The sequence below is a fragment of the Oncorhynchus mykiss genome, chromosome 2 (genome assembly GCF_057628025.1).
Source record: "Oncorhynchus mykiss isolate SJ-2025 chromosome 2, ASM5762802v1, whole genome shotgun sequence".
NCBI lineage: Eukaryota > Metazoa > Chordata > Actinopteri > Salmoniformes > Salmonidae > Oncorhynchus > Oncorhynchus mykiss.
In genome coordinates this window covers 26051392-26123480 of record NC_143023.1, presented here as the reverse complement: position 1 = coordinate 26123480, position 72089 = coordinate 26051392, and the positions used below count along the sequence as shown (strand labels likewise).

Here is a 72089-nt window from a genome sequence, read left to right as displayed (position 1 = left end):
TTGTCTTCTCTCCTCTAGTCGTGTCTTCAGAGCCCCTGTATCTCCCCCACACTGCGCTCCAACAGTCAATAAATAGCTGTGCTAATGCTACCATTGTAATTACACAGACGTGGCTGTGGCTACCATGTCACTGCGTCACGTGGTTCAGTGATGAGAATAAAACTGGAGATTCCTGGGGCTGATCCCCAGCCTGTGTCCCCAGCGGAGGAAGGTGATCCTGGGGATTAGGGTGGTGTTGGTTCAGGCCAGCCCGACGGAGACAGACTGGGGCTGTCACCGTGCCAGGGCTCAGAGTCACCCAGAGGTGAGGGCTGTGGCCAGGGTTGGGAGCTGCCAGAGTTCCAGTATAGAGACAGACAGGATGGTAAGATGGTAGGGAAAGAGGGTCACAATGCTGAGAGAGAGATGGGGAAGAGAGAAAGAGAGAGAGAGGAGACAGAGAGAGAGACAGAGACAGAGAGAAGTGGCTTTGCACAAGTTACCAGGGGTCACAGAGGTCAGTAGGCATGCATTGTGTTGAACCATCATTTAAAAAATATATATTTGACCTTTATTTAACTAGGCAAGTCAGTTAAGAACAAATTCTTATTTACAATGACGGCCTAGGAACAGTTGATTAACTGCCATGTTCAGGGGCAGAACGACAGATTTTTACCTTGTCAGCTCGGGAATTCGATTTAGCAACCTTTCAGTTACTGGCCCAACGCTCTAACCAGTAGGCTACCTGCCGCCCCAATGAGGGCAAACAGTGCTGTACAACATAGATCACTAACAATGCAGGACTACATGGATCAGTAACAATGCAGGACTACATGGGTCACTAACAGTGCAGTACTACATGGATCAGTAACAGTGCAGTACTACATGGATCAGTAACAGTGCAGTACTACATGGATCAGAAACAGTGCTGTACAACATGGATCAGTAACAGTGTAGTACTACATGGATCAGTAACAGTGTAGTACTACATGGATCAGTAACAGTGCAGTACTACATGGATCAGTAACAGTGTAGTACTACATGGATCAGTAACAGTGCAGTACTACATGGATCAGTAACAGTGCAGTACTACATGGATCAGTAACAGTGCAGTACTACATGGATCAGTAACAGTGCAGTACTACATGGATCAGAAACAGTGCAGTACTACATGGATCAGTAACAGTGTAGTACTACATGGATCAGTAACAGTGTAGTACTACATGGATCAGAAACAGTGCTGTACAACATGGATCAGTAATAGTACAGTACTACATGGATCAGTAACAGTGCAGTACTACATGGATCAGTAACAGTGCAGTACTACATGGATCAGTAACAGTGTAGTACTACATGGATCAGTAACAGTGCAGTACTACATGGATCAGTAACAGTGCAGTACTACATGGATCAGTAACAGTGCAGTACTACATGGATCAGTAACAGTGCAGTACTACATGGATCAGTAACAGTGTAGTACTACAGGATCAGTAACAGTGCTGTACAACATGGATCAGTAACAGTGCAGTACTACATGGATCAGTAACAGTGTAGTACTACATGGATCAGTAACAGTGCAGTACTACATGGATCAGTAACAGTGTAGTACTACATGGATCAGTAACAGTGCAGTACTACATGGATCAGTAACAGTGCAGTACTACATGGATCAGTAACAGTGCTGTACAACATGGATCAGTAACAGTGCTGTACTACATGGATCAGTAACAGTGCAGTACTACATGGATCAGTAACATGCAGTACTATGTGGATCAGTAACAGTGCAGTGCTACATGGCTCAGTAATAGTACAGTACTACATGGACCAGTAACACTATGTGGATCAGTAACAGTGAGCTAATGGGGATCCTAATAGAATACTAAATACTAAAATAATGCAGTAATCCAGTATCATAAATCAATACTTTTATTCCTTCTCTCTGAAGAAACGTAACTGATCACTGTATTGTCTCTGGTTGAAAGTCAGAGCTTTATACAATAGAGATTGATAAAGCACTGACCAAAAATATCTTTAAAGTAGCCTACACACAACAGACATGAAACGACTACAAACTCTCACCATACCTCTAAGACAGACAGAGACGAAGAAGAATAGACATAGATGAGGGAAATAGGACAACTATGAACCGTTCTCATATGACAGTCATCCTGTGATATCATATGATATTATTCATGAGGTTAAGTATGAACAGAGATTAATATCAGATAATATGGGATCTCTCCCAGGTGGAGGTAGGGCCTATTCTGTTCCAGACAGGAACCATTGTCAACCCTGTGGGGGGATGGACAGGCCTCGTCAGCACCTCACTGACCTGACAATGAGCTGCTTCTGTCCACCTAAATGGTGTGTGTGTGTGTGTGTGTGTCTGTGTGTGTGTGTGTGTGTGTGTGTGTGTGTGTGTGTGTGTGTGTGTGTGTGTGTGTGTGTGTGTGTGTGTGTGTGTGTGTGTGTGTGTGTGTGTGTGTGTGTGTGTGTGTGTGTGTGTGGACAGAGAGGGGGATGTTACCTCATGCAGAGTAATTTATCTTTCTTTACTCTGTGCTGTGACCTTGCCCTGACCCCTAGCTGTATCTAGTTCACCTGTCCACAGTCAGAGGGGAGGAGGGAGGGAGGATGGAGGGGTGGATGGTGAGAAAGGATGGTCGGATGAAGGGGTGGGGAGCCAACAACCCAGGCTCGTCATCTCTATTTCTATTCCAACTCAAGCCTGGACTATAGGATTGGTCGTATACAGAGCAGTAGGTGAGAGAGGGAGTTGTTGACCCTCTGACTCCCTCATGTGGCCAGATCAGTCAGGTATGACTGCCCTAGTAATAGCACATTACTGCTGAATTGTCCAATTAAGTCAGTTTGCTTATAGTATATGTTGAAGAGGCCACCAAACCCCATTGTTTACTTGCACTTGGCCTTGGATTGTTGAGAGTGAGTGAGACTAAGAATACAAGTCTGTCAATGTTGACATGAGGGCCACATTTCTTCAGAGCTTGGGAGGGTGACTTGGTCTTGAGACAGAGTGTGGGAAGAGAGTTGTGCAGAGTAGGGTTCAGTGTTACTCCACACAGAGTAGGGTTCAGTGTCACTCAACACAGAGTAGGGTTCAGTGTTACTCCACACAGAGTAGGGTTCAGTGATACTAAACACAGAGTAGGGTTCAGTGTTACTCCACACAGAGTAGGGTTCAGTGTTACCAAAAACACAGAGTAAGGTTCAGTGTTACTCCACACAGAGTAGGGTTCAGTGATACTAAACACAGAGTAGGGTTCAGTGTTACTCCACACAGAGTAGGGTTCAGTGATACTAAACACAGAGTGGGGTTCAGTGCTACTCCACACAGAGTAGGGTTCAGTGTTACTCCACACAGAGTAGGGTTCAGTGTTACTCCACACAGAGTAGGGTTCAGTGTCACTCAACACAGAGTAGGGTTCAGTGTTACTCAACACAGAGTAGGGTTCAGTGTTACTCCACACAGAGTAGGGTTCAGTGTCACTCAACACAGAGTAGGGTTCAGTATCACTCAACACAGAGTAGGGTTCAGTGTTACTCAACACAGAGTAGGGTTCAGTGTTACTCCACACAGAGTAGGGTTCAGTGTCACTCAACACAGAGTAGGGTTCAGTGTTACTCAACACAGAGTAGGGTTCAGTGTTACTCCACACAGAGTAGGGTTCAGTGTTACTCCACACAGAGTAGGGTTCAGTGTTACTCCAAATAGAGTAGGGTTCAGTGTTACTCCACACAGAGTAGGGTTCAGTGTTACTCCACACAGAGTAGGGTTCAGTAGTACTTCACACAGAGATTGACTGACCAGACAAAAGTATGACATCCATCCAATGATAAACAGCAGAGTGAAACAGGAGCAGCATGGAGCACACGCTTACAAAAGACCACTGGAGTGGTTTGACGACACACTCACCAAAACAAAGCCAGTGAGATATGTGTGTATGTGCTCTGTCCTTGTGTGTGTGTCTGAAATGATGGAGATGTCCTGGGCCTACTTGGCCCTGTCCCATCTTCAAAGAGCCCAGGTGAGAGCGGCATTGTGGGTCCTGGGTTCTCACGTTACCCTTTCAACTCCCACCGGGGGCTGGATGGTGGACATCAAAGGGTGGAGGATTATAGAGCCTGTCACTACTACTGCTAACCTCCACATACCTGCAGACCTCAGACCTCAGACCGCAGGGCTCAGTATCTATCCACTGCTGCCGTTTCCATTCAACCAGGCTGGAGGCTTTAACTGTATTCTGTCAGATGGAACAATAGCAGCTCTTCCAAAGGACAAGGCTGCTCGCTGACTGGCGGATGGATGTGTTCAGACATCTCTGCTGAGCGATCGGGATGGATCGGGATGCAACACAACGGTGATGACTGACCGGTGACTATGGACGTTCATATTAATGAGTATTAGACATTTATATATGTTTGACTGACCGGGAATCAAACCCAGGTATCCTGCATGCCACGTGATTGTGCAAGCCAGCTTGTGGTAGCTAACGCAAGTCATCAGGTTTCAAGTGTCGAGATTAGTCACCACGCAAGCTAAGTTCTTCTGTTGCTCTTGTGTAGCGGGCTTAGATAAAAATGCTATTTTCAAAATCCTCCCTTAAAGCGCATTCAACAGTTGAAACAAAAACAAACTGTTTTCCTTGCCCCTGTTTCAGTAAAAATCTGAGGGATGGGGCTGGAGAAATCGAGGCACTCTCAAATTCATAGCAGAGCTCTGGATGCAAGGACTGACCACACATGAAATCAAAATTCTAGTTTAAACCATGTCTATAAAGTGTTTGTTTACATTTATTTTGTTTCCCTAAATTGGAGTAAAACAAGCTTAAATGTGGGTTCGGATGGGGTACGACAGTTGAACAAAGCTTATGAGGCATTTATAAGTTAAATTCTTCAAGAATCAATGGGTACATATCATACTGTACATTTTTAAGTCCAACAATGGATGTAGCAACTGCAGATTGCCCCTTTAAAGGGGCATTGCCATTGACTATAAAAATAAGTTACTATATGGTAATTCAGAGTTCAAAGAAGCAATGATGTTCGTATAGTTTACATGTCTCTCAGAATGGGGCCTCCTAGACATGAGGGGAAAATGTTCATTCATAATGTGTAGTGTTTGATATAGATTAGAATATTCACGGATATAATATAGAAATTAATGTACGGAAATGAAGGTTTTATCCTCCTCAATTCCAATAGTGTGAACCTTCACTTTTTCTTCTACTGACGATTTCAGGGCTACACAGCAACAAATCCTACCTAAAATACTGCGGGCATACAGATTTCATTGTCTTGATTCATTGAGGTGAAAGGTTAAACCTGGCAGGACTTAAATGGAATGGAGCGATGGGTTGGAGGAGTGAATAACACATATTAGGTGCCATTTGAAGACACTGAAAAAATGGCAGGCACACGTGGTGCATAACCGTACCACAGACCTAGGACTCCAGAGTTCTCATTGATGGTCACAGTAAGTGTACTGATCACAGGAGGTTGCTGCCGCCTTAATTTGGGAGGACGGGTTCGTGGCAATGGCTGGAGAGGAATTAATGGAATGGTATCAAATACATCCAACATGGTTTCCATGTGTTTGATGCCATTCCATTGACTGCGTTCCAGCCATTGTTGTGAGCCGTCCTCCTCTCAGCAGCCTCCTGTGGTACTGAAGTATGACAGGCTATTATTTTGGATTTCAGACATCTCTGTAAATCCAACATCAATCTTGGGTTGACGTGGGTGTCACACCCTGATCTGTTTCACCTGTCCTTGTGATTGTCTCCACCCCCTCCAGGTGTCACCCATCTTCCCCATTATTCCCTGTGTATATATACCTGTTTTCTCTGTTTGTCCGTTGCCAGTTCGTCTTGTTTGTCAAGTCAATCAGCATTTTTGTTCTCAGCTCCTGCTTTTCCCAGTCTCTCTTTTTCTCGCCCTCCTGGTTTTGACCCTCTGAGCCCGCCTACCTGACCACTCAGTCTGACCCTGAGCCTGCCTACCATCCGGTACCATTGACCCACCTCTGGTTAACTGACCCTGCCTGTCTTTACCTGTCTATTGCCTGCCCCTGTTGGAATATTAAAACAATTGTCAATTTGACATGTCTGCATCTGGGTCTTACCTTGATACCTGATAGTGGGAGTGGATGGTACTTGTCACATTTTCACATGCATCGCATCCTCTACCATATTGGTCAAACTCTAGGTAGGTAGGTAACCACTTCATGCTTGAGCTGAAGCACAGTAAGCCAGACACTTGACATTCAACCACAACACCATTCAAAGATCATAGCTCATATGTCAGGGCAAGAATAGAAAAAGCACTAATAACCTGCCAACTCATCATCATTTTAAGGCACATCTAAGAGCCTGTTCCCCAGCTGGAGGAGGATGAAGCAGTGCTGTCAGGCCCTGTTAGCAGACCAGGGAGGTGGGCTGGCCAGGTGCTACTAGGGGCCAGCAGGCTGGAGCCCTCCTCACAACGACCACCAGACAACCACTAGAGCTGCTTCCCAAATAGCACCTATTCCCTTAATAATGAACTAGTTTTGATCAGGTCCCATAGGGCTCTGGTCAAAAGCAGTGCACTATATAAGGAATAGGGGGCCATTTGGGTTGCATGCTTGCTAACTAGGTACAGCATTACAGAATCTGAAACATAAATTAGAAGAAGCTATATAAATATTTTATAGATGGGAAAATAAACAAAAGAATGAAAGATTGAGTCCCTTGAATGTTCTAGTCAACTTCCGCTTGGCTTTGTCCATGTACTGTAGGTCTTTAGTAAAAAGACGGTTAATCGTAGTAATGCATCCTGTGTTTGTGAGGGTACATGGTGGGTTTTGTGCCTTGCTTTGCATGGGCTAGCTAGTTCGTACCGAGGTCAAACAGAACAAACAACACTGTAAATCTGCAGCACGTAGGGAAGGAATGGATGAGCTATATAAAAAATAATGAACACTACGTTACAGGAAGGGAACAGAGAGACCTAACCTCTGACCTATGATTCATTCCAGTCTGAACAACAATGCCACAGACCAGCTATGGTGGGACAAAACAGAGCATATTAAAAAGATGTGGTTTTTAAATGGTTCCAGCTCTGGTGGGGGAAAACAGGGCACATTAAAAAGCTATGGTTCCAGCTCTGGTGGGGGAAAACAGGGCACATTAAAAAGCTATGGTTCCAGCTCTGGTGGGGGAAAACAGGGCACATTAAAAAGCTATGGTTCCAGCTCTGGTGGGGGAAAACAGGGCACATTAAAAAGCTATGGTTCCAGCTCTGGTGGGGGAAAACAGGGCACATTAAAAAGCTATGGTTCCAGCTCTGGTGGGGGAAAACAGGGCACATTAAAAAGCTATGGTTCCAGCTCTGGTGGGGGAAAACAGGGCACATTAAAAAGCTATGGTTCCAGCTCTGGTGGGGGAAAACAGGGCACATTAAAAAGCTATGGTTCCAGCTCTGGTGGGGGAAAACAGAGCATGTTGCAAGGCTATGGTCCCTATTGTCTATCGGTTACTTCTACATGGTCATAGATGATTAATACATCCTTTATTACACAATAGAGATGCATGTTGATGTTGTTGTTAATGTTAGCAGCTTTCATGGCTCAGACTAGTAGTGAGCGTACAGATAAATTATGAAGCCTTCCAGTCCAGATTCTTCCCTGAAATATCGTCAATCTGTAATATCGTCAATGCAAAAAAATGCATGAAGGCATTGATATGAATGGGTTCCAAAACGTTAGATTTATCACTGGGATGGACATTTCTATTAAACTATAAAACTGGGAGCTATTTAATGTCAAGCATTGTTGATGTACCTCCCTGTTGGGACGGGATGAGTTAACAATCTACAAACAACAGCCTACTTACGGTGCTTATAAAATATCCAGGCTGCATCCCAAATGGTAACCTATTCCCTATTTAGTGCACTACTTTTTACCAGGGCCCATAGGACCCATATAGATTAGGGTGCCGTTTTGGACAAAGCCCCAACCTGATTGGAGCAAAAAATGTGGTGTAGATGATGTTAATGTGACACGTGAGGAGGGGCGGGAGGAGTAAACTGCATAGTTGAGCGAGCAGATAAACTGAGCCATATCTTTAATGAGAAAGTGATTGTGTGATTCATCATGTGGGTTTACTGAGCCCCGTTATGGTATTCTCGTAAATCACTGACCACCGGGCCAGTGTTTAAAGATGCAATACGTTAAAATAACCTCTCCCCTCTGATATTAAATATAATTTTAGATGTGAACCAAAGCCATATTCGATTTAGGGCTGGTTTCCCTGACACAGATTAACTCTAGTCCTGGACAACATTTTTGATTTTTAGTCCAAGACTAGGCTTAATCTGTGCCCAGGAAACCGGCCCTTAGTGATCATGAGTGTGTGGTCATCGTAAAGTCGTTGTGGTTGGTTGTTCTGTTGGTTGGTCTGCTAGTTGGTTGGTGATGTGACCAGTAAACACTAATAGTCAGCTCTCTTCTCTGTCTCGCCTGTCAGTAGCTTCTCGTTGGCAATTAAGATTGGGGCTTTGTGCTCATTCCCTGACTTCTCTTGCTGGGTAAAGGTTGGCATGCCCTCTGGGAATGGAAGTGGATACAATGTTTTTCCAAAAAGAATGGTCTGAATTAGGGTTGCAAAACTTCCGGAAATGTACCAAAGTTACTGGAACCTTCAGTATTATTGGTAATTAGCAGTAACTCTATGGCAATCTATCGTAACTTTGGTAATTTATGCTTGAAAAACATTTAAACATTGTATCATCTCGTTTAATTATTTCATACATTTTACGTGATAATCTGAAGTACCCAAAAGGGCCACTAGATGTGATAGAATACATACAATTCTTGAAAGATACCAACATTCTGGTAGTTTACTGGTAAATGCACAAAGTTTCCAGTAATATATTATAACCTCCCTTTGCAACCCTAGTCTCAATACCTGTCAGTGTATGCGTTCTGAGCACCTTAGTGCATTGAAGATCCATTCTCCTTCTCCCTTGGGACGCCAACCTCACCTCTTTAAACCAGGTAGTGTAGATCGGCTGCAAACTTTCATAGAGCTACAGTCGGTTGGTTGATGCCAAGGAACACCTGCTGAACCAAGCCATGGTAAACTTCTTTAAGTCAAACCTTAGACGGATTCCACCTGAAGAAGGGTCATGGTGATTAATCTACTGTAACTGATTATCTGTCTCAAAAAGACACATCCAACATTCTTCAACTTGTAAAATATGTGAGATGTAAGTTGCAGTGAACCCTCACTCTGTGAATGTTACAATGTTAAAGATATGAACCTCAGAGTTATGGGCTGGCTGGTCAATCAAACTGACAATATCAAACCGGGATATGAATGAAATGGAGAAATGCAAACTTCTGTAAGCTACAGACAAACTGGTATTACCGCTCCTTCTGAATACATCGTTGAAATACATCTGCCTTTCTGAGACCTAGACGTACAGTACTGTCGCCCCAGATCCAAAACCGCCTTGGCTTTTCCAGGGGAGTGGTATTGATGGTGTTTCTTCAGTGTGTTGTGTTACTGTTCGGAGGGATGTGAGTTTATGTAGTTTTCTTGATTTTCCATCCTTACTTTAACATCCACAGAACAGAAGCCTTTTCTTCTCCTAAACCAAAGGAGTGATATCATCTCAATGTGTGTGTGTGTGTGTGTGTGTGTGTGTGTGTGTGTGTGTGTGTGTGTGTGTGTGTGTGTGTGTGTGTGTGTGTGTGTGTGTGTGTGTGTGTGTGTGTGTGTGTGTGTGTGTGTGTGTGTGTGTGTGTGTGCACTGTATGAGATATTCCAGCTCTCGCTCTCTCTTTCTCTCTCTCACACTCACTCTATCCCTCTCTTTCTCTACTCTCAATTCAGTTTAAGGGCTTTATTGGCATGGAAAACACATGTTAAGCAAAATAGATAAGAAACCAAAATAAACAATTTACAGTAAACATTAAACTCACAAACGTTCCAAAAGAATAAAGACATTTCAAATGTCATATAATGTGCAAATAGTTAAAGTAAACAAGGGAAAATAAATAAACATAAATATGGGTTGTATTTACAATGGTTTTTGCTCTTCACTGGTTTCCCTTTTATTGTGGCAACAGGTCACATATCTTGCTGCTGTGATGGGACACTGTGGTATTTCACCCAGTAGATATGGGAGTTTATCAAAATTGGGTTTGTTTTCAAATTCTTTGTGGATCTGAGTAATCTGAGGGAAATATGTGTCTCCAATATGGTCATAAATTTTGCAGAAGATTAGGAAGTGCAGCTCAGTTTCCACCTTATTTTGTGGGCAGTGTGCACATAGCCTGTCTTCTCTTGAGAGCCATGTCTGCCTACGGCGACCTTTCTCAATAGCAAGGCTATGCTCACTGAGTCTGTACATAGTCAAAGCTTTCCTTTCAATCTCTCGCTCCCTCATGCTCTCTTTCGTGCTATCTCTCTCACTCGCTCTCTCCTGCTCTCTATGTATACACAGAATTAATGCCCACCCCCTCGTTGTTTAATTACTTAACTCCCTTGTATGACTGGGGAAAGAGACTACAGATTCTAACCGCAGTAGTTTCACTTGATAATTGACCTCTTTTACTATGAGTGAGTTCCCACAGCGTGCAGATAGAGACCACCTTGTTGCCCTAGAATGTGTAAAGGGTACTGTCTGAGCCCCCTGCCGGGTACTGACACAGTGCCTGCTCTCCCTCTGGAGAAGGAAAGGGAAAAACTCATCCAGTCTAAAACCTTTAGAATAGCAGGGCCTTGGCCTTGACCGTGTGTGTGTGTGTGTGTGTGTGTGTGTGTGTGTGTGTGTGTGTGTGTGTGTGTGTGTGTGTGTGTGTGTGTGTGTGTGTGTGTGTGTGTGTGTGTGTGTGTGTCTCTCATGTCTATGAGTCAGCTCATAAAGTCCAACAAGGATAATTTAAAGTGGCAATCAGCAGTTACATACATTTTTGGACTTATAAATTAATTATACTGTATGTACCCATTTATTCTTCAAAAATATAACTTAGAAATGGATAATGAGCTTAGTTCAACTGACGTACCCATCAGAACCCAAAGTGGATGAGAGTGGTTACATTTCTCTAGCTCCATCCCCACGCTTTCGTAATGAACACTCCGGGAGAAAAAGGCAAACAGGCAAGTGAATCAAAACTAAGACTGAAGGCTGTAACTAGTTCTCACAAACGAGCTAGGAAATGGCTTAGTAGAGTCAAAACGAACAATACCTCACAAAGGCACAAACAGAATGAACTGAACTAAATAAGGAGCTGATGAGACCAGGTGAGTAACTAACACAGGTGAAAACAATGAACAAACATGAAAGACAGGGCTATGTTCAAGAACACAACGAAAGAGAACACAAGGTTGACTAAGAAATAAATACAAACCCTTACAGCTGTTTACCAAAACAGTGGTGGACAACGCTTTGGTATTGTTTTAAAGTGAAATTGACAGAATTTTAGCAACAGGAAATCTTATAAAACAATCTGTTCATATACAGTGCCTTGCGAAAGTATTCGGCCCCCTTGAACTTTGCGACCTTTTGCCACATTTCAGGCATCAAACATAAAGATATAAAACTGTATTTTTCTGTGAAGAATCAACAACAAGTGGGACACAATCATGAAGTGGAACGACATTTATTGGATATTTCAAACTTTTTTAACAAATCAAAAACTGAACAATTGGGCGTGCAAAATTATTCAGCCCCCTTAAGTTAATACTTTGTAGCGCCACCTTTTGCTGCGATTACAGCTGTAAGTCGCTTGGGGTATGTCTCTATCAGTTTTGCACATCGAGAGACTGAATTTTTTTCCCATTCCTCCTTGCAAAACAGCTCGAGCTCAGTGAGGTTGGATGGAGAGCATTTGTGAACAGCAGTTTTCAGTTCTTTCCACAGATTCTCGATTGGATTCAGGTCTGGACTTTGACTTGGCCATTCTAACACCTGGATATGTTTATTTTTGAACCATTCCATTGTAGATTTTGCTCAGAGGCAGTAGACGACCAGGGATATTCGCTTGACAAGTGCATGAATTGGACCATTTCCTTCCATTTCCTGTCCTGCTAAGCATTACTTTTAAGAGTACTTTTCGGTGTCAGGGAAAATGTATGGAGTAAAAGTACAGCATTTTCTTTAGGAATGTAGAAAAGTAAAATGAAAAGTTTTCAAAAATGAAAATAGTAAAGTACTGATACAAAAAAACTGAAGTTTTACTTGAAAGTATTTCAGAGAGAGATGAGAAAATGAGAAGAGAGTAAATCTGCAACTGTAAAATGCATAATGCTCAATAAATAACAGGACCGATTAATTCCATTCCATTAGTGTCAGTTAGCTGGACGGTAAATCAGACAGACTTCATGGACCCATATGTGTCACATCAGTTGTTCTGCTACAAAGGTGTTGAGAAAAAGACCAGATTATTCAAAACTTTTCCATGAGCCAATATGGTTCAATGGTTGTTTTAATAGCCATAATTTATAGTTAATTCAATTAAGGTGGAGCTGGTATACAGAAGGTCAGTGTTGGGTAGCAGTCAGGGTGAACAATGTGTCATATCTAGATATCTATGTCCCTCCACTCTCAATGTTCTCATGTGACTGACTGGGTTTGAACTCGGGTCATCTACACACCAGAAGACAGTGTCCGCTTTTCCAATGTAAAAGACAGCCCGCTTTCCAATGTAAAAATCGACATACATTCAGAGAATGTGAATATGGGGAGGGGGGTTCAACTGTTACAAACTGATGCGGAGTGGAGTGTTGGGGTGATGGGGGGGGGGGGGGGGGGGTCATTGGTTTTGATAGGGCCCCATAACAATTAGGAGCGTTTAACTGCCTTGCTGCATCCAAGCCTTAATTAATTCCTTACAATGTAAAGTTTCCCCACCAACCAGCTCCCCCACCTCAGGGGAACCCTGGCAGCGAATGAAACAGCCTCTCCGCCTCCTCATGCTGCTTGGAATGTCTGTTTTTTATTACAGGTTGAACTCGTTTAGCTACGTTTAGTTTTTTCAACTTTCATTACACAAACCGTTCTTTTTTGGAAATAAGTTATTTGTGATAAATGACTGTTGGAAGCACACACTGTATTTCACCACTGGACACCATTGGGGAGGAGTGTGTGTGCTACAGTAAAACACACACACACACTAGCAGACCCACACCAGTACACCAGTACAGTACAGTAGACCCACCCCAAGGATGAATCAGGCTTACAAACAACTAGGTGAGGATGACTGCATGGCTGCTGCCTGTGGTCCTGTGTCAGGATGGTAGCTATGCCACCAGCAGAAAAAACACACACCCGCCGTGGCTGGAGCAGCTCCAAACTCCATGTTTTAACTACACCCTTCTGAAGGTCGGCTGATGAGGTGCTAAGTGTCTAATAAAGGCAGATCAACACTCCTTAAATCAGGACATTTCTCCTTTAATACTTCACCAAATTCACCTCCAACTGATGTGAAACGGATCAGGCTTTCTATAACATCATCTGAAGAGTGGATAAAATACACTATTTCAAAGCACCCTGAACATTTTTTAACAAGCTCTGTTTTCTCTTTCCTTCCATGCTTCCAAATGAGACATTTTTGAATAAATATTAGTGTTTCAGATTTGTTTTCCAGAGATCGTTCATCTACCCCTTGCAGTTTTGGCCTCGATACTCATTATGCCTAACATATTGCCACTGCACATGAGATCAGTTGAATATGGGCACTATCATAACAACTGAGCAGCAGTGGTAGAGGTATCCCAACCCTACCAACACTATACATCTATAGCTATCTATTTCCTTATCTCTACTAAACTGTTTCCTTATCTGATCCTGGATAACCTTTGTCTCTCTTGATTTCCCACTGAGTTCCTGGCACTGGTTCTATAGCTCTGGCTCAGGCCTGTGATCCATGACAAATCGTATGGTGTGTGGAGAGCATGGAGCCGCAGGGAAGCGCTTCACACAGCAGAGCTGTAAACACCAGACTGTATGGGGGGAGAGAGAGAGATAAACACACTTGTAGGTTTAGGAAGCCTGGGTGGATAAATATGCTAGGCTTTGGGACTATAAAGTTCTATCTGACATTTTGGTAAAAAATGATATATTCACTAAGGCCCCGATTCTGACCCGAGTTAAGCGTGCGTAAATGGAACGTAATTAAGTTTTTATGCATTTTTCCTTGACCTTAAGCATGAAAATATTGTGCTATTCACCTGCTGTTTGTTTTGGGTGGAGCTCGAGTAAATTAAAGTGTGGCATATTATGACTTTGACTTAGTTCCCTAATAATTCCACCTACTTTATGTGCAGGGAAACCTAGAATAACGTCTAGCGAACCTACAGGTTCCAAGTGGAAAAACATCTAGGCCTACTTTCTTTTTTCTGATAGAAATAACACCATTCTCCATGCACTGTAATTTACAAATAGACAAGAGCTAGATAAATGTGTAATCTGTTTGGATAAGGGAATTGTAGCCTAAATATAAATTCTACTTGTTTTATATCTATTTTACCTACCTGGAGACAAATGTGAAACCAGTCACTTTTTTCCACAGTAAAGTTTATGAAATGCTGTGCATTTATGCAGAATTTAAGTTGTACGGCCTTTTAACTTGCAGGGATGGGCACTCTCGAAAGTCTTAATTATAGGCTACCCCGACTTTCTCTGTCTCCTATGTCTATCATGTTAAATATTAGCCACTATCAGTATCAACCATCAGTAGGCCTAATAACCACACATATTCAACTGCCAATTTACTGTTAGTTCCCTTCAGTTGGTATAGTCTACATTTTCATTCCATTTAATTACATTGTTTTGTAAACCTTCATTTGCTTCCTCTGTAAACGCCATCACGGCCATGTGGTTGTTGCTGCGGATAATCAGTAACAGTTGATAATATTTAAAAAGACATGTAGGCTAATTAAATTGTTATGGAGTGGAGCACAGACCAAGCCTAAGAGTTTGAACCCGATGCATGGTGCAATCCTTGACTGTGTCATCACACAGTTCCATGGTTAGTGCAGGCAATAGACTGTAACAATGTGCACTGAGAGTCAGGAAGCAAGTTCAGGGAGTGAGTGTTTTAATAAATAAATGCAAAATAAACCAAGAACCACAAACACCATACAGACTAAACACTGGAACAGAAACAATAACACCTGGGGAAGGAACCAAAGGGAGTGACATATATACAGGGAAGGTAATCAGGTAGGTGATGGAGTCCAGGTGAGTCTGTTGACGCACAGGTGTGCGTAATGATGGTGACAGGTGTGCGTCATAACGAGCAGCCTGGTGACCCAGAGGCTGAAGAGGGAGCACACGTGACATAGACAAGAGTATAGCCTACTATTATACATATTATAAATATATGTACACTAACCTGCCAATATTATCATGGGTTGAAGAACTGAATATCGCAATTTTCAGAATGAATCAAACCAGTTTTCTTTCTTTTGTGCGTAAAGGCTCTCCAAACCTGTTCTTTTATGATTCATAAATACTTTTCTTACCCTAAATAATCAAAAAATTGTATCTACCAATTGGTGCTGAAAGAGACGAATATGCATATATTTAGAAGGCTTTCTTTCATTGATCCCTAATATTCTGAACCTGTTCTCTCCATATATTCTAGTGAGTCTGTCGACAAAATTATAACTAAAAGGTACACCGTATTTAAAGGGATGGCTTAAGATAAATGTACTCAAAACTCTATTGAATGAAAACTCCACAAGAAAATCTGTTGGTGCGCAAGAGGAAATGTTTTCAAAGATTGAATTACATTTATGCAGCGAACGCAAGGGAACCATGCCGGCAAAGCCTGTTAAGTCTGAATACCAACTACTGAGAAGTGAGTAGGAAAGGTGTGTGTAAGAAAGATGTAACTTACTCATTTGGAATCGGGCCAATAGAGTTGCCCTTTAGTTGGTCCTTTACATGTGAGATATTTCAGAACGATGAAAAAAAATGAAACATCTATCTGCACAACACCTTTGAACTTGGTGCTATAAGGTTCTATCTGCAATCCAATCACACAATGCTGGGTTGTCAATCACAAATAATTGTATGTAAGGTGATATACTTAGAGTCATGAAAGAGGAATACATCACAAAGCAGTTCTGAGATCTGGGACTTATAACATACTCATTATCTCAAAACTTTACATTTTGCAGTTAGAACTTTATATTCCCAAGTCCGTGATTATTCATATCATAGGTTCTGGTCCTCTTTTTCAATTCATTACATTTTTTTCACCACTTTTTCAGAAGAATGGCCATATCGTAAGCTCTATATGGTAAAAACAAATAAATACAGGTTCCTTAGAGCATGTTTTAGTCCCTTAGGAGAGGAATTGCTGTTTTTTGTCTTGTTCTATATCAATACGGAAACCTACATGGAAGAGGGTATTTCAAACATTACAAACTTACCACATTCTATTGATTAATAGCAAGTATTTTACTGACTTTGGGTGTCAGAGACCAGGAAAAGATATCAGTTTACTTATCCAGAGCTAAGCTTTAGCAATGATGCTAGTTCTCCATAGGATATAAGGTGCATTCGGAAAGTACAGTATTTAGACCCCTTGACTTTTTCCAAATTCTGTAACATTACAGCCTTATTCTCAAATGGATTAAAAATAGTTTTTGTCATCATCAATCTACACACAATATCCCATAATGTAAAAAAGCAAAAACTGGTGGAAACATTTTTTTGCACTTTTTATTCAGTACTTTGTTGCAGCACCTTTTGGCATCGATTACAGCCTCAAGTCTTCTTGGGTATGATGCTACAAGCTCGGCACACCTGTATTTGGGGAGTTTCTCCCATTCTTCTCTTCAGGTTCTCTCAAGCTCTCTCAGGTTGAATGGAAAGCTACGCTGCACAGCTATTTTCAGGTCTCTCCAAAGATGTTAGATCAGGTTCAAGACTGGTCTCTGGCTGGGCCATTTAAGGACATTCAGAGACTTGTCCCGAAGCCACTCCTGCGTTGTCTTGGCTGCGTGCTTAGGATCGTTGTCCTGTTGGAAGGTAAACCATCGCCCTGGTCTGAGGTCCTGAGCACTCTGGAGCAGTTTTTCATCAAAGATCTCTCTGTACTTTGCTCCGCTCATCTTTCCCTCTATCCTGACCAGTTTCCCAGTCCTTGCTGCTGAAAAACATGATGGTGCCATGTTTCCTCCAGACGTGACGTTTCAGGCCAAATAGGTGTGTGCCTTTCCAAATCCTGTCCAATCAATTTAATTTACCACAGGTGGACTCCGAAGAAGTTGTAGAAACATCTCAAGGATAATCAATGGACAGGATGCACCTGAGTTCTATTTCGAGTCTCATAGCAAAGGGTCTGCTATGAGACTGTTATTTCATTATTGTATGTCTGTACTTTTCAAATTAAATTACATTCCGTGCCATATGGCCTTATGGCTGAACCCAGATTGACATTTCTATCCGAGATTGCACCCCCCAAAAAAACAAATTTGCAAAAGTCTTAGGATTTTGATACTCAATTTTAGGTACCTTTAAGGTGAGGACCCTGGGTTATGAAAGAAGAATTCATCAATTCACACTGGGATGTGAAAACTTTGATGCTCAATATCTCAGAACTATGCTTTGTGCAGATAGAACTGTATAGTCCCAAGGTCTCGTATTGTTACTTGGGATAGTCGGCCATGTGTCTAAGGGACACGTTTGGGGTTCTAAGTCTCAGACAGGGCTACGTCTTCATGAGAGCGTGTTTCCAAATCACCTCCACTACACAATGTACTGTATTATAGGTTTGGTTTTTTAAAGCTTGGGTTCACATGGTCTCAGGTTTGAATGAAATACCTAATTCAAGGCAGGCCAGTATTACTGAAGTCTGCAGAGTAATTACGTTGTAGTTACTGTAAATGTTTATTCTGATCAAACACCTTTTTATAGGATTTCTCCTGAATGGACGATCCAACCAACAGAAAATCCCAGCGGAACAAAGGTACCACCTGAACTACGATGGTTTTTGATGTATCACTGTCTGTGCTGATTCACTATATTACCTTCAGAGGTGAAACTAGATAGTCATCAAGAGAGAAAAGAGAAGCACATTTCAGTGTGCGCAAGAAAAAAGTATCAAGCACAGGTTTTGGAAAACCCCACTTTGACACATAACCGCAAAGATATGTTAATCTCTCTCAATCTCATAAAACATAAACGCATGCACACACACACACACACACATACACATGCACGCAAGCACAAACACACACGCCAACAAACAATTTGCCTAAAACAACCCACACACATTTACAAATGGAACCCAATCAACCCCCGTACACATAACCAATATTCACACACAGCTGTCTTTAAGCACGGTGAGTTTGTACCAGGAGGGTAGCTACTGTTCACATCCAGTGTACAACCCATTTCCAACCACCCAGACCCAGACCTGACAACCTCCAGCAGCACTGCAGGCTAGGCCTCGCTGCTTCTTTGTGGTTTATCCTTTTATAACAAAAAGGGGTAGCATGGCAACATTGTTAAATAACAGTAAAACTGAAAAGAGGAAAAAAAAAGTGAATTTCTGGCAGTAGCTTGAAATCAGTTGTAAACGTAAACTTGTTAACCTGCCTATAACACTTGATTTTACACAAGCCATTTACAGTGCCTGAAGTAGCTACTTTTCCTTCTGTCTCTAGAGAGGAAAATACAGCACTGTGGTTTTCCCGATCAGCCCCATCCAAATATGTTTATTAGAGATCGAATTCCAGATAAGGTAAGTGAATGGATGGAGAGGGGCTGGAAGAGTTAAAGATTCCCTCCTTTTCCAAACGCTGTCTGATAAACTTGTTACATTGCCACATTGAACCTTTTCTCCATAGAGAAGCTGCACTGAAGGCCTGTGGTTCAGAACCACTCATATTCCACAGATTCAGCAACTTAACTCGCAACAAGTTCAGTTAAAAGCTACAGTACAGTAAACCTCAGAGCACATAGCAGTAAGTTTGTTTTATTTTCTGGCTCGTACTGTCATGTCCTGACCATAGAAAGCCTGTATTTTCTATGGTAGAGTAGGTCAGGGCGTGACTAGGGGTGTTTAGTCTAGTTTGTTATTTCTATGTGGGGTTCTAGGTTTGTTTTTCTATGTTGGTGTTTGTGTATGATTCCCAATTAGAGGCAGCTGGTAATCGTTGTCTCTAATTGGGGATCATACTTAAGTTGCATTTTTTCCACCTGTGGGTTATGGGATACTGTTTATATTTAGTTGCCTGTTCGCACTACATTGTCATCACGGTTAGTTTATTCTTTATTTTGTTTTGTATTAGCTTAAGTTTCACTTTCATTAAAATATATGGAACTCGGAGTACGCTGCGCCTTGTTCCGACCATCTTTATTACGTACTACGTGACACGTACAGCTACATGATGTTTGATACTAAAAGCCCATGGTACTTTTCATCATGTTCACAATCACCATCATGTCCAGGCAATGTGCATATGTACAGTACATAGCCCCTCACCAGTTCAATTGAGGTTTGATCTAACATACACCATGGATTACAACAGTAAATGACACAGCTGTCTTTGTTGGGTTCATTGGGTATGAGCTGAGCTCCATCCAGTCGTTGGCAGCCAGTGTTACAGTTGGACCAGCCTGGGATAAGGCTGTACCTGAGTTGAGGAGCAGGCATAGCGTGCAGGTGAGCGGGCTGAGGGAGTGAGGCATCCAGCAGGCTCACCTGTACACCAGCAGACAGGTGTGCCTGCAGCCTGGGCCTACCTGTACCTGTACCTATAGCTCCTCAACACCCAACACCAATCAGCCGGCACAGATTCCTCTATCCGCCCCAATAGGGGTGACTGTCTCCAAGGTCCCAGGCAGGCAGAGAAAACAACATTTCAGCACCATGCGTATTTCCTGGCCCCTGCTAACGTAGACCCCTATGGATAACACATTCCAGTGATCAAGGCAGCTGTGAGAGCCACCCCCCCAATTCACCTCTCCACACACACACCCCCACACCCCAATAACACCCTCCCCACGAGCACTCAGGCGCATCGCCGAAATTCAAACCCAACGACCCTCACAGGCAACACTCCAGTTCCTGGAGAGACAAGAGGCAGAACATCTCATCCTGAAAGATGTAATATGTCCTCAGAGTGAGATGAGTGTGAGGGCTGCAAACACCGTGTAGGCAGGGATGGAGGTATATATCGTTCAGACAGGAGTTGAAGTTAGGAGCAATTTAAGTACCGTTACCTGAACTCTAATAGATTCATTTGATTCTATCGAATTAATTGATTCCACTTTCTTCTAATAGATTATATTCTAAGAGATTCTATTGTTTCAAAGAGGATCCTTCCACTATAGGTCCTATTTTCACAAAACAAAGAGAAGGTTTAAGACTATAATACTCACAATATCTGTTATGAAATCTATTTCGAAACCATTTTACCGAGTCAGCCTTGCAACTGTTGCATACCAAACTCACACGCCAACTATTTGAACAAACACAGTGCATTGCCATCTTGATATAAAGTATAAGGACTGAAGAGGCTTTCTGATTTGAAGAAAATATCTACTTATTCCACACACAAGAAGCCCTGACTAAAATACGACTCTGCCTATAGTATACATTCCAATTTGCTTTGTTAAAAAGAATTAGCACTTCTCGTCTTGAGTCCCCTGACAGACTGGAAAAGGAAATGTGTTATGGATGGTGTCACCGCCGTCCTGGTTGCCCACTTGGCACCTCAGAGTCATTAAACAAGGGCTGGGTCATTGTGAGCCCGGCGGAGGTTTGCCTTGTTAACGAACCTGGAACTGAGAAGCATGGACCAAACTGAAAATGTACCCACTTTTTCCTCTCTCCCATCTCTTTCTCTCTCAACATCTCTCACCCTCTCATAATCTCTCTCTTTCTACATCGCTCTCTCCCCTCTATCCTCATCTCTCTCCATTTGCTCTTTCTCTCTCCAACCCCCTCCTTAGCTGAGCTCACCCTCCACTTCACTCTGGTTCTTCTCCCAGTTGCTCTGTATATTACACTTTCTCTGTAGAAACCTGTCAAATAAAGTGATGACCCTATTAACACAACACATGCAAATGAACAAACAGTCATGAATGTGGTCTTTACTAGGGTGAGCAACAGGGCCATTGAAGGCTCTTTCCACAGTTTAATTTTCCATATGCAGGGGCCACAGTTGTATAATGGCAGTGACTCACTTTTTAATAGTTGTGTAATTACATATTAATGAGGTTGAACCAGGTGAACAAACTGATTATTTAGTACACTATAAGGGAAATAGAGAGTCGGCCATGTGTCTAAGGGACACGTTTGGGGTTCTAAGTCTCAGACAGGGCTACGTCTTCATGAGAGCGTGTTTCCAAATCACCTCCACTACACAATGTACTGTATTATAGGTTTGGTTTTTTAAAGCTTGGGTTCACATGGTCTCAGGTTTGAATGAAATACCTAATTCAAGGCAGGCCAGTATTACTGAAGTCTGCAGAGTAATTACGATGCACCCTAGGCCTTAATAAGAATAAAAGGCACTGAGGGAAGAGGGGTGTGTGGCAGTGTGGGGTGTGAGTTTGGTGACAGGACGGTCAGTGCCCTCTTGTACTTCCAGGTCACTGACCTGCTCCACGTCCAGGCGTGTATCTTCAACAGCATGGCGTGTGTTCAGTGGTCATCTGCCTTTTTTCAAAAGCAACTCATGTAGACTATCCACCATCCAGGGCGAGGCACGATACAGCAGGACATGTTGGTTGGTGTATCCTTTACTCAAGGCTGCCACCTAGTGGTTTATTTTTAAAAGAATAGACACTCTTTTACTTGTTTACTTTTTTAAAGGTTAGACAGAGAGTTTGAGAGCTGTAGCCTGTCCTTGATGTTGAGGCAGTAGCCTACAGTGGCTTTAGTTTCACACAGCTGTATAAAAACAAGCCACGGTCTCCTGCAGTGATTTGTGGCTCCACAGCTGACTGCCAGAGGAGAGGAAGGTAGAGGAGGGGAGGCAGGTCGAGGTGGTGTGGAGGGGGCATTGGGGTGACCTGGGGGCAGAAGGTAGAGGTGGGTGGGTGGGGAACCTGCAGGTGTGTGTGCCTGGCTAACTCCTCTGGCTAGGGACAGGTGCACTGCACCTGCGCCACATATGCTCAATCAAATCCACATTCATTCGCATTCCAACATCCGCAATGCAAATACATACACACAGACAACAATAGTGTTACTGTGTGTGTGTATGTGAGTGCTTGATGCCTTGTGTTACAACATAAAACACCTCTCTCTCTCCCCCAACACACGTCATCAGTCAACAACAAACAGATGTGGAACAATCTATCTGACTGGGTAAGAGACATCACCATGATGAATGTCTTCTTCTCCCTAGACCTGGACTCCCTAAATCTCTGGGGGGGGGGGGGCGATGACACTCCTCCTTATTTTCTACCTCCTCCTCCTCTTGCTTGCTGGCAAATGATGCTAATCGCGGTCTGGTTAGCTCGACTGACTCAGCAGTTTGGAGAGCACTTTCACACGCTGGAGAAAGTAATCAGGAGTAAGCACTGTTCTGGAACAGCAGGCCTGGAGGGGCGGCTAGTTTCCAACCCCTCCCCCAGGCTAGCAGTCAGACCTCCAGGAGCTCGGGATGCAGAGGAGATGCCTTGACTGATATAATGGCATGGACATGGACTTTCTGGTCTCACAGGGAATGTGACTTGTAATGGTAGTACCTTTGACCTTTAAGTGTTTCCTGCCACTTCAACAATATCTCCCTCAGGTTATATAGACAATCCCTCAGTATCCTGCAAATTATCATATTTTAGAGGACCTTTTAGAGTGGCAGACAGTACAGACAATAAATCACCACAACCAACACAATCACCTATTACCAATAGACAATGTGCACAACAAAGATGACTGTATGCAAGAAGAGTAAATACACAAAATTCCCTTCTGGTCTAAGAGAAAGGAAACAACTAAATCCACTGTAGGGTCGTTCCATGTCATTTCCACAAGCCATGACACTCACAATCTCAGATTGTTCTGAAATATTTTAAGTTGTTAGAAACATAAGATAAGCATTCCAGAAACTTAATTTTGTTTAAATATAATTTGATGTCTGTGAATGTAAACTAATTGATTGCACCCAAATTGTCAATTGTAATTTATAGGATTAATTTAATATGAAATAATTACAAGTACTATGGAGCTGCAGCTCATAGTATTGTTCCCCCCTATTTTTATAGGGATAGTTCACCCTAATTAAAACATTGCATCAGATTTGCACCAAACTTTTTCCTAACAATGAGTAAGAATACAAAGAAGTGGTCAAAAACCCTCCATGTACTCCCCACACCCCACGTCAATCCCACCCCAACAATGAGGATATAGCATCAGTTCTCTGTTTGACAGGTAGGATGGAGCTGCAGCTCAGAGGACTGTTTCTTCATCCTATGTAATGTATTCTCAATGAATTTGGGGATGTTTTTTAACCTCTATTTAACTAGGCAGGTCAGTTAAGAACAAATTCTTATTTACAATGACGGCCTACCCCGGCCAAACCCGGACGATGCTGGGCCAATTGTGTGCCACCCTATGGGACTCCCAATCACGGCCGGATGTGATGCAGCCTGGATTCGAACCAGGGACTGCAGTGACGCCTCTTGCACTGAGATGCAGTGCCTTAGACCGCTGTGCCTATCGGGCAGTATGGCTGGTGGCAATGTCATTCTGGAGGGTCATGTCAGGATGAGCCTGCAGGAAGTGTACCACATGAGGGAAGAGGATGTCTTCCCTGTAACGCACAGCGTTGAGATTGCCTGCAATGACAACAAGCTCAGTCTGATGATGCTATGACACACCGCCCCAGACCATGACGGACTCTCCTCCTCCAAATCGATCCCGCTCCAGAGTACAGGCCTCTGTGTAATGCTCATTTCTTTGTAGAGAAACGCGAATCCGACCATCACCCCTTTGCCAGTCCTGTCTGGTCCAGCGACGGTGGGGTTTGTGCCCCCCACGACGTTGTTGCCAGTGATGTCTGGTGAGGACTTGCCTTACAACAGGCCAACAAGCCCTCAGTCCAGCCTCTCTCAGCCTATAGAGGACAGTCTGAGCACTGATGGAGGGATTGTGCGTTCCTGGTGTAACTCGGGCAGTTGTTGTTGCCATCCTGTACCTGTCCCGCAGGTGTGATGTTTGGATGTACCAATCCTGTGCAGGTGTTGTTACACGTGGTCTGCCACTGCGAGGATAATCAGCTGTCTGTTCTGTCTCCCTGTAGCGCTGTCTTAGGCGTCTCAGTACGGACATTGCAATTTATTGCCATGGCCACATCTGCAGTCCTCATGCCTCCTTGCAGCATGCCTAAGGCACGTTCACTCAGATGAGCAGGGACCCTGGGCATCTTTCTTTTGGTGTTTTTCAGTCAGTTGAAAGGCCTCTTTAGTGTCTTAAGTTTTCATAACTGTGACCTTAATTGCCTACCGTCTGTAAGCTGTTAGTGTCTAAATGACCGTTCCAGAGGTGCATGTTCATTCATTGTTTATGGTTCATTGAACAAGCATGGGAAACAGTGATTAAACCCTTTACAATGAAGATATGTGAAGTTATTTCAATTTTTACGAATTAGCTTTGAAAGGCAGGGTGAAATCCCACCTCCGTTGTTGGGGTCAGATTGGTGTGGGTTCTGGGGGATCCGTGGGTTCTGGGGAGGTCCATGGGGGGCTTTTGACCATTCCCTTTGATTCCTCATGTCTAACTCATTGTTAGAAAAAAGTCTGGTCCAAATCGGGTGTTAGGTACTATATTTATTGAATATTATATGAACCTTATAAATTAAAATGGCAAATTTGGGTGCAATCAATCAGCTTAATTTAAAATTATATTTCAACAAAAGAACGTTTCAGGAATGCTAATCTTTCTAACAGAAACGATTTCAGAACAATCTGAGATGGTGGGTGTCAAAATTCTCTTTCTTGTGCTTTTTGAGGTGGAACAACCCTGTATCTACTTGTGTCTGGACAGCATTAGAGAGAGAGCGAGAGAGAGTGAGAGCGAGAGTATGCGTGTACACCACATGTCCGAAGAAAGAAGGAACCCCCTCCTAATTATAGTCTCCAGCCACACACTGGAAGTTTCTGAGTAAACTTTTTCTCACTATGTGGTGGCAACACTCCATAGAGAGACCAGTAAAAATAACAAGCCTGAAAAGCTCTTCTGTTTCTTCATAGGAATTGTTTGTTTACACGTGATGAGGGGGTGAGGGGGAGTTTGGGGGGATAGAGGGAAGATGGGAGGTCTGTGTGTCGTGTGGTAGGGTAGAGTTTCCCCTGATGAGCCAAGGCATGTTGGGTAATCTAAACGATATGCACCACAAACGATGCAACTGGTGATCGTGTGATCATGTTTTTGCCATTTTTCCTCTGGGGAAATTGGGGGGAATTATGGGCGCAGCTGAACCCCGTTGATAAACAGGCTGAGGAGTAAAGTATATAAATGGTCACTACGCAAGCTTTGGAGATGAAAAATGACCCAGCCACATGTAAACTGTGGTCGGAAAACACAGAAAGCTGCTGACTAACTGCAGTGGGGTAAAAGGTGGGGGCACCCTGTTATTTGGTCTGGGCCTGGGCTGCCTGACTGAGAGTGCCTCACTCATCTAAACATGTCCTCTTTAGTCTGGGTATACCAACCACCCAACCAACCCACCAACCAGGGCTGTATTTTTTGCCACCATCTGTATCACATAAATAAGTGCTCATCACCTTCCTCCTTCCATCCAAAATAGCCCTGCTGTTAAATAGAGACCTGTTACTGTCATTGTTTTTGCCCTTTATCAGTTTAAAGGCCTGTTCGTGGGCACCCTATTTAAACAACACAGCTCATTTTAAAACACAGGAAAGGACTGACTGCAGTTTATTATCACTTACTTTCCTTACAGAGGATAAAGAAACACTTCAATCTGAGGAGTTTTCCTAAGTCTTCAAGTGTCTCATTAAAACTCCAAGTGACTTCAATACAGATGGCATTTAATCGGCTCGGGGATTAGAAATCATATCGCATTGGGTTCATATCTCTAGTAAATGTGTGTGTCTTTTACTGGGTTGACAGGCATCATACTCAGAACCAATGAAATCTCTCATTCCCTGGAGTGAATTTCCTGTTGTACTTCTGCTGTGTAAACACTAGAATGTAATGATGTATCAGGTGAATGTTTTAAAACTGGGCTTTTTATATGGATTCTACCACCATTAGTGCAAATCAACACATCATTAAAAAAAGATAGAATAAACAAGTATAACCCTGTCACCTTGGAAACAGATTAACAACAGGTTTCCTACTGGACTAGAGGTTGGTTAGTAGACTGATGATGCCCTCAAAATACCACTCAGGGCTCCAGAGTAATGTTATTTCAACCCAACACGCTGACAGGCCCTGTCCAGAAACAAAACCTATCCCCTACCCCCCTAACAAGCCCTAGACACTTGGCCTCCACCCTACCACCAGCACTGAGAGAGAGCTCAGCCTCTCAGGTCATGGGTTTATTCATCTGTCTCAGTTCAAAGGTCACAGTTCACCAACAGACAGGGTAGTAGTATTCCATCTTTATTACAGGAAGGTGCCAACCCAGCCCCTGCTCAAAACAAGATCCCTGATTGATTTATGGTATAGTAGTAACAGGGTTCATACCCAGGAGGCACCTTAATTGGGGAGGACAGGCTAGTGTTAATGGCTGGAGCAGAATCCGTGGAATGGCATCAAATACATCAAACACATGGGTTCCATGTTTGATACCTTTCCATTTTGTCCGTTCCGGTCATTATTATAAGCCGTCTTCACCTCAGCAGCCTCCTGTGGTTCATACACATTTTGATAGATGGAATTTCATGACTTTCCATGACCAACCATTAGCAGTGTTTCTATGTACATAATGTATAAAAAAGTAAGTGTAATGTGGTATTAACACCGGGAGGCTGCTCTCTGATCCCATTTACAATCTCCTGTAGTTGTGCAAGGCACTTAACCCCCAAAGTAAAATACCAGGTAGGCAACTGAATAATACTAGATGTGCAGGCATTCGATCAAGCCCTGTTCAAACACATCAGAGGCAGTTTATCAAGGCCCGGCTGAGCAGCTAATTTCCAAAATGTGCTTTGTTAAATGGAGACTGGAATAAAAGCCTGCACACCCACACGTGGTCTGCCACTGCGAGAACGATCAGCTGTCCGTTCTGTCTTAAGCGTCTCACAGTACGGACATTGTCATTTATTGCCCTGGCCACATCTGCAGTCCTAATGCTTCCTTGCAGCATGCCTAAGGCACATTGACGCAGATGATCAGGGACCCTGGGCATCTTTCATTTGGTGTTTTTCCAGTCAGTAGAAAGGCCTCTTTTAGTGTCCTAAGTTTTCATAACTGTGACCTTAATTGCCTACTGTCTGTAAGCTGTTAGTGTCTTAACGACCGTTCCACAGGTGCATGTTCATTAATTGTACTTGGCTCATTGAACAAGCATGGAAAACAGTGTTTAAACCCTTTACAATGAAGATCTGTGAAGTTATTTGGATTTTTACAAATTATCTTTGAAAGACGGAGTCCTGAACAAGGGACCTTTCTTTTTTTTACTGAGTTTATTTATCTTAGCTACCTTAGAAGTGTTTACTTTGCAGGCTGACTAGCAGTGGCAGACTAGCCATGACTAGCCATCGGTCCATTTTTAGCCCAGTGGGCCTGCCTAACTAGTTTTTTAATATTTTTTATTATAAATTATCTGACTAATAATGGGGGCCTCAAGGGAAGAAAACGGGCCGGTTTGGGGGCCTCATGGAAATAAATTGCCGATGTGTTACAAATGCCACGGGCAATTTCTGGTCCCAGTCCGCCCCAGCTGACTATCATCTATTCAGTTGCAATGTCCCATACGATGGATGCCCAAATCAACTGGAAGTATCTACAAAACAAGTTTTGAAGCCAGATAATCCAAAAGAAAAGCTACATCTAATATTTTTTCCTAAAATTACTGTTCGCGATTCACAAATTATTATTTTGATTCACATTCTGTTTGATTGAACAAACACAGGCACTCTCAAGTGTCATTCCAATCCTGGCTGATATGCAAATTGTTTTATTTGATTGATCAAATATGTAAAAACTGTGCCTAAATAAATTAAATTAACAAATTATTAAATACATTTCCATGACGTTTCCAGGCCTGGGAAACACCATTTTGAAATGGACTTTTCATGACCATAAAAACCCTGTAATAAGTGTATTATGTTATGATGGTTGCTTAACCCACTGAAAGAGGTCAATCAGATTTGACAAATTAGCAGGTAACACATTAAGCCAGGTGGAACCAGCCTGATCGCTGCGGCTAGGTAAAATTAACCTAATCTAAAAAGTTATTCCTCCCTGATTCAGCGGTGCAGTCTAAATTTCTGTCAGAAACTACAGACAGTTAGGTTGCTTCTCACTCTAGCCATTTTGTCAAAGGTAGACTGGTATGATACAGGATGCGTCCCAAATGGCATCCTGTATAGACAGCCCCCTCCACAAAAGTATTTCCTTCAGTCACACAGACATCACTTCACCCCCCCCCCCCCCCCCCAGGCTTGGGCCATGCAGGGTGGCCAAGATGATGGCATCACTTCTCAGAGCCAACGTTAGATAAACAACACCTTCACTAAAAGAACACACCGTTGAGCATTTCCCAGATTCTGCCAATGATGGCAAAACAACAAACGAACCATGGCTGGCACTTCAGAAACTTATGTGTCTTCACAATAAGGAACCGTTAGTTTCTTTAAATGTCCGGATATAAAAGCTTGAGGTAAGACTTGTGAGGAACAAGTTTGTCCCTTGTCTCGTCTGGAATCTTGCAGGGATACTGTCAAACTGTTATCCAAATGCCCTCTGGTACATGAATACAGCTGCCTGAAAGTAAAGCCCTTTAACAGTTCTCTGGACACTTAGGGCCCTCTTGAATCAAATCTGATAATGTGCTTGCTGGGATAAAACAAAACATAACACAGAAAGATATAGAAAATTGAGAGCCCTTAAATCTCCTGCCTCCAATAAATAAATACATTTTAAAATTGTGTTTATTCGTTCACAATTCACATTCATTATTACACAAAGGGCAATAAACATCAAATAATAAAAAACATATTTGAATAGAAAATAAGACATTTAAAACAGGGAGCCCTATGTCCCCATGGAGTCCATTGTAAACCATAGTCAGGTATCGGCCCAATCCTAAATGGAGCCCTAGAACCTTCAGCTAATGCACTTGTGCAGATCTGTGAGAATTCGATTTGTATATGCAATATGGTGAAACTTCCATCTAGCCTATCAAACAGCAAGGTGGAGTTATTACCATATTGATTGCACCTTTCAAATCCTCTGCACAATTGCATACTGGCTTAGGGGTCCATTTGGAATTGGGCCATCCTGTGATTCTTACATCACTCCCCACCGTTGGCGGCCATCTTGTTGGTCTCCTCCTTTCCTGTCAATGTCCTCTTGCTGATGCCGCTGAAGTACTTTTCCCTGAAGGCGTTGTGGCCTTGGTACGGGCTAAAGTGAGGGTCTGACAGGTGGGCCAGCGCATCTGTCTCCTACAGAGAGAGAAAAGACAATTCAGCCCCATATACCAACGACAGAAACTTCTTGGTACAATTATACCTCTTAAAATTGTGAGAAAAGTGTGAGGGTTTGCCTTCACAAAGTGGAACCAATTCACCTACAACCTCGGTTCAGTAAACAAATGTAGCGTCATAAAAATGCCTTTGAACACAGGTGAAGGAAGAAAGAAACCAGATGATATCAGACCTCTGCCAGGTATCCCATTAAACTAACCAAACAACCACAGGATAAAATTCTCACCTTGTATTCCTCTCCTTGCCATCACAAGCTCAGTGTAACAATAATAAATGTTAGCAGAGTGTTATGTTCCTCATATTTTCCTGGTTGGAGCTTTAGCCAGGTTGTTAGGCAGTGTTTGGAAGGCCAGCAGGCAAGAAAGTGTCGGGCGGACGGACAGTTGGATGGAGCGGGAGGAATGAGGAGTAACGAGGTGCCGGGGATGCAGAGTGCTAGAAGAGATGACTCCCCAGCTGGCCTGCCATTCGTCAACGCCACCTCTCTCTGTTGGCCCTGGTTACCACTGCCAGGCAACCTGTCCTGGACCTAGAGATGGTTACCCTCAGTCGCCACCACATCCAAGAGCAATCCCAGATATGAAGCTCCTAACACTTCCTAAGGTGCCATATAGCAGGGCTATTCAATAACCAGAGGGTCAAAGTTTTCCAGGTTCTTTTCTACCTGGTAGTCCTTGATAGGCCTAGAGTTCACACACCTGTCCCAAATCTGAACATTTCCCAACACGACCATACACCAAACCATTCAACACAGAATAGGAAAGCACAGCAACTAACTTCAAAGTGCTCCGTGGTAGGAGTTAAAAAGACAACCATCACTTCTCAATGGAAGCAGATCAATTCACACAAACTGACACTGCAAACTCTCACACACACCCAGCGCTGCTGTCCCATGTCATAGAGACATTGAACCACTGGACACTTCCCATTTCCCACTGAGTATTTAAATACTCTATTACCGTCATAGCTCATTCTAATAATTATACTACTGTACTTTGTATTTAGTTACTCTATTTATACACACAACATATTTATTTAAATACTGGATTATTGACAGCTCACTAATATATTTACTGCTGTACATATCATTCTTAGCACATCTTGTGTAAACTGTTCCGGTGTAAACTGTTCCGGTTTAAACTGTTCCGGTGTAAACTGTTCCGGTGTAAACTGTTCCGGTGTAAACTGTTCCGGTGTAAACGTACAGTGCCTTCGGAAATTATTCAGACGCCTTGAATTTTTACACATTGTTACGTTACAGCCTTGTTCTAAAATATATATATATTTTTTTTTATGTCCTCAGCACAACACAATAGCCCATAATGGCAAAGCAAAAACAGGGTTTAAAAACGCTAATTTACAGAAATACCTTATACACATAAGTGTTCAGACCCTTTGCTATGAGACTCGAAATTAAGCTCAGGTGCATCCATTGACCATCCTTGATGTTTCTACAACTTGATAAGAGTCCACCTGTGTTAACTTCAATTTATTGGACATGATTTGGAAAGGCACACATCTATATAAGGTCCCACAGTTGACAGTGCACGTCAGAGCAAAAACCAAGCCATGAGGTTGAAGGAATTGTCCGTAACAGGATTGTGTCGAGGCACAGATCTGGGGAAGGGTACCAAAACATTTCTGCAGCATTGAAAGTCCCCAAAGAACACAGTGGCCTCCATCATTCTTAAATGGAAGAAGTTTGGAACCACCAAGACTCTTCCTCAAGCTGGCCGCACTGCCAAACTGAGGAATCAAGTGAGAAGGGCCATGGTCAGGGAGGTGACAAAGAACCCAATGGTCACTCTGACAAAGAACCCAATGGTCACTCTGACAAAGAACCCAATGGTCACTCTGACAGAGCTCTGAAGTTCCTCTGTGGAGATGGGGGAATATTCCAGAAGGACATCCATCTCTGCAGCACTCCACCAATCAGGCATTTATAGTAGTGGTGGCCAGATGGAAGACACTTCTCAGTAAAAGGCACATGACAGCCTGCTTGGAGTTTGCCAAAAGCCACCTAAAGGACTCTCAGACCATGAGAAACAAGATTCTCTGATCTGATGAAACCAAGATTTAACTCTTTGGCCTGAATGCCAAGCATCACATCTGGAGGAAACCTGGCACCATCTCTACGGTAAAGCATGGTGGTGGTGGCAGCATCATGCTGTGGGGATGTTTTTCAGCCGCAGGGACTGGGAAACAAGTCAGGATCGAGACACAGATGAACAGAGCAAAGTACAGACAGATCCTTGCTGAAAACCTGCTCAGGACCTCAGATTGGAGCGAAGGTTAACCTTCCAACAGGGCAACGACCCTAAGCACAAAGCCAAGACAATGCAGGAGTGGCTTCTGGAGAAGTTTCTGAATGTCCTTGAGTGGCCCAGCCAGACCCCGGACATAAACCTGATCAAAGGATCTGCAGAGAAGAATGGGAGAAACTCCCCAAATACAGGTGTGCCAAGCTTGTAGCATCATACGCAAGAAGACTCGATGCTGTAATCGCTGCCAATGGCGCTTAAACAAACTACTGAGTAAAGGGTCTGAATACTTTTCTAAAATGTAATATTTCAGTTTTATTATTTTTATAAATGACCAAAAATTCAAGGATAGAAAACAAAGGAATAACAATACAAACTGAAAGACTAAAAAGCACACTAAGGAAAAGCAGAGCTGAAAATGTGTGTTTTAAGATCCCTTTTAAATATGTCCAGTTTCAGCCCCCCTCAGGTTTTCTGGCAGGCTATTCCAGAGGCTGGGGGCATAGTCTTCGTCCTAAGCTTTGGGACAGTTAAAAGGCCAGCGCCAGAGGACCTGAGGGACACATAACTAAAAAGCACGTCTGACATGATTTTGGGTGCACAATCATTCATTGATTTAAGAACCAATAGAAGAATCTTAGCATTTATTTTAAAACTCACAGGCAGCCAGCGCAGAGACTTTAAAACCGGTGTAATGTGCGCTCTTCATCTGGTCTTGGGCAGTACCCGTGCTGCAGCATTCTGCATGTTTTGCAGTTGACCAATGGCTTTCTTGAGTAGACCCGACAGAATAGCATTACAGTAGTCAAGCCTGCTTGAAATAAAAGCATGGATGAGTCTCTATCAGCATGTAGCTGCAGTTGAATTATGTGTGTACTTGCTTGACATTGTACTGAATTGTAAGGAGCTGGTAACATAACCATTTCTCTGCTAAACTGTGTACGTGATCTCATTATGAACGGTAGCCTACATTCTCCAGCTTTTGCAAATCCTTACCTCTGATTGGATAAATAGTCATTTCAGTTTGAGACTGAACTTTGGCCTAAGATCACATCACAACATATGGAAAACGGGGAGACGGGCCAAGTTCACGGCCCAGTCAGGAAAGCCCGTCTTGATTTGATTCTTACCATTACAGCCTCTAAAGCAGAAGCCTTTGAAGACTGGGTTGAGCAGCATTGCTGGATACAGCCTGCCAGGAGGAGACTATGGAAATGTGATAAACAGTGGGGTCCCAAATCGACACCCTTGATTAAAAAAAACAATGACTGTATAAAATAAATTGTTCAAATACTCTACAAACTTGGATGCATTTTCAGTTACTTTAGGTTGTTTCAGATTATTTTGTGCACAATATAAAGTAATATTAAAAAATGTAGTGTGTAGTTTTAGAGGCGCAGTATTTGAATTATTTATTTTACAGTCATTATTGCTCATCTTTATCAAGGGTGTCAATAATTTGATGGCACTGTATACAGGGCCTTCAGGAAGTACTCACACCCCTTGACTTATTCCACATTTTGTTGTGTTACAGCCTGATTTTGCTGACCCATCATATGCACAATTCCCCATAATAATGTATTTTTTTGAAAATTTAGCAAATGTAAAGAAAATGAAATACATAAATATCTCATTTGCAAAAGTATTCACACCCCTGAGTCAATACTTTGTAGAAGCACCTTTGGCATGTTCTCCCATCTTAGCCAAGGAACTCTGTAGTTCGGTCAGAGTGGTCATCGGGTTCTTTGTCACCTCCCTGACCAAGGTCCTTCTTGCCCGGTTGCTCAGTTTGGTCAGACGGCCAGCTCTAGGTAGAGTCTGGATAGTTCCATATTTATTCAATTTTCCAATGATGGAGACCACTGTGCTCTTGGAAACTTTCAACGCTCTAGAAATAGTTGTATACTTCCTCAGGTATATAGATCTACGAACAGTTCCTTGGACTTTATAGTATAGTTTTTGCTCTGACATGCACCGTCAACTGTCACCTTATATAAAAGAGGTGTTTCTTTGTAAATCATGTCCAAACAATTGAATTGGCCACAGGTGAACTCCAATCAAGTTATAGTGACATCAAGGATGATCAAAGGAAATTGGATGCACCTGAGCTCAGTTTGGAGTGTCTTAGCAAAGGGGTGGACACACCTACTCATTCAAGGGTTTTTCTTTATTTGTACTATTTTCTACATTGTAGAATAATAATAATAATAATAATAATAATAATAATAATAATAATAGTAAGCAAAACAGTGTTAAACAAATCAAAATATATTTTATATTTGAGATTCTTCAAAGTAGCCACCCTTTGCCTTGACTGCTTTGCACAATTTTGGCACTCTCTCAACCAGCTTTACCTGGAATCCTTTTCCAACAGTCGTGAAGGTGTTACCACATATGCTGAGCACTTGTTGGCTGCTTTTCCTTCACTCTTCGGTCCAACTCATCCCAAACCATCTCGATTGGGTTGAGGTCAGGTGATTGTGGAGGCAAGGTCATCTGATGCAGCTCTCCATCACTCTCTTTATTGGTCAAATAGCCCTTACACAGCCTGGAGGTGTGTTGGGTCATTGTCCTGTTGAAAAACAAATGATAGTGGGACTAAGCCCAAATCAGATGAGATGGCATATCACTGCAGAATACTGTGGTAGCCATGCTGGTTAAGTGTGCCTTGAATTCTAAATAAATCACTGACAGTGTCACTAGCAAAGCACACCCAAACCATCACACCTCCATGCTTCACGGTGGGAACCACACTTGCAGAGATGATCTGTTCACCTACTCAGCATCTCACAAAGACACAGTGGTTGGAACCAAACATTTCTAATTTGGACTCACCAGACCAAGACAGATTTCCACCGGTCTAATGTCCATCGCTCATGTTTCTTGGCCCAAGCAAGTATCTTCTTCTTGTTAGTGTACTTTAGTACGCAGCAATTCAACCATGAATGCCTGATTCACGCAGTCTCTGAACAGTTGATGTTAAGATGTGTCTGTTACTTGAACCCAGTGAAGCATTTATTTGGGCTGCCATTTCTGAGCCTGGTAACTAATGAACTTATCCTCTGCAGCAGAGGTAATTCTGGGTCTTCCTTTCCTGTGGCAGTCCTCACCAGTTTCATCATAGAGCTTGATGGTTTTTGCGACTGCACTTGAAGAAACTTTCAAAGTTCTTCAAATGTTCCGGGTTGACTGACCTTCATGTCTTAAAGTAATGATGGACTCTCATTTCTCTTTGAGCTGTTCTTGCGATAATATGGACTTGGTCTTTTACCAAATTGGGCTATCTTCTGTATACCACCCCTACCTTGTCACAACACAACTGATTGGCTCAAACGCATTAAGGAAATAAATTCCACAAATGAACTTTTAACAAGGCATTCCAGGTGACTACCTCATGAAGCTGGTTGAGAGAATGCCAAGAGTGTGCAAAGCTGTCATCAAGGCAAAAGGTAGCTACTTTGAAGAATCTCAAAAATAAAATACATATATTTATTTAACACTTTTTTGGTTACTACATGAAAAACCCTAGAATGAGTAGCTGTGTTCAAACGTTTGACTGGGACTGTATGTAAATGAGATATTTCTGTAGACGATTGAGAGGGGAAAAAAATCGATTTAATCCATTTTGAAATCAGGCTGTAACACAACAAAATGTGGAATAAGTCGAGGGGTATGAATACTTTATGAAGAACTATTTATCTATATATAGTAGCATGCTTTGAGATATATGTTCCAGGTTTGGGGCACTGGGAGTTAGAGACAGATGCCAGTGTGTGTGTGTGTGTGTGTGTGTGTGCGTTGATTCAGACAGGGCTTGCCTTTATGGGTATAATTGTGTTTTGAAGTGAAGAGGTTGTCAAATCCAAAGATGGATTATTTTCCATAAAATGTGTGATTAAGTCATTTATGTGCTGTATATAAAAAAAGCCAATCATAGCCAGATGCTGAGGTTTATGGCAGACCTCAAGGGAAGCACCATCGACATCCCCTTTAACTGTGTTGTATTGCGCGTGTGTATGTTTAAAGAACACAGACCGACAACACTCATAGTACACATATGTGCATGCTTGTACCTACAAACACGGCACAAACATATTCAGAGGCACGCACGGATACTTTACTTTGTAGATACATGCATGTAATTCATAGTAAGCACACCACAGCAACATGAAAACCTACAATTATATAATGTTGCAATCTTATTCACAAACGGATCCATCGACCTTTTCGAAATGAGTGATGTTCCACTCAAACGCATACACCCGCTCGTAACAGCAGTCACACACAGGGTAGACAAGTACAAAAGCATATATATACACACACACCAGACAGACGGACGGACACATACAGATGGAAGGACCGACAGACACCCACCTCTGGTTCCTTGATCTTCTCCATGGTGATGAGACGTCTGGAGGTGTGGCTGGAAAGGGTCTGTTCACAGTTACTGACCAGTCTGAGACAGGCATTCAGGGGCACCATCTCTTCACAGTACCTACAAACACACACACACTCTACTGGTGAATCATTATGGTTGAGTACATTTTTAAACAGCTGGTCCTGTACTGTAAAGCATGAACTAATACATCTAAAGGGTTGGTGGGTCCAAATCATCCTTCAAACTACAATATCTGCATCTCACCATACACTCACCTGCAGAGTAGGCCAGCCTTAGCCTCCATGTAATCCCCTCAAAATGACACTACACCCAGGCCAGGTCAGCTCTCTCTCCATTGAACTCAACCCAGATCAGCTCTCTCCTCCCTCCCTCTCGCTCACTTTCTCTATCCTCTTTCCCGCTCCCAACTCTAGGCCAGTTCTCTCTCAGCTCCAGGCCTTTACTGACCATGTCATGATCTGACTGAAGTGGACAAAAGCCACTGTGAAAAAGGTGAACTAGATTAGATTTAAGATATCGGGAAAACGTATTCTTGTCAGGAGCGCTGTGTGTGTGTATGTGTGTGTGTGTGTGTGTGTGTGTGTGTGTGTGTTCGCGCGCATGTCGGCAAAGCACCACAACTAAAGCTGTCCAGGGCAAGGTACTGTATTTATTAGGATCCCCATTAGCTAGGGTCAAAGCTGTAGCTACTCTTCATGGGGTCCATGAAACATCATATTAATAGACCATTAAAGCTGAAGGACAGAACTACATAAATTGACATAATACATAACATTAAATCGACAGGTACAGAACTACATCAATTAAAAATAAGGATACACACTTTCATATTCTTTTGCCTTAGCAATCCATGCAACATATTCAAATGGCTCCACTACAGTCATCCATTTTGATAGAGTTGCTTACTGCTACAACTGCAGCTCCTCATCCTAACCTCTCAGAACCAGTTGTTCTGTAAACACTAGCGAGAATCTCACAAAATTAGGAACCACCTGTGTCCTTGGTTCTCCCGCTTGACGTCAATACTATTCATAATAATAATAATGCGATTAATAGATGCTACTGAATGCAAGTGCCTGTAGATTACAGGCCTCTAGTGTGGGTGTGTTTGTCAGCACCGTGACCAAAGCGAGGCGTTCATTCTACCTGCCAATCACATCTTATTACTGGGCAGCTGGTCCTTCCACATGGGCAGTTTCATTTAAAGATGGGTGTGGCCTTTCAATACAGCTTTTTCCATCTTCTCAGACAAATACAGAGTTGAAACCTCTGTGCAGATGTCCCATAGGCAGGCAGATTGTGGGTCAGGTTCGAGGCTATTTAAGCCCTATAGGCTGAGGTGCAGTAGACTAGCCCACCTACCTTTTATTGCATGGTATAATGTAGGCCAGATAGACATTGTCAAGGCATATTCATTCAATTGTTGTCAAGATAGGGAGAAGGCCTGTCTTTGATAAGGAGAAGCTCAGCATTCTTAACCACACAACTGACCAAACAAGTCCTACAGTCTAAGGTTTTACCCTGACTACTGCCTGGTAATGTGTTCAGGTGCTAAAAATAAATACATAATAAACCTACAGCTGCCCAGCAATGTTCCAATGTCAACAAAACGCATGTTGATCTTTCCTGGCTCAAACTAAAATGAGTCCTTAGGACATTCCGGGAAGGTCTGGAGGTTGTGTCAATGTCTCCTGGAGATCCTTACGACGCCCCCTGTTTGCTGAGGAGATTGGAAAAAAATCTATAAAAGTGACGCAGACAAACTGTCTATTCAATCAACTAACATACAGCGCTGACAGACATTCATATTTCACAAGGCATGCAAATAAAAGGTATCTTCATAGTCCCTAAAACCAAAAGGAATTCAAGACAACACAGTAATATACTGTATGTAGCCATGATAGCATGGAACTCCCTGACATCTCAAATCACTCAAGCAAGCAGCAAAAGTAGCTTTAAAAAAAAAACGAATTAAAAGAGCACATCACAGCCCAATGCCTCTGACCTAAATTGCTTGTAGCATCTCCTTCCAGAGCACATCTGGTGTTTGGGTTAATGATAAGATATGCCCTTGACATCAGGATATCAGGGCCTGCTCAGAGAAAGCAACTGGAAGCAAAGCCTCAGTAGAGTAAGGACGTACTGCTCCATATGATATGATAGTCTGGTCAGCTTACTGATGTTAATCAGCAGAGCAACGTTTTATTGAAGTGAATTCTTATTTTGTGTGTGACGAGTGGATGCTGCTGGGTGTGAGTGGTGCGGGAATGAAAATGCAAAACAAGTTTATGAGAACCAGAGGAAACTCCATATCAAGGGGACTTTATTCATTTTATAAATAAGTACTAAGGCAATGCACTATACCTTAGTTAACCCTTTATGGGTGGTAGACTAACACATTGCACTATACCTTAGTCTACCGCCCATAAAGGGTTAACTAACACAATACACTATACCTTAGTTAACCCTTTATTGGTGCTAGAACGTAACACAGCAAATGTTTTGTTTAGTTCATTTCTATGCACTAGACAGGGCGAAGGAAGTAAGTGAAGCCCATCTGATCAGAATTATGACTCTGTTCAATTTATAGGATGGAGTGGAGTGACGAATCTCTAAAACATCCACAATGCCTCGCTTTGGTCAGTGCTGACACACACACACACACACACGAGAGGCCTGTATTTTATAGGCACATCTATTAATCACATTATTATTATTATTATGAATAGTATTGACATCAAACGGCAGAACCAAGGACACAGGTGGTTCCTAATATTGTGAGATTCTCGCTAGTGTTTAGAGAATAGCTGCTTCTGAGAGATTAGGATCAGGAGCTTTAATTCTAACAGTAAGCAACTAACGAAATGAACGACTGCAGTGTAGCCATTATTATGAATACATGTAGATTACGAGAGAGTGTTTGTTTGCATACGTAGCACTTTCTCCAACCAGCACCACACTGGGCCATATTTTCACCTTACTGTTTGTCTCCTGGGTTGCTATGGCCACTGTGGAATACAGGCCTCTAATATGTTATGGTGTGTGCGCGCACATGCTTCAGGGAGCACCGCGACCAAAACGGGTGTTAATTCTACCTGCCAATCAATCACCTCTTATTACTGGGTAGCTGGACCTTCGACATTGGCTGTTTCATTTAAAGATGGATGGGGCCTTTCAATACAGCTTTTTCCATCCTCAGACAAATACAGACTTGAAACCTCTGTGCAGATGCTAAGTAAGCAGCACAGGAGGCTGCTGAGGGGAGAACGGCTCATAATAATGCCTGGAACAGAGCGAATGGAATGGCATCAAATAAAAATGTATTTGTCACATGTGACAAATACAACAGGTATATAGACCTTACAGTGAAATGCTTACTTACAAACCCTTAAATAAGAAATACATGTAGCAAATAATTAAAGAGCAGCAATAAACTAACAATAGCGAGGTTATACACAAGGGGCACCAGCACAGAGTCAATATAAACCGCGTGTTTGATACGATTCAAATAATTCCGCTCCAGCCATTACCACGTGCCACCAACCCCATGTGATATGCAGACTGGGGGTCAAGTTAGAGACCATTTAAGCCCAATAGTCTTTATTTCCTGGTCAAGGCTCTAAGGAGCATGTTTGCGCCTAAGTTGAAAAATTGAGGAGCACAATGAAATATATTTGATGTAACAAGCCGTTTTCTTTGTAGCAATAGTGCAAGGGTGACGGGCATGAATCTGCACTCAGTGTATTCTCCATGCCACTCAGGGGCTGCCGCACAGTGAAGTAATCCTTGCAACAATTATCTTTACATTTTTTGGTGCTATGGTGCTCCAAATAAAAAAATGTCAGGTCACACAGCAAAATATTTAGGCGCATATGCGATTAAAATGGTTGCACTGTAGAGCCCTGATGGTATACTGTAGGTCAGATAGACACCGGCATTAAGCACAAGGATCTGTCTCTCAGTAAGGCAGCAGCAGGAGTGTTGTAGACAAAAGGAAGTCGATAACCCCTTAAACCAACCATGGGAGTTCAAATCCCATGAGCTTCCTGTTAGCTTTGCACTCTGCTTCATTAGCGCCGTCTGGCTTATGACTTTAACCCATAGAGAATGATAGACACATCTAGTGACCAAAAGGCCATCTTAGCATTGGCAGCGCCATTGAGGGCTTCAACCACGCTTCAGCCATTTTAAAGTAGTCAACTCGGTGGGGATTCCTATGGGTTGTAGCCTCAATGGCGCTGCCCATGCTGTCACAGACGCTATAATAGCACAGATATAGAGGACTCATCTTTATCTCTATGCTTTAGCCTCTGAGATAATGGGTCTGGTTCCTGCCAAGGGGCTGCAACAGAGAGGAAATGGCAACAGACCACACCGCGGCTGAAAAAGTCTTGAACTAGTTCAAATTTAAACACAGTATCACAGGGGGGAGAGAGAGAGAGAGAGAGCGCAAGAGAAAGACTAATGAGCTTGAGAAACCACAGAGTTAATTGAAACACTGAAAGGCAGCTGAGGCACAGGGCAAGGCGTTGCTCCTCATGACGACGGCAGAAATGTTTTAATTGGCCGGCTTGGGGGACCTCATTGCCTAGGCCTGTGACCAGTGTTAGGGGACCTCGTATTGGCCTGCGTCTGGTCCGACCCCAGCCCAAAACAACACAACAGTAACACAACACAGCAAATCGTTTTTTCCTACAGCAGCTGCACTGCAACCCCCCTTTGTGACTCCAGTGTTTACAAACAAGCATGTTGCTCCACAGTCCTGTCCCCTTCAACCATTTAGTCACCCTGTTCTATCTCAAAGGTCCACCGCAGTAACAGTCATTGGTGAATGGCGACATCTAGTGGTGTACTATATCGCGCTCTCTCAGGACAGACTTAGGACCACTTAAATCTAACCAGCTAAGACATCTACTATTAATGTTTCAACAGTGTTACTAACCAACTTTGTGCAATAACATTTTCTCTCAACTGAATTCCCACCTCTACCAAAAACCCACATGCCTTGTCTTATTAGCATCCCCTAAGTCTCTTGTTCATAAACTTTCCGTTTTCTCTCCATATATTTTCTTTCTCTAAGACCCGCCTTCTTCTTTGCTCAGTAAATGTGGAGATGAGTGGAAGGGTCAGAGCAGGCCCAACACAGGGGTATTTTTGTTCTGACCCAGTCCTGACATTCTGGAGGTCATGACTCCTGACTGATACTGTGAGGACCTCCAGCCCAACCCAGCCTGGGTGCAACCCGGCCTTTCTCCCTCTTTCCCGTCACCATAGCAGGGTGACAGAAACCCAATAACCCCCCGACAGCCTCCCAATCCCCAGTGTGGAGCCCACAGATCAGGACCTGGAGACAGGCTGTGTTTGGTCAGTGTCAGCATGTCTGGCCTCATGGGTTTATTTTGGCACTCTGCACTGAATGAGACAGGGTCAGGAACTGCTAAGTAGTTACACACCCAGAGTGAGGAGAAGAGCAGAGCACAGGCACAGTCAGTCAGACTGAGGCACACAGTTGCACAGACTCTCTCTCGCTCTCTCAACCACCACTGCTAAGGGCTGTAGCCCTCTCTCCTTTCCCTGTCTCAGCCAGTCAGTGTGGGGAACTCCAGTGTGTGTGTCACAGACAGTCAGGGGGAACTGCTGGAGGTGAGCGGGAGGTGTAAGAGAAACATCACAGGGCTGTGGTGTATGGTCTGGTCTCATCTTCCTGATACTCAGACCCTGCCCTGTAATCAGTGGCCAGAAGTCCCAGGGGCCTGTATCCTGTCTGTGGTCCACACAGTAAACCAGCTGTATGGAACAATACACCCAATATACCTCAGGACACCTGCACACCGACCAGAACACCACTAACCCCAGGCCTGGGACAGAGAATGAGATGTGCTGATGGGAATAAACACCTGGTCCTGACAGAGAATATGATGCTTATGAGGGGAAAAGGTGCAGAGAGAAAAGCCCTCATCTAAACTAGAATGCTTTGTTAAGCAGATCTAGTACAGTAGCACCACTTCATCAGGGTGTAGGCTAAATCACCAGTGTGACTGTGGCCCTCTAGTGGTCTAACAGGGTAAAGGGGAAAAGACAACAGCATGTATCAGCAGGAAACACTGCTGACTGGTGAGGTTGACCCTGTGTGCAATAAGGTCTTATCAAATGCTGTTTGTATCTATTCGACATCACAACAGTTGATGACAGTGCTATTTGGTTTACACATAGAAGAGGGAGACTGTGTAGACAATACATCTGTGAGCTCAAACCCATGTAAACACCATGACGATACAGTAGATTCAACAACACCAGATGTGAATATTTGACCAATTCAGACTATAGAGCTTTAACAGGAAGTGCTGTATCCAGGGACCACAGATGGATATTAACCATGTACCTATATGTAGATAACTCTGGTGCAATACTGGTGTTGTTGTGAAAGGTCCCTGACAAATAAACAAACACAACATTACTCACTCTGGCCTGTAGATTGGTAGCCAGTAGACTAGCCGCCCTCCGATGACCAGGTGTTGAGCTGAGAAGTTTAACAGGTCAGTGAATATGTCACTCAGGTGGTAGGCCATGGAAACGGGGACATGGCTGTCTCCAACGCTGGATGAAAGATAAACGCATCTTCACTGTTTACACACTGATTTAACATAATCTGAGAGGACTTTATATCTCTATAGTGTATCTATTGCTTGCTTGCAAGTTTTACAGGCCGTCTTTTTCAAAACTGAGCAAATATACAAAGCACTATAAACAACACTGAGACTCAAGAGGAAGATGAAGACGTACTAGTCTTCAGATGGCTTCACACTGTTTACACTGTCCTTCTGAGAGCCTGTTCTCCTGGTTGACTCCCGAATCCCATAGGGGGCTGAGAATTAAACAAACACAAAAATGAAAGACGAGATTGAACAGATTTAAATCTGAACAAATCACAAAGACTGTGGACTTCAACAGAATAAGACGTTTTACTCGTGCATGGCTGTACAGGAGACATTACAGGATGGAGGACCCTACATGGGAAGAGAACACACAGAGCTCTAGGATAAGAACGTACGGTCAGTGATGATGGCGTCAAAGAGCACTCCGTCCCTCCAGATAGGCTTGGAGGCGTCAGACACAAGGACGTCCACATACAGCTTCTCTGAGCCGTACTGACGCAGGTTGGCTCTGATGTTCTCATCTGGACCCCTCCACTTCTGGTTCTTACGACTCGCTTTTCCTGAAAAACAATCAAAAATACTATTATACAACAATGCACTTGGTTGTAATTAGGGCCGGGATGATAGCAGTATCGCGATAATCGTTAGTTTTGTGGCAAGGAAACATGTTGAAAATATGTCATCGAGATTCACATTTATTTATTTTCCAAGCTATAGCACACAATATTTTACACACAGCAGGTGTAAAAGGACCAGTAGAGTTTGATCTATTTCTTATTTTGCCATGGAAAAAAATAGAGATACGTGATATGATTACAACTAGGACCGGGGGGATACCAGTATCAAGTGTTAGGCCTATAGGACAATGCAATTGGATTTGAGCGTGAAAATGAGCACAGAAAAAAAAGAACTATTTTAAAAGATGATAGAAAGAGCATAAACAACATAATGTTCATCATATAAATGGATTAACAAACTTGCCAAAGAACAAGATATTTAGCTCTGGGTTCCAAAATAAGAGAACGTAAACAAGGCCATTTCTAGGATATTACCTATCCCATGGATGGTGTTGTAATCAATATCCGTTCCACAGACATATGCACCAAAATGAGAGCATGCAACCAGGAGGCTACCTGAGAGAGAAATAGAAAAAAAAATCCAATAAGCACAGACTAGCCTTGGTTTCAGCTAAATGCAGTGTATTTCTGCAAGTGTCAGTTCAAAGACCAAAAGTAACTTATCTCTTACCAGTCCCAACGAAGGGGTCGTAGACCAGGTCGTGAGCCTTGACACTGGCGTGGTTGGCCATGATAAAAGACAACCCAGCGTCCATACTGGTGTTACCTATGAAGTGCCTGTTCTTCACACTGTGAGAGCGAATCAACTCACGCTGGCCATCTGCAATCTAAGGAACATACAGTTGATAAGACAATATCAAATATAGGCTTACCTTTATCATTAAATGAAACAGTGCTTCTCAACCTGGTACCTGGCTTATACACGGGGGACTTGGGAAGACTCATAAGGACATAGGCCTCATGATAAGTTTCACAAGAGGGAATACTTCAGGCAGACCAAAATGTGATTGGTAACCAAATAAGGTTAACAACCACTGTGGTAAATAACGTTCATGAGTTATAGTAATTACTCATTTGTATACTGACATAGTAATTACTCATTTGGATACTGACACAGAAATGAAGGAGCACACAGCACACTGACTCACCCATCTCCCAAAGTAGATGTAGAGGGGCTCGTCTGGGATGTCGTTAGGGTCAGTTCCATAGTCCTCCAACAGACAGAAGATGTGTTTAGGGTTCCGTAGATTGACCCTTCCCTCGAATGAGAGATATTCCATTGCCTTGGGGAGGAAGACCACAGGGTAACTTGTCCAGGTGCATACTGCTTATCAGTGCCTGCCTTTAACACAATAGGGCAGTAAAAAAGGTAGAGTAAGTTGACTTTTCTGGGATCAATCTTAAATACAAATTACTGGGAGCAAGTCAAGTGTATCATACTCACATCTATCTTCTTAATTCTATCTTCGAACTCTAGAGTCTTGTTGAAAGTGTAGACATTGATTTTGTATGTTGAGTCTTTCTGTAGGAAGGGTGACTGTTGGGAGCAGTAAAGTTACACACATTAGATACTCCACATGATTAGTTTGCCCTCTATTTAGATGTAATGCCATTTCTCACAAACCATGTTCTCTGTTGGATATTTCAAGAGCGAGTTCCTGAGTTCACTGTGCGTTCTGCCATGACCCCACAGCTCAAATGCAGACCTAGGTGATAAACAAATAACCACAAAAAGGTCATTACAATTTACTGTGACATTCAAGTTGAGAATCATCTCAGAAGAGAAGGGCTGATGAGCAATGCTGCAGTGCCCCTCTAGCTCTTTTCATTGCAACTCCATTGTTGATTTGTCTCACTTACTTTGCACAAACAGTTCTGGCCATGATGCTGTTGACATCTTCCTCTGACAAGCCATTCAGGAGCCAAAATGGAGACTGGGGAGAAGAATTACAGAAGATTTGAGGATTTGAGAAGCCTATGCATGGACAGCTGATAATGGTCAACTCCTCCCTTCAGTGGTAAAGCTATCATGCTAATAATACATATAGACACTAACGTATTTTACCTTTTCTTTAAAGTTTTCACCTGGATCAAACGGTTTGCCCCTGAGGGACAGCAGCGACCTAATCTCCTGTAATGTTACGATGGACAATAAATAAAATCAGAACATTTCTGAAGAATTCAAACATGACAGCTTGTAGATAGTAACGTTACTATCGTAGCAAGCTAATGTATGGGAGAAATTCCGTAATGAGACACCAACATCTTTAGAGATAGAAAGAAATAACACAACATTTACAGTTTGACAGAGAGGTACGACATTTATATGCATACCGGTAGCCTGAAGTCAACATTGTCGTGGGCCAGATGTATCAAATATTGCAGGCATATTCTGCTACAGTGGATCGCCATGTTCGAGTTCTTACGCAAAATACACCCGGCTTAAAACTGCGTCCCCGCGAATAGTGGTTCCTGTCTGTTTCAAAATAAATACCACTTTAACAGCAATGATTGTGCATTAAATGCATGTATTTTGTCAAAGCAAAATTAAGATGTGTATGTTTTTGTTTTGTCATTAACGTCTAAATCATTGTGTGCTTATTATTCTGTATAGCTGCAACATAACTGCTTCATAAATGAGGGTGCATCATTTTACTGTAGAGGGAGCTAATGATCCACCAACTAAACATATCCCAGGGGTAACCGCTTTACTTTAGAACACCGCTCACTGACAGGGCACGTGACACCTCCTCAACGATTGGATCAAAATTTAGCCGCCTGCATCATCACCACATTGTCATTGGCTACTTTGGATGCCTATCAGTGTTTTTCACTGTTCCAATGTAAAGTTCCATAGCATGGATACAATGTTGCTAACAGACACACGTTCCACAGGCTACATCAGTGTTCGTGACAAGAAGTGTTAAGGTACCAAAAATCAAATATCAGGACCAATGTCAGCTATTCATAACGGGTCGACACGGACAGAAGAAGAAAATCTCAGAATAAGCAATACATCGACTTTGACATTGTAGCAGTGACACTTGTCACCTTACCGTATGTATGTCACTTTCAGTTTACAGATGTGTGCTCACTTTGCATTCCTATATTTCTTGTAATGTGAAATTAATTTGTGCGAGATTAATTCATTATTTTTCATTTAAAACGCAATCTGGAACAGGGTATCATGTACCCTAAACATTTGAGGGTTCACAAAGTATGTGAGGATGGCAGTGGGTGGTCCCCTTCCAGAAGTTGGCGAATTTAGCAGCTTTTTCCTGCAATCTAGAGCCACAATCATTATGCTTAATTCTATGTAAAAAATATATGTTTATTTTACTGCATATCTAAGCATACCTCCAGAGCTCTCTGTATCCTCCTGACTGTTTTTTTTTTTTTAAAGAAACTAAATATATATATCTGCAGGTCTACTAAAATCTAGGTAAAAGATTCAAAGGAATGTGAGTCTTATTCAGTACATTTAGTAATTGCTAGCTTTTCTATAGACTACCAACCTTGCCAGCAGGCATGCCAGCTAAGATAGATAGACAAGCTAGCTACTCATAACTTGATTGATAGCCTGAAATTGGTAGCTAGTTATGAGGTTGGGTGATTGGGAACCTATCTGGACTAGCTAAACCCAACTTCATAAAATTGCTAGGTGGCTAGTAGTATTACAGAGAAACAACAAAATATTTGACAAAAAAGTTTAGAATATATATATATATATATATATATATATATATCACTCAGCAAAATAGTATATTCAACATGCAACCATTACAAAGATTTTACTGAGTTACTAGTCACAGATACCTTAATAATAAATGTAGGGGCGTGGATCAGAAAACCAGTCAGTATCTGGTGTGACCACCATTTGCCTCATGCAGCGCAACACAACTCCTTCGCACAGAGTTGATCAGGCAGATTGTGGACTGTAGAATGTTGTCCCACTCCTCTTCAATGGCTGTGCGAAGTTGCTGGATATTAGCGGGAACTAGAACACGCTGTCGTACACATCAATCCAGAGCATCCCAAACATGTGCAGTGGGTGATATGTCTGGTGAGTATGCAGGCCATGGAAGAACTGGGACATTTTCAGCTTCCAGAAATTGTGTACAGATCCTTGCGTCATAGAGCTGTGCATTATCATGCTGAAACATGAGGTGATGGCGGTGGATGAATGGCACAATGGGCCTCAGGATCTCGTCACGGTATCTCTGTGCATTCAAATTGCCACCAATAAAATGCAATTGTGTTTGTTGTCCATAGCTTATGCCTGCCCATACCATAACCCTACCGCCACCATGAGGCACTCAAAATGTTGACATCAGCAACCTGCTCGCCCCCCCAACACCATACACGCTGTCTGACATCTGAAATGTACAGTTGAAACCGGGATTCATCCATGAAGAGCACACTTCTCCAGTGTGGCCTTCGAAGATGAGCATTTGCCCACTGAAGTCGGTTACGACGCCAAACTGCGGTCAAGTCATGTCCCTGGTGAGGATGACCAGAACCCAGATGAGCTTCCCTGAGACGGTTTCTGACAGTTTGTGCAGAAATTCATCAGTTGTGAAAACCCACAATTTCATCAGCTGTCTGGGTGGCTGGTCTCAGACGATCCCACAGGTGAAGAAGTCGGATGTGCAGGTCCTTGGCTTGCGTGGTTACATGTCTGCGGTTGTGAGGCCGGTTGGACGTACTGCCAAATTCTTTAAAACAATGTTGGAGGTGGCTTATGGTAGAGAAATTAACATTAAATTATCCGGCAACAGCTCTGGTGGACATTCCTGCAGTCAGCATTTGCATGCTCCCTCAAAACTTGACACATCTGTGGCATTCTGTTCTGTGACAGAACTGAATATTTTAAAGTGGCCTTTTGTTGTCCCCAGCACAAGGTGCCCCTGCGTAACGATTATGCTGTTTTATCAGCTTCTTGATATGCCACACCTGTCAGGTGGATGGATTATCTTGGCAAAAGAGAAATTCTCACTAAGAGGTACAGTACCAGTCAAAAGATTGGACACGCCTACTCAAAGGGGTTTTCAAATTCTTTTACTATTTTCTACATTGTAGAATAATAGTGAACACATCAAAACTATGAAATAACACATATGGAATCATGTAGTAACCAAAAAAGGGTTAAACGAATCAAAATATATTTTATATTTGAGTTTCTTCAAAGTAGCCACCCTTTGCCTTGATGACAGCTCTGCACACTCTTGGCATTCTCTCAACCAACTTCACCTGTAATGCTTTTCCAACAGTCTTGAAGGAGTTCCCACATATGTTGAGCACTTGTTGGCTGCTTTTCCTTCACTCTGCTGTCCAACTCATCCAAAACCATCTCAATTGGGTTGAGGTTGGGTGATTGTGTAGGCCAGGTCATCTGATGCAGCACTCCATCACTCTGCTTCTTGGTCAAATAGCCCTTACACAGGCTGGAGTGTATGTTGGGTCATTGTCCTGTTGAAAAACAAATGATAGTCCCACTAAGCGCAAACCTGATGGAATGGTGTATCCCTGCAGAATGCTGTGGTAGCCATGCTGGTTAAGTGTGACTTGAATTCTAAATAAATCACTGACAAACCACCATCACACCTCCTCCTCCATGCTTGACGGTGGGAACTACACTCTGCGTCTCACAGACACAGCGGTTGGAACCAAAAATCTCTAATTTGGACTCATCAGACCAAAGGACAGATTTCCACCAGTCCTAATGTCCATTGCTCGTGTTTCCTGGCCCAAGCAAGTCTCTTCTTCTTATTGGTATCCTTTAGTAGTGGTTTCTTTGCAGCAATTCGACCATGAAGGCCTTATTCACACAGTCTCCTCTGAACAGTTAATGTTGAGATGTGTCTGTTACTTGAACCCAGTGAAGCATTTATTTAGGCTGTAATTTCTGAGGTAACTCTAATGAATTTATCCTCTGCAGCAGAGGTAACTCTGGGTCTTCCTTTCCTGTGGCGGTCCTCATGAGAGCCAGTTTCATTATAGCTCTAAATGTTTTTTACGACTGCACTTGAAGAATCTTTCTAATGTTCTGGGTTGACTGACCTTCATGTCTTAAAGTAAAGATTGTTGTTTCTCTTTGCTTATTTGAGCTGTTCTTACCATAATATGGACTTGGTATTTTACCAAATATAACTATCTTATGTATACCACCCCTACCTTGTCACAACACATCTGATTGGCTCAAACACATTAAGAAGGAAAGATATTCCACAAATGAACTTTTAACAAGTCACACCTGTTAAATGAAATGCATTCCAGGTGACCTCATGAAGCTGGTTGAGAGAAGTGTGTGTGCAAAGCTGTCATCAAGGCAAAGGGTGGCTACTTTGAAGAATCTCAAATATAACATATTTTGATTTGTTTAACACTTTTTTGGGTTACTACATTCCATGTGTTATTTCATAGCTTTGATGTCTTCACTATTATTCTACAATGTAGAACATTTTAAAGTAAACCCGTGAAATGAGTCGGTGTATCCAAACTTTTGACTGGTACTGTATATATATATATATATTTTTTTTTTACAGGACAAATCTGAGGGGGCACGTGCCAATGTGCCTCCTATGGGTATGATACCTCTGATCTGGAAGAACTCTCACCTTCATCAGAGCATTAGTAGGATGATGACCTGTTATTATAAACTATATTAGTTATAATAAAGTTATCATAACTTTATTCAGGGTGTAATTAAGTGTTTAAATAGGGTATTTGTGATGAGTACTTTGTCTCCGTAAATTAGAAATAGGCCTAGGCTACCATACACAGACATGTAATTGTGCTCTCAACAGTTGTTCATTAAAACTTTTATTACACCCACAGAAAATGAACTATGCCTAAAAGTGGACGGATCACTTAATATGTACAAGACATCTGAGACACCACCATGGAGAACAACGATGACAGGACCGTGTGTGTGACGTCAGTGAAAGGGTTAAAGGACAACTGGCAGAGATGGTCCAACGAGCACCAGGAGTACCAGAAAGACAACCCCTTCAGTAACGACCGGGGGGCTATGGTGAGTGCGACTGCCCAGCAGCAGAGGCTCCAGCGGGACGAGGATGGCTACGGGAGGCCCCAGGAGGGCTCCTTGACAGAGCAGAGGGGCCAGGACGCCCACATCCACATCAGCCGGGAGGTGGAGGAGCTCTGCCAGGTGATCAGGGACATCGGGGAAAGCTGTGGGGACGGAGGCAGCGAGGAGAGACCTGTGGTGACAGTGGAGTTTGGGAAGCTGTTTGAGCACTATGTGAACATCTCCAACAAGGTGGTGGGGATCCTGCTGAGGGCCAGAAAACAAGGCCTGGTCAGCTTTGAAGGGGAGATGCTGTGGCAGGGGCAGGATGACAGGGTCCTCATCACACTGCTACAGTCACCAGGATGAGATGACAGGGTCGTCTCTATGCTGCTTCAGTGACCAGGTTAATGCAGCTGACGGACAAGTCAGTAACCAAGGCCCTGTCCAGAAACATCCCCTAGCCCTTGGCTTAGGCACTCATGTACAGTAGTTGTGAAAGGATTGGCTAGGTCTAAGCAATATGATAAATTACATTAGGTAGCAAGGTGCAGCTACAACACCTATCAATTCTTTCAGATTTACACCTGCACCTAGTAGGGGTAGTTGTTTCTGGACAGGCCCCAAGAGAACCAACCTGTGGCAGCAGTGACATGCAATATGTAGGATGAACCTGAGCCTATTGGCCTGAATGGACCTTGCGTTGCATTCCCAGTTACACCACTACACTGTAATCTACATAGCGTTTACAATGTTCCTTAGCAACCTTTGTAATTAGACACAGAGGAAAGGTGTACTTTTTAGGGCACAAATAAAACACACTGACACTGTAGGCTTATGTTAGAAATGCTGGAAGGAGGCTATGAAACTGCATACATGGTTGACAATGTAGCAAAATGTACCACCATTTTATTTACATTCAGTAGAAATAGCACATCACTTTTTGGGCCACTGGAATTTGTGGAATTCACACTGTACTAAATTCACATTGTTCAATTTAACAAGAGTTGTTTGAGGAATGCTTTTGCAGCTACTTGCACTCATAACACAATATGATGAAATATACTCCAACACTTTACTCATTTGAAAAATAATTATTTTGTCACCAACTAATATACTTTATTCCGCACACACACACACACACACGTGTTCATGTTTACAAAGGAAAGCACTGATGTTTTTCAATAAAGTCTTCCAACAGATCACCAAAAATGACTGTTAATTCATGATAAATTGCATTAGAATGATAGGTAACACTTTATACTTTTTATAAGGCATTGGAAAAGGGTCATAAACATTTATATCAAGTCATAAAGCCTTATAACTGCATACTTTACATTAAGTGTTACTGAATGATGTTTCCCATTAATGAGAGACCAGGAAGGAAATGTAATACCCTAGTGGAGGCAGCAATGCATCATTTATTTAACCTAACCATGAACAACCATTTACATAAATACATGTAGAGATTTTTTTACAGCAACACGTCAACCAATAAATACAAACACATGACGCTCTCAATTTCATGCAGCAGCATACAACTAAACATACATTACATAACCGAAAGGTTGCTAGATCGAATCCCCGAGCTGACAAGGTAAAAATCTGTCGTTCTGCCCCTGAACAATGCAATTAACCCACTGTTCCTAGACCGTCATTGTAAACAAGAATTTGTTCTTAACTGACTTGCCTAGTTAAGTAAAGGTCAAATATATATATACACATTTAATAATTACTTTGTTGAGTGTTCCATCGGGCTGCAGTGCATAACAAAATTAAGAATCACTCTCCAACATTCCTAATAAAATAACACAGTTAATGTAGAGTATTGTGTTAAATGAATGTGTGACTCAAGAAACAATTGTTTATGGATGACTGAGCTCCTATTATGCATCTTGATGAATTAGTAATGTAGGTATTATTCAGTGAATATATTAAACCGCCACACTCCAGCGTACACTTCCATTTTACTCTTTGATCATATATGATTGATTACCATTCATGCAAAACAGTTGCTTTTCTGACCACTTGACTGAGGCCTAAAAGAGCTCATACTTCTCATTATGTTTCTCTGCTTTCAGTTATTTTACCTCATAATACAAGATCCTGTTGACAGTGACTGCATCGCGAATGGCACACTATTCATTGAACTACTTCTGAGCCCAGATGGGGAAAGGGTGCCATTTGGGATGCCGGCCAGTGGCACAATGCACATGCATTACTCATCTTTATCGAAGGTATCCTGCAATGACACTTACAGTATGTTTCCCAGTCCCAATACATCCCATTCACTTACCATTCTCAGGTCTCCTGGTCATGATCACTTAAGAATGTCTTTACGTTACTAATCGTTCTTTACATTAATACTGGAGCCTATGCACACACATGTACACTGCTCAAAAAAATAAAGGGAACACTTAAACAACACAATGTAACTCCAAGTCAATCACACTTCTGTGAAATCAAACTGTCCACTTAGGAAGCAACACTGATTGACAATAAATTGCACATGCTGTTGTGCAAATGGAATAGACAACAGGTGGAAATTATAGGCAATTAGCAAGACACCCCCAATAAAGGAGTGGTTCTGCAGGTGGGGACCACAGACCACTTCTCAGTTCCTATGCTTCCTGGCTGATGTTTTGGTCACTTTTGAATGCTGGCGGTGCTTTCACTCTAGTGGTAGCATGAGGGTCTACAACCCACACAAGTGGCTCAGGTAGTGCAGCTCATCCAGGATGACACATCAATGCGAGCTGTGGCAAGAAGGTTTGCTGTGTCTGTCAGCGTAGTGTCCAGAGCATGGAGGCGCTACCAGGAGACAGGCCAGTACATCAGGAGACGTGGAGGAGGCCGTAGGAGGGCAACAACAAGGCAGCAGGACCGCTACCTCCGCCTTTGTGCAAGGAGGAACACTGCCAGAGCCCTGCAAAATGACCTCCAGCAGGCCACAAATGTGCATGTGTCTGCTCAAACGGTCAGAAACAGACTCCATGAGGGTGGTATGAGGGCCCGATGTCCACAGGTGGGGGTTGTGCTTACAGCCCAACACCGTGCAGGACGTTTGGCATTTGCCAGAGAACACCAAGATTGGCAAATTCGCCACTGGCGCCCTGTGCTCTTCACAGATGAAAGCAGGTTCACACTGAGCACGTGACAGACGTGACAGAGTCTGGAGACGCCGTCGAGAACGTTCTGCTGCCTGCAACATCCTCCAGCATGACCGGTTTGGCGGTGAGTCAGTCATGATGTGGGGTGGCATTTCTTTGGGGGGCCGCACAGCCCTCCATGTGCTCGCCAGAGGTAGCCTGACTGCCATTAGGTACCGAGATGAGATCCTCAGACCCCTTGTGAGACCATATGCTGGTGCGGTTGGCCCTGGGTTCCTCCTAATGCAAGACAATGCTAGACCTCATGTGGCTGGAGTGTGTCAGCAGTTCCTGCAAGAGGAAGGCATTGATGCTATGGACTGGCCCGCCCGTTCCCCAGACCTGAATCCAATTGAGCACATCTGGGACATCATGTCTCGCTCCATCCACCACAACGCCACGTTGCACCACAGACTGTCCAGGAGTTGGCGGATGCTTTAGTCCAGGTTTGGGAGGAGATCCCTCAGGAGACCATCCGCCACCTGATCAGGAGCATGCCCAGGCGTTGTAGGTCATACAGGCACGTGGAGGCCACACACACTACTGAGCCTAATTTTGACTTGTTTTAAGGACATTACATCAAAGTTGGATCAGCCTGTAGTGTGGTTTTCCACTTTAATTTTGAGTGTGACTCCAAATCCAGACCTCCATGGGTTGATAAATTTGATTTCCATTGATAATTTTTGTGTGATTTTGTTGTCAGCACATTGAACTATGTAAAGAAAAAACTATTTAATAAGAATATTTCATTCATTCAGATCTAGGATGTGTTATTTTAGTGTTCCCTTTATTTTTATGAGCAGTGTATATTTGTATCACTTTTGATATCTTTCTTTACTAAGGGTAAAATGACCCCAAAATCATTCCAGTCATTACTATTTCATATACTGTGCTAAAAAATAAAGCGTAACTATTGGTAATTTTCACAAAAGTCTTTAGAATTAGAAGGAAAAAATATTTAGCTTAATTTCTGATTTGGCTGTTCAGCTTGATAGTAGAATTAAAAACCTCAGTTGAGTTGATTTGTACCATCATCACTAGTCTCACTGTAACCTGCTAAGGAGTATAGTACTCTCACACAGAGAACCACGGAGGGAGACCAGACCAGTCCTGACGTGCTCACTTCACTACTAGTAAGGTAACCCCGTTTCTCACTGGACCAGCCCAGACTGCAACCCACCACTCAGTTGGTCTCTCCCTTAAGAGTTCATCTGCTGAATCAACTGGTCCGCCTGAAGTAGACAAACACACATAGTACAATAATAAATAAATTACAATTCATGGCTTCTTCGTGGCTTTTTGATGTCTGAATTTCCAGTCCATTGTCAAGCTCATGTAGTGTATCTAAAGGTAGAAAAACAAAAGCTCTTGCATGAGGTGAGAGCTTGCAAACCAACGTGATGGGAATAGACTGATATGGGTGAGTGTCCCTGACATACTGTATAGATGGCCATCCTTTAACCTGGGAAGACCCATATACACACCAAAGGCAGACACAGGTAAAAACAGGTTTCTTAGTCCGGTGTATTTGGGGCTTTAGTCACCTTACTTCATCCCAACAGATTTCCCCAGTACAGTAGTCTCCACATGGAGTTAATCGACCATGAAAGCTGGCAGTGATAATGCAGTGAGAGATTAGTGTTGGCTGACTGGCTCTTGACAAAAACACAACAGCCAGAGTGAAATAAAAGAGCTGCTAGAACAGGAACAATGGAGCTGTTCATCATCTGCCAATCTAGACTGTCTAACTACATGTATATGTTTTTAAAAAAGCCCTCTTTCCCAAACACAATGCTAACAAGCTACTCCGACAAGTCTAAATGAGTGGAGTTGATGTGTTGGTGTCCAGGTGCTGTCAAGGCAGCAAGGCAAGGGAAATTGTTGTTCTATCCCGACTGTGGTATAGACGAACACTGAACTCAATAGGTGGATAATATTACCACAGAACAGACAATGTGGGGGGAATAGTGAAACCTTTATCACACAAATTCTGACAGCTACTGTACTACAATGGCCAATTGAAAGAGACTTACCATGACAAACCAATAGGAGTTGGGTCTGTAGAAGAGGCGGGACATGAAGCCCATTTGACTGGCAGGTGCCAACACATGGTGATGCAGGTGAGAGACAGAACAGAATGGGGGCCAGTGGAAGCCAAACCTGTAGACAGAAGCAGGCAATGTTTATTTTATTTTTGTCTCTGCATGATCTGCTGTGACAACAGCAGCATGTTCAAAATGCTAAATTCTACAGACTACAGAATGTGATTTGCTGTTGTATGTCATTGCATTAAGCCAAACCAATCAAATATGCATGCATAGCAAACATTTGGCCTATAGAATTGGAGTCACTTGTTAATAAAAGGGCCGGGACGATACCAGTATTGCAACACTCGTCAGTATCGTGGCAAAGAAACAAAAACACAACATGGATTTAACTTATTTTGAAAAACAGCCCTAATGTTGTAAAGTTATCATTATGTTGTCATCTAGTCACATTTGTTCATTTTTCAGGCTAAATCACACAATACTTTGCATACAGCAGGTTTTTAAAGAACCAAAGAGTTTGCTTGTATTGAATTTTTTTTGCCATGGAAAACATATCTCAATACTGGTATTGTCACAGCCCTAATAACATCTGAAGATTGAAAAACGCTCCTTCATTTGAATCATGTGACATTGACTGGAGAGAATGTTGTGGTCATACCTAACATCTCTGAGGTCTAAGACATTGTTCTTCTGAAGGATCTCCATCCCTATCTCCACCATCTTCTCTACTGATCACAGACACAGCAGGATAATCAGTTAAAACACACACACACACTGTCACACCCTGACCTTAGTATTCTTTGTTTTCCTTGTTATTTTGGTTAGGTCAGGGTGTGTGACATGGGTGATGTATGTGTTTTTGTCTTGTCTAGGGGTTTTTGTATGTTTATGGGGCTGTTTCCCTTCTAGGTATATTGTATGTCTATGGTTGCCTAGATTGGTTCTCAATTAGAGGCAGCTGTCTATCGTTGTCTCTGATTGGGAACCATATTTAGGCAGCCATATTCTGTGGGTACTTGTTTCTGTTTCACCACACGGTACTGTTTCGGTTTTTCACGTTTCGTTTATTGTTTTGTACTGTTTCGGTTTTTCATTCAAATCTACTATGGACACTTACCACGCTGCATTTTGGTCCGATCCCTGCTACACCTCCTCTTCAGATGAAGAGGAGGAAATCAGCCGTGACACACACACTCTAGAGGTCGACTGATTATGATTTTAACGCCGATACCGATTATTGGAGGAACCGAGTAATCGGACAATTTATTTTTTCATTTATTTGTAATAATGACAATTACAACAATACTGAATGAACACTTCTTTTTATTTATTATAAGTTAAAACAAACATCAATAAAATAAATTTAGCCTCAAATAAATAATTAAACAAGTTCAATTTGTTTTAAATAATGCAAAAACAAAGTGTTGGAGAATAAAGTAAAAGTGCAATATGTGCCATGTAAAAAAAAAAAAAATAATCTAACTTTGAAGTTCCTTGCTCAGAACATGAGAACACATGAAAGCTGTTGGTTCCTTTTAACGAGTCTTCAATATTCCCAGGTAAGAAGTTTTAGGTTGTAGTTACTATAGAAATTTTAGGACTTTTTCTTATACGATATGTATTTCATTACTTTGACCATTGGATGTTCTTATAGGCACTTTAGTATTGCCAGTATAACAGTATAGCTTCCGTCCCTCTACTCACCCCTACCTGGGCTCGAACCAGGAACACATCGACAACAGCCACCCTCGAAGCAGCGTTACCCATCGCTCCATAAAAGCCACGGCCTTTGCAGAGCAAGGGGAACAACTACTTCCAAGGTCTCAGAGTGAGTGACGTCACCGATTGAAACGCTATTAGCGCGCACCCCGCTAACTAGCTAGCCATTTCACACCAGCCTAATCCCGGGAGTTGATAGGCTTGAAGTCATAATCAGCTCAATGCTTGAAGCAATGCGAAGAGCTGCTGGCAAACGCACGAAAGTGCTGTTTGAATGAATGCTTACGAGCCTGCTGCTGCCTACCACCGCTCAGTCAGACTGCTCTATCAAATCAAAGACTTAATTATAACATAATAACACAGAAATACGAGCCTTAGGTCATTAATATGGTCAAATCCGGAAACTATCATTTTGAAAACAAGACATATTCTTTCAGTGAAGTATGGAACTGTTAAGTATTTTATCTAAACGGGTGGCATCCATAAGTCTAAATATTCCTGTTATTGCACAACCTTCAATGTTATGTCATAATTACGTAAAATTCTGGCAAATTAGGTGGCCCAAACTGTTGCATATACACTGACTCTGGTGCAATGAACGCAAGAGAAGTGAGACAATTTCACCTGGTTAATATTGCCTGCTAACCTGGATTTCTTTTAGCTAAATATGCAGGTTTAAAAATATATACTTCTGTGTATTGATTTTAAGAAAGGCATTGATGTTTATGGTTAGGTACAGTCGTGCAACGATTGTGTTTTTTTCGCAAGTGCACTTTTGTTAAATCATCCCCCGTTTGGCGAAGTTGGCTGTCTTTGTTAGGAAGAAATAGTCTTCACACAGTTCGCAACAAGCCAGGTCACACAGTTCGCAACGAGTCATGTTAGCAGGCAATATTAACTAAATATGCAGGTTTTAAAATATACTTGTGTATTGATTTTAAGAAAGGCATTGATGTTTATGGTTAGGTATACATTGGAGCAACGACTTTCCTTTTTCGCGAATACACACCGCATCGATTATATGCAACGCAGGACACGCTAGATAAACTAGTAATATCAATCATGTGTAGTTAACTAGTGTTTATGATTGATTGATTGTTTTTTTTTTATAAGGTAAGTTTGATGCTAGCTAGCAACATACCTTGGCTTCTTACTGCATTCGTGTAACAGGCAGGCTCCTCGTGGAGTGCAATGTAATCAGGTGGTTAGTGCGTTGGACTAGTTAACCGTAAGGTTGCAAGATTGAATCCCAGAGCTGACAAGGTAAAAATCTGTCGTTCTGCCCCTGAACAAGGCAGTTAACCCACCGTTCCTAGGCCATCATTGAAAATAGAATGTGTTCTTAACTGACTTGCCTCGTTTAATAAAGGTGTTCATTTTTTTTAATGTATTTTTAAATCAGCCAAATCGGTGTCCAAAAATACCGATTTCCAATTGTTTTGAAAACTTGAAATCGGCCCTAATTAATCGGCCATTCCGACTAATCGGTCGACCTCTAACACACACCTTTAAAGTTGCATACCTAATGACACATGCTCTTTACTGAGTGATTTACAGTTTCCAACAGGGCACAACCAGGTAATGGTGGGGCTCGCTGGTTCAACTAGGACGTCCATCACAATCAGCATTGTTTAAAGTTTGGAAGCTAACCTGCCTAAACTATTTTTGGGGGATCAATACTGTATATTGTTTCCACATAGCTATGGAGTATGATCATAGAACAAAGGGGTTAACGGATTAGCTCAAATGACCTGTCATTAACTGTCAGTGGTCATCATTGTCGCCGTTTATCTGACAGCTAACATAGCTAGCCAACGTTAGTTAACGTAACGTTAGCCTAGCTAGCTAGTTTATAGTTGGTGAGTCGACGGGAAAAGCAAACATTTACCCAACTTGGCAATATGCACTAATGACCACCTGAAGGCGGAAGTGAAACACGTCCCTCACTGAATCAGTCTAGATAAAATATTTACATTTTAGTCATTTAACAGATATGCTTTTCTATTTTCTGCCACATCTTCAACATGTATACGTTAATGCATCGATTATATTGCATTGTTGTTTTTGCCTAAATGATTTAAAGATGGGATTTTTTAAGCCATTTTCGTGTTCTGCAGCAGACAGACCTAGGAAAAGAACGATACAGATTAACTTGATTAATTTTACTGGTCATAGCCTATAATTTAGTTGATCTAACTCCTCCTTACTATTTACAGTAATAAAGATGTGCTCAATTTAGGTATTTTGTATTTTATTAGGATACCCATTAGCTCTTGCGAAAGCACATTAGGCTGTATCCTATGTAGACCTCGTTTTTGAGATTGCAGGTGTCGTTTTCATTAAACAAACGTCCTTTCTTTGACAGTACAACAAGATGTAAATCAATGCTGTGACATTTTATAATTTCTTTCAAAACCAATACTTGTACAATGACTGATGTGTGACTACTGAGGTGGCCTTAGGCTACCTATTGCTAGATTAATTTCAACATACAGAAATGACTGGGCATCTAGTATGATATTTCAAACTACTGGGTTAATCTAACACATGTCAAATCCTTTTGTTATTATAAATCTTGCTTTTATATTGTTGTTGATGAGATTAATATTAGTATTACTATTTCAGGCAATGATGCTTATTGATCTTATAACAATCAGTCACATAATCACACAGGTTTAAAGCACATTTTTGTCACCTGGAAATGCAGAATTTTAATGAGCCATTAACAGTGCCAGCACTGTACAGCACACATACAGAAAAACATACTTACAAACTCAACACATACAAATAGAACAGAACAAAGCAAACAAAACAAAATACTTCCCTAGATAACATTTATTTAAATAGTGGTTAGAACGTTGGAATCACCGTGCTGACAAGGTACAAATCTGTCGTTCTGCCCCTGAACAAGGCAGTTAACCCACTGTTCCTTGGCCGTCATTGTAAATAAGAACATCAAAGTAATGTGAAGAAGATGCCAAATTAAAACAATTCGTACATCTTATATCCTGTTTTGTTCTTGACATTTTTTTTCATTCTCTTTTACAAAGTTAAGAAAACATTTAACATGGGATTTAAACCCATACCTTTAGTACAAACCATTAGAGGCCACAAGTGAATGGACTTCCAGGTATTTCTAAAGGTTTTTACAGTCCTCAGTTAACCAGGCAAAACACAGATACAATCTGAGTTAATGCTGGTATAATAGGTTACGCGCTGGTAAAACACAGCTAAAACCAGCCTAAAAGTCACGAGACCAGGTTTTACACAGGACAAACCCAGGGGAGAATGACTGCCCCCTCTCATTCAAGGCCAACCACAGTACTGCATGCATTATTTGCAGAACACAGGATCCCCATTAATAGTGAATGGGAAGATGGCAATCTTTGTGTAAATAAAATAATAACAAACCAAAAAATAATGCTACTGATAATTGCTTCTATTATACCATATGTATGTGCTGGAACCGATTATTTTAAAATCGCACACAGAAGAAGTCATTATCATACTTTTGTAGCTAATGGCAGCGTGCCTTACCCCAATCTGCCTTCAATGTGAAAAACTCAATGAGAGGGGGCAGCACTGAGCTAGCCTGCAGCGTCACATCCTGGAGTAGCTCAAACTAAGCATGTTATGCCTACGTAAATCTCCCACATGAGACACCATCTTAACAGACTTCCTTGGCTTCAAATGCACTATTGAGTTTTCACATAGGAATGACTGGTGTCACATGATCAATGGCTTTGTCCGTTCATATATGAATTCAGCTCACTGTACTCTAACAGCTTGAGCACAGGCTAAACCTCACTGAACACAAGTAAAGTCATGTTGTAAACCATAGATAGACATGGCTCTGGCTTTTTTCTCTCTCTCTTTTCCGCTTCTGAGTCTCTCAGTGTCTCGCTCTGTTTACTGGACAGTCCAGACCTCCAGGTCCTGCACTGTGAAGTCTTGCTGGGTGGACAGGGGCTGGTTGTTGAAGGTGTGACAGGAGTAGCTGGCACCGTGGTACAGATCAGCATCCAGCCACAGGCCAAAAAGCCCCCTAGAGGTCAACAAGAGAAACATATATCAGACCAGCGCCAAGGGATGCGGTTTAGCCTATCTGATCTGTAGACATCAATGGGTTTGTGGAAGCTAAATCGATTTACTTTTAGATTAGGTATTTAGGTATTAGGTATTTTAGGCTTAGGTATTTCTGATAAAGAAAATTCTGAACACTTACCCTCCTCCACCAATCTGTAGAGAGTCCATATGGCCCCTGATGAAGTACGAGTTCTCACCACTCCACCTGTAGGCCTGTGTGAAGAGAGAGGTGTCAGACTAACTCACGACAGTCAGGGGAAAGATACTGTGATGTTGACCACAGCCTATTAACTACAACGACAGGGGCTGTATCTAAAATGATACCCTATTCCCTATAGTACAAAGGTAAGCTCTGGTCAAACGTAGAAGTGAACTATATAGTGAATAGGATGCCATTTTGGACAAAGCCGTGCACACAACAGCATGCAGTGTTACCTTGAATGCAGGGTCGAAACTGTAGACAAAAGTCTCTCCTGTTCCGTAGCAACAGTCACTCACTCTGAAGGGATGGGAGGAGAAGGCACCAAACACCTGAGAGAGAGGAAAACAAACCTATTAGCATTTTACTGGGATCGTATGACCCATTCATAATGTAATAACAATGTACATGGATGTAATATTACGTTAAATGTCAATCATATAGAACAGTACGTTGTTGAGATGTCCACCTTTTTTTCCATGTCTTTGATGACCAGAAGCACAGGACTGTCGATGTGGGCCATTTGCCTGTACAGAGTCTTCAGGCTGGTGCCATGAATGGCTGTGCTGTAGACCAGGTTCCATGGATACCCCTGTGTCCTTGCTGGCATGTGATTGGCTAGCTGGGGTTTCAGAAACAGAGGATGAGATTGATGATGAGAAAATGTCCCATTAAATTCACATGTCAAAGCTGTGTAGTGTTGAGATGAGTATGTGCACTTTATTTGCCCGGAACTCAGTATAAATTGAAGAACCCCCAAAAAAGTCCCATATATTTAGCTTTGTACATATCAAATAAACCAAAGCACTAAGTTCCTCCCATGAGCTGGCTGTGTAGCTTATATAGTGCTGGGAGATGATTGCTTTACTTTTCCTTTACTTCATTAGGTTTATTTGATAAGTACAAAGCACCTTCATCAACATTTCTGTAAACATGCCAGGATTGACTGTATTAGCTACAGTGTTTCGTTTTGGTGTAGGTTAACAGTAACTCACACTCTCGATGTGGTGGTCATTAAGGAGCTGGCTGTGGTTTCGGAGAACAGGAAGTAAGTCCTCAGGCTCCTCGTCCTCAGAGCAGTTACCCTCCTCTGAGCTGCACACACTCCGTCGACGCTTCACTGCATCCTTCCCTGTGATGATCTGCAGGGAAATAACTCTTTAAGGGGAAAGTTCATGCAAATTACAAAATGACACATTGATTATGTCCCCGATATTATAATTTCCTGCATTCATGTTCAAATGATCTTAAAGTAACTTTATTAAGATACACAATCAATTTCAGATACTTGAAGATGATTTGGATATGAAACCACAACTCTGTTCAAACACACTCTCTTTTTCTCTCTGCTGTTAGTTTCTTAACCACACTGATATTGTAAAACATAAGGCTGAGTGATTAACTGACTCAAACGCAAACACACATAAAACATGAAACCACCCACAATCAGTACTAGTGAGGGAGGGTGGGTGATAAAAGACTAAATACAATCATTTATTTCCAAGAAATTACCATTTTTGCAGACCACCCAAAAACGACTCTTCTATCAACAAAAAAGGCATACAAACTAGTACATTATCTCACGCTAAACATTACAATTCATGAATATCTGAGTATAGTTAGCAACCCACCTCTACATATGGCTCCAGACATTTGTTTGCAAAGTAAAGCACCTTGATGTTCTCCTGCATTGGTCTCATGTCTACTAATATTCCTCTTAGTCTAACACTCATTTATACTAATAATGTAACATTAGCCTTAGTATATGATACTGTATGTACCACAGGCACAGGCAAGAGTGTGAACTGATAACCTGTACCCAACCATCAAATGCTCTCTTTTAAATAATTCAAGTTTCATCCCCCTAAATATCATTGGCTGATAGCAACCCTGCTTATGGTAACGTCAATGGCCACCTCCGTTTTGTGGTTCAGATTCTCGAAAAACAGGATGTCATTTTCAGTTAACTGAATTATGGGAAGTATGCCCAAATATGGTATGTCCACCAGGTGCAAAGTATGTAATTATTGCACTAACAGCAGTGGGCAAACAAGTAGCCTGGGTTCTAGTCTGTGTCTGCTAACCTTCCACTCTTTGTACTCCTGGGTTCTAGTCTGTCTGCTAACCTTCCACTCCTTGTACTCCATGCCATATGCCAAACATGTTTAGCATTATGAGAAGTGGCAAGGAGTGGAATGTTAGGAGAAGAAGACTGGTACCCAGGCTAACACATCAGTGCATTGCAGCGACAATAGTTGATAGATATTTCATCACAACAAACCTAGTCTGGAAAAATAAATGTCAAATTAAAAAAAGTTTCAAACTTGCTTAAATCTATTATTTCATACTTGCATCATTTTTCTAATCCATTCTTTATGGTGATAAACTGCTCTCATTGTATTAGAGATAGAGATCCTTGAGAGATAGAGATCCTTGAGTCAGAACTCACCTCCCAGTTTTTGGAGGCAGGGGCAGCTGGGTCGAGGAATAACTTGTCAATCACAGCCAGCTTGTCTTTCTCCACTACCAGATAGTGGGGATTATTGTGGTGTCTCATGTTGTTGTCCTTGGTGTAGAAGTGGTCAACCCTGAGGAGGCAATCACAATACCAGTCAAAAGCTTGGTATTGGTACACCTACTCATTCAAGGGTTTTTCCTATTTTTCCTACATCAATATATTGTTTATGTACTTTATATTATGTAATACATGTTTCACCAAAAGCCCACACACTATTCTACAATATTATTGAAACACAATCTAATCTAACAACCACAAGCCAGAAATCTTTAAACAAGTCTAAAGTTAACCAATTTCTGCATGGAAAAACAAGTCTTTCAGCTACTTTTCAGAAATAACACTTATAGGAAAAAGTTCATTAAGGGTCCAAATACATGACTACACACCATTGGAATGCCACTATCGGATCATGCATAGCCTTCACTTGTGGCTCACCACCCACATGAATTCTTGCACAGACAAGACCTGAAGTCTCATGCAGAAGAGGCTAGAGCTGACATAGGCCTAGCTATTCCCCCGAACAAGAAAACCCCCAAAAGCTGCAATATCAAAATCCCTCCCATTGCTCTAGCAAAGAAAGAGCAAGATTCGTCTTTACAAAACCTACAAAACCATATTTCTCCAAATCAAGCGTCCAGGTTTGGTATCCAAAGTAAGTATTGTGACTTACTCTTCAACGCTGTAATTGGCTCCCATGCTGAATAGTAGCCGGGGTAGAAAGGTGGTTCAGGGGATGGAAAAGGAGGTGAAGAAGAGAGGATGATGTGGTGAAGATGAGAGCGGATTGTCTGCAGGCTCAGAGCTTTAACAGCATGTCCACCCCATCTCAGCCATCTTATACTCCAGCGTTGCCTTAGATAAGCCCCTTTCACCATAAAACCCTTTCTTAAGGTCCTTCAAGGCTGCCTGGCATGGAGGATTTCATAATGGCGTTAGATAGCCTCTGTGACACATCTTGACTTGCTACAGTATGCCTCTCTGGGCTGGACCTGGTTCAGAAAATGACCGTGTTAATTCACTGTCTCAGAGATGCTAATTTACGAACAGATAAAGGTCTGGCTGACGGACACTGTCTATCTCTATCTGTCTCTTTTCTTGATACTTTTGTTTTATTGTAATCTGCACTCTATTGTGTGAAACACAGCCAGTCCCAATTGACTCCCTACCACTTCACTTTGGCCCTTACCCTTCAAGGTGTGCAGATCTGTAAGGTGGAAGCTCCTCCACTACATTGCGTATACCTATCCATACCCTGTACAGTCTTCAAATCTCCAAGAGTTAGTGTCAAGAGGAAGGGGTAAGGAGCGAATTGGAAACTCTGTCTAAAAGAAAGCCAGGGGTCACAGAGGAGGCCAAGAGGTTACACAAGAGTAGCCAACCGTAAGATGGAAGAAATCCATATCAGACTGAGTGGGGGCTGATTATACAGACACACATGGAGGGTCGATGGTGTTGACAGTTACATGAATATGTGAAATGTATTTTATTAAGTTAAATATAAATGGACAACTTTCCATGAGTGAAAAACATTAATCATGCGCAATAGACAGCAGTGAGTTAAAGATCTACTGGTACCTACTGTATATAAAAAAATGAATGCAGATTGAGAAAACAATCTGGTATAGTGGGTGTGATTTCCAGGATAATTGCTTAATAATTACAGTTTGTACTGTACCTGTTAGACAACTTTCACTTGGCAGTTAAGCATCAATTAGTTGCTTCAACTCTCCTCCAATTCATGCAAATCCGCTCTCTGCCTCAGCATGTTCCAGATGAGTCATGGGAAAATCTCACATGGACCTGGACATGCTAAAGGCATCCTTAGTGCATTTAAATATTAATTGCAACTAATTGAATGGCTGCTTTGGGATCGTGTACAAAATGCAAATCAGGCAATAAGTATTTAAACGAAAATGTGTATATTTAGATGGGGGATGGGGAAGAAGGCCATGGCATGTCTTTAGTTTGGTTTGCTGTGGTAGACTGCTGTAGACCCTGTGGCAGGCCCTCTATCAAAAACAATAGAGTAGAAGGATGAGGAATTATCATCCAGAATACAAACAGAGTTTGACACTTCATCAGACCATTCTCACAGAGACTTTGACTGGACCTAGGGATATGACATGTAAGAACCACTGAAACGTTGTATAGCGCAACCCCAATCTATGAAACCCATTGATTTAAAAAAACGTACTGTTTCACACAGAGGTTATCATTCCAACTCTTATTGTGTGTTTTCATGTCAATAGTGGTGCATGTCTGAGTGATAATAGGCAGTAGAAAACATTTGTCTATCACCCCTAACCTGCGTCAGTTAGTCTTACCTGCTGTAAACTGTACGTGACAAATAACAGTTGATTTGGGATGGGAGAGATAGTAGGGTTCACACACAGGTCACAGACTCTAAAGAGGTGTCAGAGAACTAATAGGATTACTAGGCTACCATGTGAAAACAAAACTGTGAGGAGATTATTGACCGTTCAAAAGGTTTTGAAAGAGTAAACAGCATTCACTGGTAAAAGGCAAAAGTGCAGGTGTCAGCCCTCTTTAAAGATGGACTCCTGACGTCCACCTGTTCGCTCACAGATGTTGAGGAAGAGAAACTGCCTTACTGTAAAACAAAACTTTACTACTGTATTTATCATCCTCTGATAGGGAGTTGTCTCTTCCTCCTATATATGCACACAAATACCCATTTTATGAGCATGAAATTAAATAGAGAAGTACTATCCACCTAGAAGCACATAGCCGTTCAACTGTCAAATATAGACAATGACTACATTGTAGCCTTTTTTTAAACTAGGAAAGTCAGTTAAGAACAAATTATTATTTACAATGATGGCCTACCAGGGAAGAGTGGGTTAACTGCCTTGCTCAGGGGCAGAATGACAGATTTTTTACCTTGTCAGCTCAAGGATTCAATCCAGCAACCTTTCGGTTACTGGTACAACACTCTAACCACTAGACTACCTGCCGCACCATTCAGTTACGGTGCCTTGCGAAAGTATTCGGCCCCCTTGAACTTTGCGACCTTTTGCCACATTTCAGGCTTCAAACATAAAGATATAAAACTGGATTTTTTTGTGAAGAATCAACAACAAGTGGGACACAATCATGAAGTGGAACGACATTTATTGGATATTTCAAACTTTAACAAATCAAAAACTGAAAAATTGGGCGTGCAAAATTATTCAGCCCCCTTAAGTTAATACTTTGTAGCACCACCTTTTGCTGCGATTACAGCTGTAAGTCGCTTGGGGTATGTCTCTATCAGTTTTGCACATCGAGAGACTGAAATTTTTTCCCATTCCTCCTTGCAAAACAGCTCGAGCTCAGTGAGGTTGGATGGAGAGCATTTGTGAACAGCAGTTTTCAGTTCTTTCCACAGATTCTCGATTGGATTCAGGTCTGGACTTTGACTTGGCCATTCTAACACCTGGATATGTTTATTTTTGAACCATTCTATTGTAGATTTTGCTTTATGTTTTGGATCATTGTCTTGTTGGAAGACAAATCTCCGTCCCAGTCTCAGGTCTTTTGCAGACTCCATCAGGTTTTCTTCCAGAATGGTCCTGTATTTGGCTCCATCCATCTTCCCATCAATTTTAACCATCTTCCCTGTCCCTGCTGAAGAAAAGCAGGCCAAACCACCATGTTTGACAGTGGGGATGGTGTGTTCAGCTGTGTTGCTTTTACGCCAAACATAACGTTTTGCATTGTTGCCAAAAAGTTCCATTTTGGTTTCATCTGACCAGAGCACCTTCTTCCACGTTTGGTGTGTCTCCCAGGTGGCTTGTGGCAAACTTTAAACGACGCTTTTTATGGATATCTTTAAGAAATGGCTTTCTTCTTGCCACTCTTCTATAAAGGCCAGATTTGTGCAATATACGACTGATTGTTGTCCTATGGACAGAGTCTCCCACCTCAGCTGTAGATCTCTGCAGTTCATCCAGAGTGATCATGGGCCTCTTGGCTGCATCTCTGATCAGTCTTCTCCTTGTATGAGCTGAAAGTTTAGAGGGACGGCCAGGTCTTGGTAGATTTGCAGTGGTCTGATACTCCTTCCATTTCAATATTATCGCTTGCACAGTGCTCCTTGGGATGTTTAAAGCTTGGGAAATCTTTTTGTATCCAAATCCGGCTTTAAACTTCTTCACAACAGTATCTCGGACCTGCCTGGTGTGTTCCTTGTTCTTCATGATGCTCTCTGCGCTTTTAACGGACCTCTGAGACTATCACAGTGCAGGTGATTTATACGGAGACTTGATTACACACAGGTGGATTGTATTTATCATCATTAGTCATTTAGGTCAACATTGGATCATTCAGAGATCCTCACTGAACTTCTAGAGAGAGTTTGCTGCACTGAAAGTAAAGGGGCTGAATAATTTTGCACGCACAATTTTTAAAATCACAGCAATAGCAGCCACATTCTCCTGACCATGTTGTCTTAAACCCACCCAAATGACAATACACTACATATCTCAATGAGAGATCCAACCACTTTCAGCCTTTCTTGAATAAGAGAGTTGGCACAAAAGGACCATGACGTAGAGTAGATTCAGATGGCTGTGCAAATAAACTTGGTAATACTGTATTTCTTTGCCTGGCTGGTTTTTTAAATGTATTTTTTTTATTTCACCTTCATTTAACCAGGTAGGCCAGTTGAGAACAAGTTCTCATTTACAACTGCGACCTGGCCAAGATAAAGCAAAGTAGTGCTACACAAACAACAGAGTTACACATGGGATAAACAAACATACAGTCAATAACACAATACAAAAATATATATTCAGTGTGAAAATGTAGTAAGATTAGGGAGGTAAGGCAATAAATAGGCCATAGTGGCGAAGTAATTACAATTTAGCAGTTAAACACTGGAGTGAAAGATGTGCAGAAGATGAATGTGCAAGTAGAGATACTGGGATGCAAAGGAGCAACAAAAAAAATAACAATATGGGGATGAGGTAGTTGGGTGGGCTATTTACAGATGGGCTGTGTACAGGTGCAATGATCGTAAGCTGCTCTGACAGCTGATGCTTAAAGTTAGTGAGGAAGATACAGTGGGGAGAACAAGTACTTGATACACTGCCGATTTTTCAGGTTTTAGAGTCAAGTGAGTTAATGAATGATGTTGAGATGTCAGAGAAGCTTTTCCCTCTGACCTACATACTGTAAGGTTGCATGCAGCAGAGTCACTCTGTGGTAAAAAGCTACTCTACACTTCTCAGGCTCAGAGTGGTAAGGGGCTTCCTAAGAAATTGAGTAGGCTGACATACGCATTTGAGTAGGCTGACGTAAGCATCATTTTCCCATTTAGAACTAGCCATACAGTTTTTTGAAATGTGAAAGCAACCGCAGTTTACTTTCCCCCAACAACATGTTTACCAATGTTTGATTGTAATTTAATTGAATTGTATATCTATATGAATTGTGGAAACATATACATTATACTGTTGTTATTACCTAATATGACTGTAATCATAGCTGACCAAATTAATGATAAATAATAAGTAATAATAAAGAATCATACTTTGTTGGAGGGTTAAGGGGTTTATAAATCTATTCCTAACCTAGATTACAAAATAACTTTTAGGCGACACATTTCAGTAAGAAAGGAGCTGAGAGCGCAGTTGACGATACCAAACATTGAGTTGAAGAGGAGAAGATAACTGAAATAATAGGTTCAGCTAAGGGCAGTGCACAGACCTTTGATGAGGATACTTATTTTGCTAGAACCCCTCCTGGGGTGGGTAGGAGGCTATATCAGCTAATCATCGCTAATGTAGGCTAGATTAATCAGCTAGTTAGCTAGGCTACGCTGTCAAAACAAGCGAATTCGTCTTTACTCGACTTGAATTTGTTCTGATACTGAAAGAGGCAAACTGTAGTTGACTCCTTCCCTGTCCCTGACAGTGAGAAGAGACAACACATTCATTTCAAACTCACTGCCCGGCGAAGGTGCGAAGCTCCTGCATGCGAAAAGGAAGCTTGCGGTTGCAGAAGGGCTTTTTTTCAAGACGGAAGGGCTTTTTTCAGAGGGGAATTTTTTCAATAATAATTAGTGCATGAGAACTGATCTAGTTTGTTGGGCAATTCATCTCATTTAAGTTACAAGATAGAAAAGAGACAAAAAAAAGTATTTGTTTAAAGCAATGACACCAATCTAAATGTCATGCTTTCATAGAAGGGGAAAGGGGGCAGGTGCTCCAGAACCTCAAAGGGCTCTATCTGTGCATGGCCTTATGTAAAGCTTTTTTTATGCACTGAACAAAAATGTATGGGTTGGTCCACTTGGTTTCATGAGCTGAAGTAAATGATCCCAGAAATGTTCCATACGCACAAAAGCTTATTTCATTCAAATCTTGTGCACAAATTTGTTTAAATCCCTGTTAGTGAGCATTTCCCCATTGCCAAGATTATCAAGAAGCTGAACAGGGTGATCCATGGTGACGGTGGGGTTATGGTATGGCATAAACTATGGACAACGAACACAATTGCATTTTATCGATGGTAATCTGAGTGAACAAAAATACAGTGACCCATTTTTGAGACCCATTTTTAAGGTATCTGTGAGCAACAGATGCATATCTGTAATCCCAGCCATGTGAAATCCATAGATTGGAGTTTAATGAATGTATTGCAATTGACTGATTTCCTCAAATGTACTGTAACTCAGTAAAATCTTTGAAATAGTTTGGTTAACAATTTTGTTCCAGTATTTTTTTTTTTTTTTTTGTATTATTATTATAAAAATGTTTTTTTTTGTGTAATTTCGATCTTGTCTCATCACTGCAACTCCCCAACCCAGGTCTGACGCCTCTAGCACTGCGATGCAATGCCTTAGACCGCTGCGCCACTTGGGAGGCCCAATATAAATAATTTTTATACTCTTTGTTAGCTAACTCCTATTCTAAAAATCCTCACTCTTAGTGGACTATAGTGACTTGCATCAGTGTCCATCAGAATACATCAACCTTAGTGCCCTTTGGACTTGGTGTAAGGGTTTTCCTTACACCAAGGTGTAGCAAGGATCGGACCAAGATGCAGCGTGGTAAATGTCCATAATGTATTTAATGAAGACAAAATGAACACTAGACCAAAAACAATAAATTATGACGTCAATTACAAAACCGAAACAGTACCGTGTGGTGAAAAGCACAGACACGGAAACAATCACCCACAAAACAACAGTGAAACCTAGGCTACCTAAGTATGATTCTCAATCAGAGACAACTAACGACACCTGCCTCTGATTGAGAACCATACTAGGCCGAACACAGAAAACCAACCTAGAAACACAAAACATAGAATGCCCACCCAACTCACGTCCTGACCAACTAAAACAAACAATTAACACAATAACTAGGGTCAGAACGTGACACTTGGTTAGCGTCTTCATTTACAATTTAGCAATTTGGGAGACACGGTAGTCAGTGCATACATTTTCATATTTTTTTGTAATTCCAACTGAGCCACACGGGACCATGTGATGTCTTAGCATCAGCATGAGATCACCATCACCTATCAAAACTATCACATTTTATATCAGTACATCTGCAGACCTTTTTATGTATTTTATGGGTCGTTCTGCCATAAAAACACAATTCTATTTTGTTTCAGCAGCCTGCAGTATAGAGTGCAGCATTGATACATGAAGGGGGCAAGACAGCATCGTGCTGTGGGAATTAATGGAAAAAGAGGGGCCTGTTGGGTTAGTTTCCTTGTTCCTTGTCAATCATTTGCTTATTGGTGAAATCAGCAATCAGACGATATCTTTCAGTAAATCAATCAAAAACATTTACTAAT

At 42.1% G+C, this 72089-nt stretch overlaps 3 protein-coding genes and 1 long non-coding RNA gene across 13 annotated transcripts; 1 reads left to right on the top strand and 3 right to left on the bottom strand.

Annotated features, from left to right (window-relative positions):
• Nucleotides 1-29064: 29064 nt before the first annotated feature.
• On the bottom strand, nt 29065-45987 carry LOC110485187 (tRNA (guanine(10)-N(2))-methyltransferase TRMT11). 6 transcript variants are annotated; one of them, XR_016485408.1, is made up of 15 exons: nt 45866-45987; nt 45597-45662; nt 45392-45465; nt 45156-45237; nt 44976-45068; nt 44680-44814; nt 44202-44358; nt 44006-44086; nt 43349-43513; nt 43081-43162; nt 42760-42894; nt 36273-36393; nt 33029-33090; nt 32559-32709; nt 29065-29595 (listed from the first exon to the last, which is right to left on the bottom strand). XR_016485408.1 is itself a non-coding variant. In XM_036943786.2 (15 exons), exons 1-14 carry the CDS (start codon nt 45941-45943, stop codon nt 32579-32581), a joined length of 1476 nt encoding a protein of 491 aa, XP_036799681.1. In that variant the 5' UTR covers nt 45944-45987; the 3' UTR covers nt 29065-29595; nt 32559-32578. The 6 variants fall into 6 exon arrangements, 5 of the variants coding, with proteins under 5 accessions (XP_036799681.1, XP_090050176.1, XP_021411931.1 ...); XM_036943786.2 differs by having other exon boundaries at nt 33029-33104; XM_090194050.1 differs by having other exon boundaries at nt 33029-33104; nt 44680-44873; nt 45866-45975.
• A 343-nt stretch (nt 45988-46330) lies between these two features.
• Nucleotides 46331-51773, top strand: LOC110485162 (actin-binding Rho-activating protein). 3 transcript variants are annotated; one of them, XM_021556245.3, is made up of 2 exons: nt 46331-46459; nt 50369-51773. In XM_021556245.3, the coding sequence occupies exon 2, from the start codon at nt 50433-50435 to the stop codon at nt 50928-50930; it is 498 nt and encodes a 165-aa protein (XP_021411920.3). In that variant the 5' UTR covers nt 46331-46459; nt 50369-50432; the 3' UTR covers nt 50931-51773. The 3 variants fall into 3 exon arrangements, with proteins under 3 accessions (XP_021411920.3, XP_021411905.3, XP_021411912.3); XM_021556230.3 differs by having other exon boundaries at nt 46331-46588; XM_021556237.3 differs by having other exon boundaries at nt 46347-46592.
• Nucleotides 51659-59018, bottom strand: LOC110533712 (uncharacterized). The gene is made up of 3 exons (XR_016485404.1): nt 58619-59018; nt 55744-55870; nt 51659-54942 (listed from the first exon to the last, which is right to left on the bottom strand). It is a non-coding gene; the product is annotated as an uncharacterized LOC110533712 (long non-coding RNA).
• A 1144-nt stretch (nt 59019-60162) lies between these two features.
• On the bottom strand, nt 60163-65074 carry LOC110485145 (nuclear receptor coactivator 7). 3 transcript variants are annotated; one of them, XM_021556215.3, is made up of 7 exons: nt 64951-65074; nt 64212-64350; nt 62758-62904; nt 62232-62384; nt 61999-62094; nt 61703-61776; nt 60163-61522 (listed from the first exon to the last, which is right to left on the bottom strand). In XM_021556215.3, exons 1-7 carry the CDS (start codon nt 64974-64976, stop codon nt 61387-61389), a joined length of 771 nt encoding a protein of 256 aa, XP_021411890.1. In that variant the 5' UTR covers nt 64977-65074; the 3' UTR covers nt 60163-61386. The 3 variants fall into 3 exon arrangements, with proteins under 3 accessions (XP_021411890.1, XP_021411897.1, XP_090050117.1); XM_021556222.3 differs by lacking the exons at nt 64212-64350; nt 64951-65074 and adding an exon at nt 63394-63687; XM_090193991.1 differs by lacking the exons at nt 64212-64350; nt 64951-65074 and adding an exon at nt 63394-63604 and having other exon boundaries at nt 62758-62920.
• Nucleotides 65075-72089: the final 7015 nt, after the last annotated feature.

Bases quoted from the DNA above. Each gene is read 5' to 3' on its own strand.
- LOC110485187 (XM_036943786.2), bottom strand. From the start codon at position 45,943: ATGGCGATCCACTGTAGCAGAATATGCCTGCAATATTTGATACATCTG. The intron at 44,359-44,679 runs GTGAGTCAGTGT...TATGTTCCTTAG, and splicing joins ACATCTACTTTGGGAGATGG to ATTGCAGATGGCCAGCGTGA. The intron at 43,514-44,005 runs GTAATATCCTAG...ATTGTTTTTCAG, and splicing joins CAACACCATCCATGGGATAG to GAAAAGCGAGTCGTAAGAAC.
- LOC110485162 (XM_021556245.3), top strand. From the start codon at position 50,433: ATGGAGAACAACGATGACAGGACCGTGTGTGTGACGTCAGTGAAAGGG.
- LOC110485145 (XM_021556215.3), bottom strand. From the start codon at position 64,976: ATGGGAGCCAATTACAGCGTTGAAGA. The intron at 62,905-64,211 runs GTGAGTTCTGAC...ATTTCCCTGCAG, and splicing joins CTGCCTCCAAAAACTGGGAG to ATCATCACAGGGAAGGATGC. The intron at 62,095-62,231 runs GTGGACATCTCA...CCTCTCTCTCAG, and splicing joins TCAAAGACATGGAAAAAAAG to GTGTTTGGTGCCTTCTCCTC.